The sequence below is a fragment of the Colias philodice genome, chromosome 23 (genome assembly GCF_061535455.1).
Source record: "Colias philodice isolate Cphi_HAF_F1 chromosome 23, ilColPhil1 Martin Lab GWU primary, whole genome shotgun sequence".
Classification (NCBI taxonomy): domain Eukaryota; kingdom Metazoa; phylum Arthropoda; class Insecta; order Lepidoptera; family Pieridae; genus Colias; species Colias philodice.
In genome coordinates this window covers 4664751-4736839 of record NC_143108.1, presented here as the reverse complement: position 1 = coordinate 4736839, position 72089 = coordinate 4664751, and the positions used below count along the sequence as shown (strand labels likewise).

General features: G+C 32.6%; 1 protein-coding gene and 1 long non-coding RNA gene across 2 annotated transcripts; one reads left to right on the top strand and one right to left on the bottom strand.

The window, feature by feature from the left end:
- Positions 1-22160: 22160 nt before the first annotated feature.
- On the top strand, positions 22161-23616 carry LOC149478012 (uncharacterized). Its single transcript, XR_016317511.1, has 3 exons — positions 22161-22180; positions 22602-22767; positions 23251-23616. It is a non-coding gene; the product is annotated as an uncharacterized LOC149478012 (long non-coding RNA).
- An 8849-nt stretch (positions 23617-32465) lies between these two features.
- On the bottom strand, positions 32466-54436 carry LOC149478011 (uncharacterized). The gene is made up of 3 exons (XM_089709730.1): positions 53759-54436; positions 34030-34214; positions 32466-33441 (listed from the first exon to the last, which is right to left on the bottom strand). Exons 1-3 carry the CDS (start codon positions 54342-54344, stop codon positions 33199-33201), a joined length of 1014 nt encoding a protein of 337 aa, XP_089565856.1. The 5' UTR covers positions 54345-54436; the 3' UTR covers positions 32466-33198.
- Positions 54437-72089: the final 17653 nt, after the last annotated feature.

Here is a 72089-nt window from a genome sequence, read left to right as displayed (position 1 = left end):
CTTGCTATATCGCTATCCGTGCCTGCTTCTCGTGTTTACGGGTGAATTAAGTTTATCAATAGTCATAAATGCAATGCTATTCAGAGGATATACTGCATTTAAAACATGACAAAGTCTGGTAAGCGAACTAAACTTTGCTAGTTTAGTTCTTGCTATATCGCTGTCCGTGGCTGCCTCGCGTGTTTACGGATGAATAAAGTAATGTCCTGTCTTCGCATCCACAGCTAACTGTCCTATACTGTCATAATCTTAACACAGATTCATTCGACATAGCTCCCCACGAGCTCAGTTCTTCATTTTTGCACTCGCACAACTGTGGACAACACAAGAGCAATGCCTCCATTGGTAGCAGTCACAATCAAGGGATAACTAACCTTAGGCTAGCCATATTACGGATGTTGGAACAACCGACTATATTCAGGGCAATTTTCTTTGTTCAGTGTAACGTTTAGACTGTCGTAGCATTCCTACGGAACAAAGATGGGATCAGATCTGCATCCTTAATGCAGTTAATCGAAAGGAGATACTTTCAGACGACGATAGTATTCAAAACCCACCATATTCCTTAACATAATAATGCATAGTTAAGCTTATAATCTCTCTTGCCATTATGTCAGTTAGAGACCTGAACGACGCGATAGAGTACCGCTATTTCAGTAGTAGTAACACCTAGAAGGGTGAAGGTATTCTGGAAAGCGGAACTGAAGGCCCGGTCAGCAGCATCAGCCACCTAATAGACAGTGTTCAGTGCTGCACCACTATAATCTGCAAAATGACTCTGACGGTATGAAAATGTGGAGTACATTTTCAAAATATCAAATGATATAGTTGGAATAAAAATCCTATTTGCCTCCGTCTATCCAAAAGACATACGGAGTAGCTAGTAGCAGTTGGTTGAATTAGAATAAAGTAACTATAGTTAAAATCCTTTGTTACTGACTGGATAAATTTGGCTCTTTTCCTATCTGACGTTCATATAGCTGTTGACTGCCTAGTGTTGTGCACAAACACTATTATTATAAACTAGCGGTCCGCCCCGGCTTCGCTCGTGGTACTTACGTTTTCTCTACATAAAAACCATCCTCGTACTTCAAGGAATATAAAAAGAATTATCGAAATCGGTTCAGCCGTTCTCGAGTTATGCGCTTACCAACACATTTTATAATTATTAATAAGAAGATAAGTCACGTTATGTAGTCCCGAGGCTTTCGGTATATAAGTTCTGATGTAAATCATAATTATATCTTAAAACCGAATTGATTAAAAGTAACGTACTTGGCTGTAGTAATTGCAGTTTTGGGACACAGATAAGCTCCTTATCATTTTAGTCTCTTAAGTTCAGTATATTTGTTTCCAGTACAGAGTTTATGACCTATCAGTTTTAAATAAATAATTCATGCATTGTACTGAAAGTACTAGCCATGTTTAGATTATGATTGGTGGCGTTGGCTCTAAACATTAATAGATACCGCACGGTTTGGTTGGATGTTAAAAATCTGTATTATAATTAAAACCGTTTACCTGTTTTGATATTTTATTGCCTTATTCAAGGGGTGACCTTTTAAATTTATTTCTGACCCCAAAAGTAAGGACCAAGTTCTCTTCTTGTCCGCTTGTAGCAGGTTGGGTTAAAACTGTGTGAGTTGAGACAGGTGGTAATTCTATGTTAAGATGATTCAATTGTGCTTCTACAGAGTTCTAATTGAATAAATAAAGGTTTGAGTTTGAGGTATTTTTGCCTCGTCGGGATCAGCTGTTGCTTCATTTTGTAAGTAACATCTAAATGCGTAATTGAAAGTCGTTACTGGCGCTTTCGCAGATTTACGCTAAAGATAGTGAAAATTGTAGTAACTTTAACTTTTCAAGCCCAAAAGGTTAACTAAGGTACGCTTGAACCAATCTCATAAGTTCTAATACTTTTAATCATTATGATTAACTTTTTGGTTCTTATTTGATTAACTTTTCATCTGGGATTGTTAATATAAATAATATAAAAATTTGTGTGATTTATTGGTATACTATCTGCACACCTTACTCTTTCAAATAAAGAAATAAGTAATTACTTATGTACCTATTCAAATTCACATTGGCGTCCATATATTGTACACCAGGTGGGTAACAAACAGGTCTCAATAAGTAAGCTTCAAATTACGGTCAAGTGTTTAATAGCTGTGTTTTACCTGAAAATAAAACACATATTAAATACTTACCTATATTTGAAGCTTACACTTAACGTCCACCTGTTGAGGATTTCGACTCAATGAAGAAGATCAAGCGCCTGCACATTATCGTGCGCCGGCCGCGCCACCTGGTGGGAGGTGTGCCGTGTGCGAGAGAGATAGCATATATACAACGAGAAAGAGAGGGAAAATAGGCGGAAAAAGCTAGGTACCTTCTCAATAAGTAAGCTTCAAATATAGGTAAGTATTTAATATGTGTTTTATTTTCAGGTAAAACACAGCTATTATAGAAGTACTCCATAACAATATCTACTATTATATTTTTTACAATACATATTTATGTATTTTTATGTCTAATTAAATATTTTTTCTATTTCTCTAATGAAGATAATAAATATCTGGATATCATTATTTTATATTAAATTGCTGCTTCAAACTTATTGACGCTGTTTTTCACCAGATTTCATAAGATATCTATAATGATATGTAAATGAAGAATCAAGAAGAAGAATGTACAATAATTACTCGTAATTATTTACGATTATCATAATATCATAATTTATAAGTATATTATGCGATGGGAGTTGAATTAATCGCTTTTGTCTATAGAATACTAATACCTAAAAAAAATATACAGAACATTGATGCGTGAGTTTAGAGTCGCACTTGGCCGATTTTATCTTTTTACAAACTGTCTCGTAAACGTAATAGAAACAATAAATTTTAGTACCAGACAATTAATACATTTTTTTATAGGTAGGTAGTCTTCGAGCGAGTAGACCTGTCATATTATGTCATTCTTTTTGATGCCTTGTACCTATCTATGGTCAGACGGGTTAAGTGACCTAAGCCGCGGTCATTGATAGTATGGTTAGTTCATTTGCAAAAGAGTAATGTTGCACCCTTTTAACCGAAAATTTTTAGAATGAATTGAGATAATTGGATACATCTTTAGCATTTATTGAAGTAAAAATAAATGTATAACAGTAGTAAAATAAACTAAAAATTTTCACATTTTTTAAAATTAATTGCAATTTTTTATGTGTATTTCTAATTGGATTATGGAGAAGCAAACCCTATTTTTTACCATTTAAATCAAAATGATAAAGTATATGTTATATTTTATATTATGTTATATTTTACACATTATATAACATAGTCATTAAATCACATTAAAAAATAAAAACCATAATTATGACTAATAAGGCATATTTATGTACACATCACACGGTACAGATAGCAGAAAAATAACACTTGAAAAAGCAATGAAACTGAATACAATAAGAAATAAATAATTAATTGATATCAAAGAAAGTGACGTTAACAATGATTCAGTTATAACACAATATACAGATACAACCAGTATGGAAACTTTATACAAAACGCTTACGAGAATTGTAAGGGTTGACAGATATAAGAATACCCTTACGATTCTCGTAAACACGCTTGCTTGTTTGCGTGAGCCATTTCGAACGTGTTGTATGGAGTTTCCCTACTGGTTTTATACACGCTTGCTTGTGTGCGTGAGCCATTTCGAACGTGTTGTATGGAGTTTCCTTACTGGTTTTATACACGCTTGCTTGTGTGCGTGAGCCATTTCGAACGTGTTGTATGGAGTTTCCCTACTGGTTTTATCTGTATATTGTGGTAATACTGTGGTATTGTGGTTATAATGAACTATAAAATAAAGGCTTTAGTTCTCATCGTATTGTTTTATAATCACTTTCGTGCGGTTAATTTTCCAATTAAATAATTCAATTACAAACAATTTTATTATAATTGTTTATAATGACGGGAAAACTGAATAAATTAGTGTATGAATTATTGATATTTAATGTAATTATGTTTTATCGTATGTCGTTAAGTGCATGTGTGAAATTTCATAGTAGGAAGTGTAAACTTCAAATTAATCAATTGTTCATGTACCTAACGGTGCATTTACGTCAAACGAGCGAATGCTCATTCTAACCTCACTATGTCAAATTCTTTTAAAGTAAACAGACGTAAAGCATTCTTTCGTTGTTCTTAGTGCTTTCGAAAAGATTCTATGCAATGTTCTAATCTAATACTGAACAACACTGAATACGAGTTTTCTTTTACACTAATAGATCACGAAAGATGCTCTAGCTCTATGTTCGTTTGATGTAAATGCACCGTAATATGTAGAGCGTCTGGTGCATTGGTATTGGTAATTATCTAGGTATAAGTCCAAAAATCGAGTTATAAATATATATCAAATACTTTCCATATCTTAATATAATTATATAAATCTCGTGTCACAATGTTTGTCCTCAATGGACTCCTAAACCACTTAACCGATTATAATAAAATTCGCACACCATGTGCAGTTCGATCCAACTTGAGAGATAGGATAGTTTAAATATGTAGGTACCACGGGCGAAGCCGGGGCGGACCGCTAGTATTTATATGTATTTTAAACTTCATCCAAACTTGTACACGTGAATCAATCGAACTTTAAATTCATTATCAATGCCCGTAAAAATGTAAACAAAGCCATAACAAGAATTATCGAATGTCCACCAACTATGCACATGCCCTGACCCATAGATAACGAATAATGATATGCAATAATTTTTAATTTTAATTGCAATTACCAAAGACAATTAACGTTTATGGCGCCATTATTGATAATGCGTTGTTTTCATCTCGTTTCGTATTCGGTTAATTTTTATGGTTCTGATAAGGTATCGGTTTCGTCATAGCCATATAGGTCATGCTGATACGATATTTGAACTTATTTATTTTTATTTTGTAAGTCCCTTAAACTCAAGCTTTATTTGATTAGACCTTAGTCTTAAATCTTCATAATTCCTACAGTTATAACTATATCCTCTTATGTATCTGATGATTTTCGTGGATCCGAAATAAGTGTGGTTCATTTATTATATAAGAATTTAAAGATATCGACTGGTTCATAATTCATTCCATACGCGTCCAAAAGATGTAAACATATTTTTATTGCTAAACGATAGTTTTTTGCAGTATCTTACGCGGATATCCGATATAGTAGGTACATTTATTTAAAAAAAATATCTAATCGCGTATATTAATTTATCCTATTCTTTTTTGTTGTAACAAAATTGTATATAATGCTAAGTTCTTGTAATAGTACGAGATCCGGCTGCAGGATCAGTGCGTTCATCTGTTTTTTGCTGAAAACCGAATTTTTATGTATATATTTATAATTAGGAGAATATATATCGACTAGGTTGCCAGTCAAAATTTGGCCGCAAGCATGTTTAATTAAAATTTTTCTAATCGATTTTTGGGAAAAAAATTCGTTCACTTGTTTTTTGAATAAAATGTAGTCTACATCACGTCAAATGATATAAAAATTCTAAAAAATCACGGTTGCCGCTTTTCACCTGGCCGCAACATCTGGGCAGCCTGGTGCAAACAGGTATGATTTCGATTTATTTTTACGTTCATAACGCACATTTATGAATCATATATCAAATTAAAGCTAATTTTTTTCTATTTATTATCATATATGGTTGCCTAATTAAATCCGGCCTAATAAGGGTTGCTGGCTTATAAAAATTATAAATATAAGATTAGTGTGTTCATCGGTTTTTTGCTGAAAACCGAATTTTTATGTAACTATATGTATTTATAATTAGGAGAATATATATATCAACTAGGTTGCCAGTCAAAATTTGGCTGCAAGCCTGTTTACACTCAACCTTAAATATTCAACATCTTTAACAGCCGGCAACCCTTATTTGCGGCCAGATTTAATTAGGCAACCATATATGATAATAAATAGAAAAAAATTAGCTTTAATTTGATATATGATTCATAAATGTGCGTTATGAACGTAAAAATGAATCGAAATCATACCTGTTTGCACCAGGCTGCCAAGATGTTGCGGCCAGGTGAAAAGCGGCAACCGTGATTTTTTAGAATTTTTATATCATTTGACGTGATGTAGACTACATTTTATTCAAAAAACAAGTGAACGAATTTTTTTCCCAAAAACCGATTAGAAAAATTTTAATTAAACATGCTTGCGGCCAAATTTTGACTGTCAACCTAGTCGATATATATTCTCCTAATTATAAATATACATAAAAATTCGGTTTTCAGCAAAAAACGATGAACGCACTAATCCTATATTTATAATTTTTAAAAGCCAGCAACCCTTATTTGCGGCGGGATTTAATTAGGCAACCATATATGATAATAAATAGAAAAAAATTAGCTTTAATTTGATATATGATTCATAAATGTGCGTTATGAACGTAAAAATGAATCGAAATCATACCTGTTTGCACCAGGCTGCCAAGATGTTGCGGCCAGGTGAAAAGCGGCAACCGTGATTTTTTAGAATTTTTATATCATTTGACGTGATGTAGACTACATTTTATTCAAAAAACAAGTGAACGAATTTTTTTCCCAAAAATCGATTAGAAAAATTTTAATTAAACATGCTTGCGGCCAAATTTTGACTGGCAACCTAGTCGATATATATTCTCCTAATTATAAATATACATAAAAATTCGGTTTTCAGCAAAAAACCGATGAACGCACTGATCCTGCAGTGGGATCTTAGACTATAATGTAACACGTATCTAACTATTTAAAATTATTAGTCATCTTAAAATTATAGGCCTATCATCATTCAATCATACACATAAAATATAATTAATAAAAAAACATTAATCTTTAATATTAATCGTATGAAAGAATTTTCTAGAAATTCACAGGTCAATAAATAATACTCCATTGTTATCTATGCTATTAACATTTGCAATAAAAATGTTTATTACTATCGAATTGAATTTATTATTGATATTTGTTTTATAAGGTCATGTTTTAATGGGCTGAGTTAGGTTAATAGTTTTATTAGTTTTCTTATTGGGTGCAACGTTTTATTTGTTTGTGTGTGTGGGAATAGGAATCTCTGCAGGAACGATAATGTTTAATTTGTTAAGTTTTTTACATTTGCTGATATACAGATGTCTATTTCTATTATGATATTTTGTAATTTATAAAATAAAACTTTATTTTAGTCATGTTTTTTTACATTATAATATTTTTGGATGCGATACTTAACCTAATATATCCATTATTTAATGAGAAATAAACTTCTTTTAAAACGAAATTACACCTCACCATAATAAAAACGTTTCACCATAATATTAAACAGTCATGAAGCCTATAAAAGAATATAAGTCGGGCTTAAAATATTCAAAGGAAATAATAATTATAAGTATTTGTACAACCATTAAAAGGTTGGCCCTAACGAGCCATTGCTACCGTATGGCTTTTTATTTTGATTCCACGAACTTTTGTCTCGTTCTGGCGTGTATTAATTGGTATGTCCGTCCTTATCGCACAGGGCAATTAACACTCAGCAAACGGTAGCGATGGGAGAAATTAGTTAAGACTCTCGGACCCAATTCTTTGGCTTGTGACAATCAGCGATGTAAAGAACTGGATCGTGCATTATTTGTAGTATTCAGGGAAGTTGCTCAGATTGCAGTGCATCTAGGAACCTAATTTTGGTTCTATTCGTTTGTTAAAAATGTTGTGATATATATTAAGTAAAAGTGGGCAGCCCGCAGCTTGACAGTGATAAGAGAGATACTGCTATGCGCTTTTCCAATAGCCCAACCAACATAGTAAGAAGCAATGCAGGGCCAATACAACGTATTGTTTATATCTACATAGTTTTTTTTAATAAATAGTTTAATTATAATTAGTATACTTATATTTAGCTCACTTGAAGAAGTCCGTCTTTTTCGATGTCCAAACAAAGCAATAATTAAGCTTTGCTTTGTCTTGCATTTTTAGATTCATAATATTTATAGAGCATAATTTTTAAAGGGCTCTACAATTATTTTGACACTTTCCAAGAAAATTGAAGTTATTTAGCTTATTTGCTTAAACATTGTGTGACCTTACTAAGTACATTTAAAATATTTATTTATTTATATTTATATTCTTTCCACGGAGGCCATTTATGTTTCCGTTTCATCTTTTTAAATGCTATTCCGTATCAATTTTTTTATGCCTTACAATCACACAAAAAAAGCCGTCATCCTGCTTTCAGCTCAGCTATAAATATATCTAAAATGTGTGGCTGATCTCAAAATGACATATAAAACTGCATCATCCAGTACCTACACTACATCTCCGCACAACGCATAGCGGTGTATTTTTTTTGTCACCCGTTTCAATTTTTATTATTTTTATCTGGTTCCGTCCCGTCAACTCATTAGTTTGCAGCGACCGAGTGCGACCCGGTTGATTTTATCCACTTACTTTTAAAAACGATATTAATTGCTGTATTGTATGAATTGTTGTGTTATTTGATAGAAGTTGTAACATACGACTAGCTTCTGCTCGCAACTTTCTGCGTAGTTTTGACGGTAATTCTTTTCAATTAATTAATATTTTCTTTAGAATTAATGATAAGTTCTAACTATTTCCTGATACAATCGCACAGTTGCGCTTGCGACGTGAAAGAAAGACAGACAAAGACATTCATGGTATAAATAATACGTAAGGATGATGATTAAATTCGATATTAATTGCTGTATAGTGTATGGTATGTGTATGAAATTGTAGTTTACTTGAGGATCATCTAATGAACTGATACACTGAACTCACAGACATCTTAATATACATGTCTGTGACTGAACTATAGTCAAAGTTGTAAAGATGGACTGAAAAATTAGTTGTTATGTATTTTGCTATTTTGAACGATTTCACTAGTAAAATAACAGATCTTAACATACCTACAAAAATAAAAATGTGGCGGCATCCATATTCTTAAATTAAAACTTAAGGCATATATCACACCACACTTCAATTAAAATACCAGTTATTCCCCAATCATTCAAATAATAAACTGATTGGTATATTATCCGTTATTTCTGAACGTAAATATAATTTTGTGACTTTATGAATTTTCTTCTCCGCCTAATTGTTATGTCGAATGCATATGAGATAACCTCTGGTGTAGAGCTATGAAGGTTTAGACTTGACTTCCATATCTTCATTCAATTTAATAATTTTAAAAAATTAAACTACTACAAGAGAAATCTTTCATGATGGTGATTGTTGCAGTGAAAAAGATTGAACATGATTGTGTAATATTAAAGGTATTGTAAAACGCTATTTACCAACTCTACTTCTTTAATATGCACATAAATATATTAATATATTAATTTTCTATGGGTTATTTTTATATAATACCTACAACCCGTTACGCGTACTACATAATATTATTGTCTTAGAATATCTAAAGAATCTCTTCTCTATCTAAAGCCTTAATTTTACAGTATTTAAGTATCTATCTCTACTCATCTACATCAATTGATCAAAAAAGCAATCTCAATCAACAACAATTTAAAAAAAAAACGTTCATATTCAAAATAAAGCCGTCTACACACTCGCAGCACTACACTCGTTTTCGTAGAAGGCGACACGATATCGTATCAACAGACGGCGGCGCGGCGATTCCGATAATTGCGTTATTTATTAACGATAGATATTTCCTAATTACACGGCTACCTCACTTCGACCACTTAACGATGTAGACGCTGCCTTTGTCGGCGTCTCGACAAATTATTTAAATTTGGAATGTATTTTTTTTCCTTCTTTTTTTAATTGGGTTCGAAGTGTTTTGGCACACAGTGCAATGATATTGGGTCACTCAGAACGGAAAACATTAAGTGACTTTATTTTTATCATTCTAGCTTTTTGTCGTTCACTATATTATACTTAAAACCCATTTTTTAAAATGCTATTTGCATCAAAATACTTTAATAAGTATCTACTTTGAACGAATAGTCCAATAAATTATTTATAATGGTAGCTAAATAAGTAGGCAGAGGTTTTTCATACTATAGTCTGTCCACTATAAGAATTGCTTTTTGACAGCTCGACGGGTGATACCAGAAGTGATGTCCAAAAGATTATCGATTGTGATTTTCATTTCAAATATAAATTCAAAATATTATCATAAATCGAATCAGGTACGTAAATAATAATTACAACGTAAACGTACTAATAAGATATGTAATAATAAGACCACATATCTATGCATTGTATGTTAAAACTAAACTAAACTAATATTTTATTATTTATTGGTTTCTATCTTACAATTTGGTTGTCTTTACGTTTAAATTATATAACATAATAGATAGAAGAGTTTTTCTGTATCGAATATATTTTAAAGAGTATTTCTATCGATTATTATAATCTATCGACCCATCATTGAATAATTCCGTGTAGACATCACTAAGTGGGCGGGACCTGTCCATGAAGTACGATAATTATTTGTATGACACTTTAACATAGACAATACAATCCTACATAGGCTTGAAGCTGTCAAAAAGCAAATAATATAATGGACAGAGTATAGACTAAAAAGGCGGGATGTCAAAATAAATCATTCACAATTATCTACTATTATACTTTTATTTATAGACCGGGAGATACTGACACAAAATTTCGAGTCATTTGTAACAAGGATGGCGGTTCTACAGGGGTCTTAGTACGCAATGACAAAAAGAAAAACGATGGTGTAAACGCTGGTACCGGTGGCTTAGTCGCGTGGGCGTTTGTCGAACTCGTCGGAAAAATAGCGAAAGTCAAACGATTTGTAACACAAAAATTTTAGAATTTACCGATAGCCCATAAAAAAGAAGTAGGCGGTAGTGTCATGCCATACTTTTCCGGTGTGACTTACAGCCCGCCATACCGACGCGAATGTGTTGATTTAAATAAAACAATTATTCAACCATTTGTACCAGGCTAGCTTTTGCACAGGTAACTATCGTCGTGCAGCCATTTACGAAAATCGCCATGCCATACTTTTCGGACGATTCCAAATGGTCGCCATACCGCCGAAAATCTGCAAAAAATTTTTATTTCGCCAAACTTTTTGTACCAGTATTGCATTTGGATTTTTGGAGAGTATTTGATAAAATGTGACCATTATTATATTTGCCATACTTCTAGTAGGGGGAAAAAGTGCTGTCATACTTGAAAACTTAATTTATTATTAATTTATATAAGTGAAGATTTCCAACACATAGATCTTTGAAATTTTGTATTTATATTTGTTGATCCTCAAACTTACAGGAAAAATAAGTGCCATACTGTTACAAATCGTTTGACTTTCGCTATTTTCCGACGAGTTCGACTAACGCCCACGCGACTAAGCCGCCGGTACCAGCGTTCACACCATCGTTTTTCTTTTTGTCATTGCGTACTAAGACCCCTGTAGAACCGCCATCCTGTTACAAATGACTCGAAATTTTGTGTCAGTATCTCCCGGTCTATTACCAAGGCGGCAATTTTCTGTGATGGTAACTTCCACGAGCGTGACCTAATTACCGCTGAAACAATTTCAATGCTTTCACGTACCAATAAGGTTACAATTTGCATGTCATAACAGAACAATTATAAATATCACCGTTACATCTGCATTTAAATTTCCGATGAAAATAAAATGAAACGGAAATAAAACTCGGTTAATTGAACAAATAATTTCTTGTCTAAGATAATTGTAGAACCCGATCGGTATATCAATCTATATTATGTATGAATAATTCATTGCACATGGATCATTAAATACATATAAATATGGTTAAAGGTCTGTGCGTTACGGTGTGAGATAATAATAGAGATTTGTTATAACGTATGTCTTGTTTACCGGGGAAAGGTGCCATGTCAACTGTCACCTAACGAAAGCGCGCGTTTGAAGAAAAAAAAGACGGGTTGCACTCCGAGTGCCGGCAGAAGTGAAAACTTGATTATTAAAGTTCAGCATGTTTGATATTTTGGAATGGTATCCGTCTTACGCATGGAATATAAGGGCTAAAAAAAAATCCTTCTTACGCTTTTTCAATCAGGCCACGTGTCCTGACGCGAGTTTAAGATTTTATACCCAACGCCGCTAAAGAAGTTTTCACTTCAAAAAGAAGAAAAAAGCGCGCGATCACTTGCCGGCTGCCGCGTAGTTGCCAAGAATAAAAAAAAACTAGATTTTTTTTCAGAATGTGGCGATGCTAGCACCCGGAGTTGCAACTATTTATTAAAAACACGTATTTGAAATTAATAAAACTCTTTAAAATTTATTAATTTGATGCAAATTGAGTCATAAAAAGTTCTGCATCTTTAATTTGTATAATAATAACAGCATTCTCCTCCATCGTCTATTATTGTATTTTTTAAACATTTAAAATATCTATTGCACGCCTCATAAGCGAAGCGTTGAGGTGGGTACTACTGTCACTTCGCGCAAAACATCTGATTTTTCAAACTTAAAATGTCTTTATGTATCATACATTGCACTTGTAAGATAATACATACACACACATATTAAGAAAAAACACTATTTTTAACGTTCATGATATTTTTGATGTCATTTTTGTTATTTAAACTAGTTAAAAAACAGTTTAAAAAAGTTCTGTCTTGGACGTCCGTGTGTCTGTATGTGCGGATCCTTTTTCTTGTTAACACGATAGCGACCGAAATACTTTACTAATCGAGTCTTTTTTTTTCTCTTACGCTTGAGTATGCTCAGGAATAGAACCCTTTCATTTTTCAGGGTCTGATTCGATGTGGTTTAATTGTTATTAAATAAACAAAAATAATAATTAATAAATATTTATTAAAAAAAAATTATGAGGCGTGCACTTTTGGATTTTCCAAATTATTTGTTTTTTTTTTCAGATTGTAGCGCTGATAACACACGGTGTTGCAACTATTTATTACGCACTAACTATTTATTTATTTAAAACACTACTAAGTGTTTATTAATTTGAGGCATATTGAGCCATAAAAATGTCTGCATATTTAAGTTGTAGATATAATTAGAACATTTTCATCTTTCATCAATAATATTTCTCAAACAGAAAAATATTTTTAACATAGGTACCTACTATTATAATTATAGATTGTAGAAACACAAGAACAATTGTGATGTGTTTTTTTTAAATAATTGCAGCAAAGGGAGAGAGACACTAACAAATAAAAAGCATATTTCAGGCTACTGAAGAAATATTTAATAAAGTACATAGTAACATTGTATTTTATCGATCTTCAAGAATAATACCTTCATTGTTTCCATTTCAACGCTTCATACTTTGTAGCGTTTAATACAAAAATTGTTTTTACATTTCTTTATTAGGTTGGTAATTGTTTGAAAGGAATTTTGTACGAATTATTATTGGAAAGAACGGTTTGGCTTGCAATGTTTGGAGGGACTTTTATACGGTTACTATAATTATTGTAAACTTATTAATTTAATTGCCTAGTACCTATTATATATATACTATAATTTCAAACATTTATCCAAATAAGGAACCTATACGCTTGAAATATAATTTTGTTTCTTTCTCTCTTGAGCCGAACAAATTAGGTACTACCTAGGTACATAATATTATGAGAGAGGCAAAACTTATTCACTGCAAAATTTTTTCTATATGATTTAGAAGCCAACAATATCTCAAATCCTGAAAATTATTAAGTATTCAATTGCTAACAAAACCCAGCCTTAAAACACATAGTGTGAAGTCCCGTGTCCCCAAGTGGGGTACCTAATGGGCAGATGCATTATGCATACATCTGTTTCACTGATCGATTTTCTTTAGGGACAAGTAGGTGATCAGCCTTCTGTGTTCTGTCGTCTCCACCGGGAATCGAATCCAGGACTTCTCGGGTACCAAGGAGGCGGTAAACATAACTTACAACACATATTATGTACTAATTAAAAATAATCGAACATATTACACTAATAACTTCCCCTTAACTGAAACAGAAATCGAGTTATTAACGAAAAACAATAAAACCTGTGTTTTATATCCGCAATATAAATTAGTAATCAATTGGCGCGAATTTTGTTTTAATTATCGTTCCGTTTCTGTGTGCGTTTTTAATTTCATATGTTTGATTATTTTTAATTACTCAGTTTGAGAAATTGTCTTTGTTAATGTTGCTGGTAATAGTCGTTAAAATAACTAGTATTATTAGATGTTGTAGATAGAGTCAAACGGTATTTCGATATATCTCCAGAATTTGTGGACCATTTTGAACCACTAACAAAAGTTATTTCTATAATAATCATATTAATTTGATACATCTTATAATATAAAAACGTATTGGTAAAATGTATTGGTAAGCGCATAACACTGGAACGGCTGAACCGATTGCGTTAATTCTTTTTTTATAATATTTCTTGAAGTACGAGGATGGTTTTTATCGAGATAAAACGTAAGCATGTACCACGGGCAAAGCCGGGCGGACCGCCTGATCATTATAATTATTAAAAAGATGCTTTAATACTAAATTGTAAGCCACACATACATAAAACAAATTTATAGTAGGTACCTAAGCAGCACATAAATTTATAAGCAAATATTGTCAGGAAGTAGGTACTAATTACTCGTATAGCGGGAACTTGCACTATTAAAATGTAGATACAACTTCATCATTTTTATCCACTTATTAGCTATAAAGTAACCGTATCAAAATTCTTTAATTTACATAAAAACAGAGATAACCGCGCGAGAATGAGTCCCTAAGTGATACTCAAGTTCCAGCTTAAAATTAATATCTAAACAGCCATAAATTATCCCCACACTGGCGTAGTTTTAAACAAATTGATCCCAAGCTCTTCTTAATAAAAGTATTTAAGTATCTTTGAAGCGAGTTTTTATAATTTGCCTTAATGGAGCCCGAACTATTAACGGCTACTGGAAAAAAGCGCCGAATAGAGACATAAAAATAAATAAATATGTAGATTGGACGATAAACGTTTATATGGATTAAAATGTTGGCTTTCCGTTGTGCCGACTTAAGGGGAAGTGAGTCACTTTCGAACGGAATCGGACGGATAAGTTTAAAGTAACCTAAGCTTTTTTTAACCTAACCTAAAGTTAAAAAGAAGCATGTCTTGATAAGAAGGCTATTAGAAACACTTTTAGAATAAAATTATGTTGAGCCATTTAAAACGGTATGATTGTTTTATTTTTACTCATAACATTATTTTTGGAATAATAGGTATAAACTGTAAATTATATCATTTATTACATTTCAGAAGGTTCATATTAATAAGAATTTATTAGGTCTATCTTTCGTAGGTATTATCTTTCGTGTTTTTATCTGAAATGTATTATACAAAAATTATAATAATTTCAATAAATCAGACACATACTTTGTATACATTTTTTAATACATATCTTAATCAAATTTATTAAAGTGTGATATTTACACTTTTGTAACATAATACAATACGTACATTTACAACACACACTATTCTCACAAAACACACTATTTTTCTAAATTCAAGCAGACTGTTTGTCATTTTAACTGAACAACTGTCCCTTAAATCACAGCATAGATAAACCTTTGGTAGTTCTAAACTTAATTGGTTAAACGAGGCGGCAGTCATTATAATTTGGGTGGGCAGTTACCGCTCCCAACTATACGAATTACTCCATTACGTTAGAAAATTAACATCTTAATATCAAGAGATTTTAATTAAAATATTTGTTTGTTTAATAAATTAACTGATGTTGAGATAGTGTGGTTTATGGGTAAGCGGTAGTTCTTTGAAATGGGTAGATTTATAAAGAATTTTGAATTACTGATATTCAGCGCTGTAATTCAGCATTTGCTGAAATGCTGGCTATTTCTAAAGCTTTTTTTTGATTTATGTGTATAGAGAAATGAATGGCTTAAAAATGCGTAAATGTGTGTCTATACTGTCATTATGAACACATTATGGCGATCGTGTTCACGGGCCGATAGAGAATAAATAATATTTTTTTTTAACTTATTTCATCGTCAAATTTAGATGTCAATAATGCTGCACATAGAGAAAAAAATCCTGTTTTATTATATAATTTGTAGCAATTCATTAAATTAGCTGGGTCAATGATCTTGTATGAATTAAACAAACATAATTTCATCAAAACAGGTTCAGAAATGGACAAATAATCTTATATCCATATAAGACATAAATCAGTAAGAAAAACGAAAAGGATTAGTCCTTTTACTTTCCAAAGCTTCATCGGTTTCGTATCAGAAAAAACTAGTTATGAGAATAATTGTAAACCTATCCTAAACTACATTATTTATATTTATATTTGTGAAAATCATTTAGTTTAAGCTAAAATTTACCTGAAAAAAGCTCAACAGCTTCAGAATTTTCATAAATTAATCACATCTGACCCGGTCTATGAAAAGCCTATTTCGCATGTTATGAATTCACAGACATCGATATATTATAATAATGTAGCTTACTATAATAATATGAGTATTGAGTAGGTACTTAAACCAACTTAAACTACAAAAATCGATAAGTTCAAAAATGTTTGAACCTCATAAAGCCTTTCTTTAATTTATATTATCTTTTAACGACGCATTAAATTTTCAAAAGACTTAAAATGACAATAAAATTTTACAAGCTACAGAATTACGTAAAAATGTGTACATAAAATCTGTTTTAAGGTCGTCACACACTAAAATGTTTTTATCTATTTAATAATGACAAAAAAATTGTGGTATATAGTCAACTATTTAATTTTTAGATATCCAAATCAATTAATGAAACAGAGAATATTTAAAAAAAGATAATTATTTAAAAAAAGAGCGTGTGTGCCGAGCACACGTGTCAGAAGTGAAACTTATTTGGTAAGGTTCGAAGATACCAAAATCGTAAAGTCGTCAAATACATCTTTCCATTATCTCTCTACAATCTTGAACGGGACTTCTATCTTCTATCCGAAAATTGACTGGCATCGGATAAATAGATAATAAAAAAAGGAAAATAAAGAAAGAAACATAATATATTTGACTCCACAGGACAGAACAAAATAAATGGAAACATAAAATTAAAACTTGAATGAATTATTAAAAACTTATGTACTCCTAATTAGATTTTTGTTAGCACTATAACCTGTTTGTTGAATGAATCATCAGCTCAAACTTCAGCTATCTTACCTTTTCTCGTTCAGCATTAAACTATCAAAAGACCTTTACTGAACGCCGACCCTAACCCAATTTTAACTCCCACTCATAGTTCACAAACTAAATCGGTTAATAAAATTTTACTATCCATTTTTATGTTTGTTTGAGGTCCCATATCGGGCTGACCCTTTGTGGTCGGCTTGATTGCTTCGAATTTAGCTGTAAAGCTCAAACTCTAGTGGGAAAGCTAAGCTACATACCTGCAAAGCTAAAAAATAGTTAACATCATCATTATAGTACAGTGCATGTTGTTCCCACTGTATCAGATTAGCACTATCTAGGTATTATATTTTGGTTTTTAATAAACAATCACGAAAACACATTTTGCAATATCCTTAATATTTAAAAGCTTGTTTTATGACGTAAGTATGTGGTTAAGATATTCGTCTGGGTGTTTATTAGAAAATATTTAAATATCAAAAATTTTGTTGATGAAAAGGTATGCTGTGAATAGTGGCTTAAGTCTATCCACTAATATATAGCAAAAAAATATAGATAATAATTAAAATATATAGCAAAGTAATAAGCATGGTAGAGCAGTATAATATATTATTAATTATATAATATGTAATTATATTATGAGAGGGAATAAAAAGCATAGCATGCAGTGTAGAGTCAAGTTTTTAAACGTGTATCGGTTCACAAAGAACCGATCACTTCGTAATTGTTGTACACTTTTAGGTGTGTATTTTTCGATATTATTTTGACGCATTTTATTTTGATATTTGGCATTTCATCGTTACAAAATAGAGCCAAAAAAATGAAAGCTTGCTTGATTTGAAATTAAATACTCAGTACCTATACTGACCTATACAGTACAGATAACCAGTTAGAATATAGTATAAAAAAAATAGTTTTTCCAAACATACTGAAAAATATATATATTCCTATATTTTCGATCATCTTTTTTTGTAATTATGTATAAATATTATCATTTATCTTAAAAAAAAACATAAAGAATGTCTTGCAAGAGCCAGAAATATGCAGACAGAATAGATAAGATACATTTCTAGAAATGGAATCGTATCTTAGTGAGAAAGCTGATTGGCCTTCTTGTAATTGTACTGTAGATTATTTGATTTATTGCTATGTCTAAATAATCAATAGTTTATAAATATCTATGTACGCTTTATGTACAATACAGTTAATTTTTTTAAAATAGTATTTAACGGATTTTATATATTTTAAGATTCTTACATAATAGACTAGAGTAGATAATTTTTGAAACAAAAAAAAATCGCAGTCGGATGAAACCCATTAGAAAAGGAGGGGAATATGATAAAAATGTAAGGAAAAATAAATTACGGTCAATCCGAGTTCGGGAAGCGGGAGGGGGGAGCTTTTAAGAGAAAAAAAAGGTTTCTCTCGATTTCCGACAAAACTACAAGTCCTATAGAAAAAAGTTCAATGGCAAAGTTGTAGGTAATTAAAAGTTCTACAACTTTTGTATTCACAATTTTTTCACATAACCTCAAAATTTAGGTGAAAAATTCAAAAAACCAAGTTTTTGGTCTTTTAATTTTATCTACTTCAAAATTTATTTTTTTTCTACGAAATTTGGTGGAAACTTACTTTATTATGTCCCAAATACACTGTAATTTATTTGATTGAAAATATTTATTTTTTCGCCTTATTTTGAATTAATACCAAAAAAACAACCTAATTTTCAATCGAAAAGTCACCCGTCAAAATATCAGCTTTTTTCAAAAACTTGGGGTGCCTTTTATTCATTGAAATCTCTACTTTCATATGGTGTAAAAAAAATAAACACCACCATAGTAAATGTTCTCAGAAAATGCATACAAACAGTGTGAAAATCAGCTTTTACTAAATCAGGCACACTTCTCGAACTACCTGAAATGTTTTTATCGACATCATTTTGCTTTTGAATATGCTGTAAAATATTAAACTTAGAACAGATAATTATTTTTCTTTTGAAATATTACCGAAAAGCCGATACAAGAGAAGATATAGAGTTCAAGAAGTGTGCCTGATTTAGTAAAAGCTCATTATCACACTGTTTGTATGCATTTCCTGAGAACATTTACTATGGTGGTGTTTATTTTTTTTACACCATATGAAAGTAGAGATTTCAATGAATAAAAGGCACCCCAAGTTTTTGAAAAAAGCTGATATTTTGACGGGTGACTTTTCGATTGAAAATTAGGTTGTTTTTTTGGTATTAATTCAAAATAAGGCGAAAAAATAAATATTTTCAATCAAAAAAATTACACTGTATTTAGGACATAATAAAGTAAGTTTCCACCAAATTTCGTAGAAAAAAAATAAATTTTGAAGTAGATAAAAATAAAAGACCAAAAACTTGGTTTTTTGAAATTTTCACCTAAATTTTTAGGTTATGTGAAAAAATTGTGAATACAAAAGTTGTAGAACTTTTAATTACCTACAACTTTGCCATTGAACTTTTTTCTATAGGACTTGTAGTTTTGTCGGAAATCAGGAGAAACCATTTTTTTTCTCTTAAAAGCTCCCCCCTCCCACTTCCCGAACTCGGATTGACCGTAATTTATTTTTCCTTTTATTTTCATCATATTCCCCTCCTTTTCTAATGGGTTTCATCCGACTGCGATTTTTTTTATCTTTTCATTATTTTTAAAGGCTTCTACCCCAGCCTATAACAGAAACGTATAGATAACATTTGATCTATTACTAGCTCTCCGCCCCCGGCTTGCCGTGGGATATCCGGGATAAAATCTATCCTATCCTTATGTCCTTTCTCAGGTCTCAAACTATCTTTGTAGCAAATTTCATATAAATCCGTGCAGCAGTCGAGGTGTGAATAAGAAACAGACAGACAGAGTAATTTTCGCTTTTATGTATAAAATATATGTATGCAGCATGCGTTATGACGTCAATAAAATAATTTATTATTTAGAGCGTAACAAAAATCACCTTTATAAAATATAAATATCATATTACATGAACTGATTTTAGCGCGTCATTCTAATTATACATTCGTACGTAACTGAACGAGATCGATCATTCATTAGTCCTCCATTCATTGGTGTTATCTGAGGAAGTCATAAAGCACTCACTATCATGTCAACTTGTTTCTTTATTGATATATCAAAGTATAGGGTTGGTTTGAGTTGGAGTTTAGGACTGCAGGGCGAAGATATGGTAGATAGATATCTTGGTATAAAAATTTTTCGTCTATATTTTTAGGCGCAAAATGCATATTGGCGTAAAAGAAAACGTCGTTAAAATGATGACCAATGCAGTCAAATTATATATTGACTATTTTTTAATGTTCTTATAGGAAACTGGCTGTGCTTCGCGGTTTTACCTGCATTGCTCCGCTCCTTTTGATCTAAGCGTGACAATATATTATGTAGATATGTATTTCGATAAATAGACTAGGTATCTAACAGTGAAATAATTTTTCATATCGGACCCGTGGTTCCTGAGATTAGTGCGTTCAGGCAATCAAACTCTACAGCCTTATAATATAAGTAAGATGTTATTAACCCATTAAAATTTAAAACTAAGACATAAACAAAAACCCATTTATTAATACTAATAATAATTCAAGCACAATTGTACAGCTCCATTGATTGACATCATTAATCTTAATGACACAAAATAATTATAATATAAAAACGTTAACACAAATATTTGCGTTGGTTCGCTAAAGATAATATTATCTTAATGTGTACTTTACTGTACAATTATTGTTACATTATAATTATTACGAGCGGGCCAATAAATAATTATGTCCATTTGCTGATTGAGTTTGTATCACGTACGCTTATTTTGTAACTAGACTGGTGCCCCGGCTTTGCTTTAATATTTTTTTTAATTTAAGTTCGCACCAAATTTTTGTTAGTTATATGATATTTGTATCCACTCTACCATTTTGAAGATGAGTTTTTAAGAAAAATGGGTAATAAGAAGTTTGTGCACGGTTTTTTCAATTAATATAATATTCAAAATTAGGATTTATACACATTTATCGTTTTTAAATGGCTCTAAAGTTGTTTATTCAGCATAGAAATAAAAACAGAACAATGACGTGCCACGAATTCAATCCGCAAATAGCACTATTAGCCGGCATTCGTTCAATGCACAGAGTATATTAAAGCAATCACTCATCAAATTGAAATAAAACAATTAACTGGCAATTCGCTGGCGAATCCGGAACGAAGTTGGCAACATGACAGATTGGTTCACTTCGCGATGTCTTCACGTTTCGCATATGCGGAGATTAAGGAACATGTTCATGTATGTACTATCATATTATTTCAAAATCATGTATCATATTTAAATAGTTTTTCAATAGTTTACCCGCTATCAAATGGAAACATCCTCTAAAATTGAAAGTTAAATTCTATAATAAATTTTCATAACTTTTCACTTAATCTCATGTTCATGCACTATGATAAGAATTAATTTTGAATTGAAGGCGACACTTTTCTTTGCTAAGAGGTAAATAGAGCGGCAAGGCGTATTTACAAAGTATACATAGCCAGAACGCAACCATAGGAAACTGCTCGTGTATACTTTGTAATGCTGTTTTTAAGTTTGTTTTTACAAAATATACACGAATTTTGCGTACTGATCGTGTATACTTTGTAACGCGGATGCTTGCTTCTTCGTTCCAAACCGTAGACAGAGAAACCAATAGACAAATTGATATCTTATGTCGCATTCACACAAGAAAAAGAGCAACTTATGCCGGTGTTGTGTAAAGAAATGAGAGAGAACGATAAAATTTTTTGTTTCACCCAGCGTGCCACTTTTTTCAAGAAAAGAAACCTACTTTGCTAAACAAAGTTTGACAGCTAACTATCGTCTTCCCTAAAAATATAGTTTTTACATGTTATAAGTTAGAAGTAATTCATTGTGTTTGGTTTTGCATAATTTAAACTTACCGTTAATACCTTATAAAATAATACCATGGTGCGGTGTAGTGTTAAAGGGTGTAAAAGTGATAGTGGAACGAAAATACCTGGATTGTCTTTTCACTCGTAAGTATACAACTCTTTATCAGTTAATAGGCCTTCATGATACTTTAGCGTGTTAATATATTGTGTATCACGTGCTGTTGACTTGAATACATTGTTTAAAAACCACAAAAATAACAATTATAAATTTTAACCTAAAAAATTTTGTGTTGCCAACTTTTCTACAAATTGTTACCCACTATTATGGGAAATCTTAATATATATAAATCTCGTGTCACAATGTTTGTCCTCAATGGACTCCTAAACCACTTAACCGATTATAATAAAATTCGCACACCATGTGCAGTTCGATCCAACTTGAGAGATAGGATAGTTAAAAACATGTAGGTACCACGGGCGAAGCCGGGGCGGACCGCTAGTAATAATATATATTCTGCAGTGTGTATTTAATTAAATATCTGAAATATTCAATGGCTTTTTCCAGTTTTCCTGGACCGGATAATTTACGAAAAATTTGGATTGTAGCTACAGGACGAACAGCTTGGAAACCAAAACCGTCATCAAAAATTTGCAGCAACCATTTTGAGAAAAAAATGTTGATCCAAAAGAAAAAACTTACAATGCTATATCCTTATGCTGTACCTATTCTGGTAAATATTTAGTGGCATATTAATCTTATCAATTAAAGTCTCAACTTTTATATTATGTTTTATGTTTTTAAAATTTAATCACCTGTAGAAAAACATTATTTTGTGCATTTTATTACTTTTATAGACATTTTATTATTATATTATTTTATTATATATATATTATTTTACATTTATAGACAAATGTTAACTAACGAAATTTTTTTGAACTTCCGTCCTTATTGCACATTAAAAAAAATGTTTAAATAATTGTCGGTAAAATATTTCACTTTTTGGAGCCCTTCATATAAATATACTTAACAAGATCGCGCCATAAAAGTTTAAAAAATGTTAATACTTTGTTTATAATATTCTTTTCAAGTTAAGTAACTTGAACAAAAAACTAGAAATTTCTAGTGTTTTGTTAACTTGAAAAAATTTTTTCTTAGAAATTTCTAGTTTTTTGTTAACTTTTTGTTAAGTACATATAACACGCATTGATTATAGGAAGATGCATAAGGCCACCCAGTAAGGACTTGTACCCAGTAACGATTGCGACATCGCGCACACCTGCGGTTCCAGAAAGTATTACGGCAATCACCACCACCGCAACGCTGCCCCGCCGAAGTCAATGGACGCTCTTGGTTCCAACATTGAACCGGAGGGACGTAGTTAATTAAGTTAGAGATAATTTAAATGTAATTTTTTTATTACAATAAATTATTATTAAGTAAATTTCGTTTTTTTTGCGCCTTCGCGGGTTGGTCAATATAATTAAAGTGTGTATCTGTTAATTTACGAAAATAAACATTATTTTATTTATTTTATTTTATAAAAAATAATAAACAATCGAGTTTTCATCTGCATTATCATTACATACACATTTTCATATGGGATTATGATAATGATATATGTACATATTATATAATACATAGGTATGTGTAAATACATAATATGTATTACCCATCTAAAAGTAATATGTTTATTATATACTAGCTGCGCTCCGCGGTTTCACCCGCGTGTCTCCACTCCTGTTGGTCTTAGTGTTACGGTACAATATAGCCTTCCTCGATCAATGGGCTATCTAACACTGAAAGAATTTTTCAAATCGGAATCAAAGTAGTTCCTGCGAATATCCCTTCCCTACTCACCTTCACCCCGTCCCGTACTACGCCTCCTCATTGAATTATACAGTATACCTACTATTTTCTGTAAATTGACACTTTTAAAAATTCGTTATATCTTTTGAATGGAATATCGCGGACTTTCTTGTAGATATTGATCCATTCTATAATACCGTAGAACATTTTTTTGTTCTATCTTCAATAGATTCCACAGCGCACGCGATGACAGAATTTTTATTAAGGATACATTATTGCATTTTTGGTGAGGATCTCTAATTTTTTTGAAAATGCAATATAGCCTATGTTGCTCAGTGAAGATGCAGCTTTCTAATGGTGAAAGAATTTTTGAAATCGGTCCAGTAGTTTATGCGTGAAAACCATACATACATACATAATTACAAACCTTTCCTCTTTATAATATTAAGTATAGAAATGTAAGTATGTATCTACATAATATCATTATGTGGATATCTCATTATTATCCACTTATGTGAATAATGATATTGAGAGATTTGTATCTTACAAATTGTGGGGTAAATTTTCCCTCATACGGTAACCCTAAATATTGTGACGTAATCTTTTCTATCCCTTTCTGCGACACGCATTGCCGGTGTCTATTGGATTCTCCGTCTACGTTCCAAACTATACACGATCAGTACGCAAAATATAACTAAATATACCTACTACACCACTTACGCTTGAGCGAAATAATAAATAGGCGTAGGCAATCAAAGACTTGTACAGCTATATCTAACTGCTTTTATTCTTCTTGATTGATTCAGTAAAATATGGAATAAAAATATTATTAGATGAGCTTGGAAAAATAAATAGGTAACAGATATAAGGGTTATGGGTTAGGTTAGGTTCGTGTTTTTTTATACTACACTAAAATAGATTCTTACATTTTAGCACTACTGTCAATTGTAAGTCGTGCAGTATAGTCGGGAACGAAGACACAAGCATCCTCGATACAAAAAATATTCAATTTATACACATACAATATATACAATTACATACACAATACACATGCATTTTAATAATAGATTTCAAAACAGCAATACAATAATATAAGCGCGAGCAATGGAAAGACGCCGCGCTTACTCCGCAACATACACGATTAGTCCGCATGCGTACTGGCGCTGTATATTTTGGAGCGCTATTCTTACTTACTTCACTACAAAGTATACGCGAGTACTTGCGTACTGCTGTTGTATAGATTGGAAGAACTTTGTAAAAAAGTTATTTCCAAACTATACGTGATTAGTTTCATACCGTTGCGTACTGGCCTTGTATAGTTTGGAAAGACGCAGCGGCAAGGGCAACATGGCAAATTGGTCCACTTCGCAACGTCTTCACGGTTCGCATATGCGGAGATTAAGGAACATGTTCATGCACTATCATATTATTTCAATACCATGTATCATATGTAAATAGTTTTTCAATAGTTATCCCGCTGTCAAATGGAAATATCCTCTAAAATTGAAAGTTTCATTCTGTAATAAATTTTCATAACTTTTCATATTATGAAGATTAGAGCGGAAACATGACAGGTTGGTTCACTTCGCGATTTCTTCACGTTTCGCATCATAATCATTGGGTTACTACCACGTATAGCTTGCATACTAGTTACATGTTGTTCTATAATTTAGTATTTACCCATTCGAATGGAAACATTCATTGAAGTATCTTTGAAGTTGGAATCAACTGAAAAAAATTGGTTGTCTGTAAAGTCGGTTTACTGACGATAGTTGAACGTGACAACGTCCGATCCGATTGTGCTTCTTTGTCACTCGTTCCGCGCTCTCGCTCGCACTTCAAGCCAAACATGGAACGCCTCAGAGCGATGTAACGCCGCATGAATCATGTTTTTTCGTGCGTGCAGCCGGCTCTATCGAATTATAAGACGTTGTCACGTCAAAAAAATCCATAGAAATTTCAACGACGTGCCCCGTCCGAATTACGGAATTAATATTTGATCGCACCCCGGACGGGGCACGGACCGTGCACGCTCCGGTCGCAACACATCTATATGCAGAGATATTTTCAACTTTTCCACGTAAAGCTAAAAATTTCAACGATTATACTGTCAAAATCATCATCTGCGCTCTACATTAACTCTACAAAACACACACTAACCAACACATTATTAAATTAACTATACATACACCCAATTACACAAAATTATAACATACAAAGGGCTAAGTTACATTATGTGTACTACCCATTACATTTCCACTCAACACTGGCATTCACCATTTACTTCACAAAGCTTCTCTATACTCAAAATTAACAAGCACGCTACATTTAAGTGATTAATTTAAGCAATTAAGAACCAGAGCACCGCTTAGTACGAAATTAATAAGTTATTTTTAATTACTATAATTACGAACACACGAGATTAATTAGCTGCTAATGATCCAACGTCGAGTTTACATTTGCGGTTAATGATTTGTGAACGAAATTCAACTAGCGTTGAAGAATTTTAATATTTCACCCGCAAAAAGCGAACACATCGCGTTTATTTTGTTTTAGTTCAATTAATTCTATAGATTGACGTTTTGTTTGTCAGTGTTATGTATTTATAACATCATTAAGGTGTTAAATGAGATTGATACACATTACTTTCTGTTTTATTCTTCATTCTTGAATGTCCCTTCAAATTCACTTCAAAAATCCCGATGATTTTTGAAGTGAAACTTCTTTATCGGGGTTGGAAAAAAATTTAGTGTAACATTTTTTCATTACGCGTGACATTTTTCCGTTACGCGCCATCTTTTTCTTATCCCTACCACGCGTAATTCGACGTATTTCTGTAAATTTGCATATAGTAAATTATTTTTTGAAAAATAAGGTCATAAAGAAGTTTCACTTCTTACGTGTGTACACTAGTACACGCACACATTTTTTTTTTATGACACTTTATTGTACAATACCAGTAATAAAAACATATATAATTTAACATGGAAAACATGAATATGGTAGGTGCACAAAAGGCGGCCTTATTGCTTAAAGCAATCTCTTCCAGACAACCATAAAATTACATGATTATAAATTACATTGATTTTAATATCAATTTTTATTATGTACCAATCTCAGAAATTATTGCATCATTTGAACAGTTTTTACATCAATGTAGCATTTAAATATTAGTGGAAATTTTAGTAAATTATATATCGAATGGTTAATTAAGAATTTATCGTACGTTATGTAATACACACAAGATCAAGACCACTGACGTAAGTGTTGATTAGTCTCACAAATAAGCCCATTTAGATGTAGGACAAATAAAACGTCGATGTAGGTAAATCATGTTGATAACTTTTTTGGATGATATCAAAGTTGAAAATAATCGGGGTATACAGGGTGTTATGAAACGCTCTTCCGTAATGCTTTAACCATGGAAATCTAAATAACAAGGCACTATTTCTGTTTCTGTGGCTTCAACACATAACATCGAATACACAAACAAGGGCGTCGCCAAGGGGGGGCAGGGAGGGGCAGCTGCCCCCCCCTAGAGATTCTAAAAATTTTGAAAATTTTGATCGCTCTTCCATGCACGACGGTAGAGTGATCGTTTAGCAGCCTCAGGAGACTAAAAACCTGGCTAAGAAGCACTATATGAGTCGAAATCGCCTCAATGTTTTGGCCATGATGAGTGTGCACCGAAAACTTATACATGGAAACTTACAAGATTTTAATAATAAAGTGGTCGAGAAGTTTACAATGAATCCCCAAAAATTACATTTTAATTAACCTAATATATAATCAAACAACGACCACAGCTATAATATTAAAATCTGGTAATTAAAAAAAAATACGCTGTACATTTATTCAAATTCAAACTCCTTTTTATTCTATTTTTCTAATAAATATGTTATTATAACACTTATTTACAAGTTTATTGCATAGTCAAGAGCTCGTGCTCATGTAGCTTTACACATTGGACCCTGTACTGTCACAGAATATATACAGGATAGAGCAAGTTTTTAAAAATTTAAAGATCTAACGATAGTAAATGTGTCCATACTGAATTGGCCTATCTTTCAGCTTAGCACACAAAAAAAAACGACAGGTTGCACTCCGGGAGTGCCGGCAGAAGTGAAAACTTGATTATTATTATTATTTATTTCCTGAGGACAGCAACACATCCACTCCCCAGTGGAGTGGATGCTTATGGGCGGCGCGTATCGCTTAACACCAGGCGACGCGTCTGCTCGCTTGCTATCCCATAACATAAAAAAAAAAAAAAAAATATTAACGTTGAGCATGTTTGATATTTTGGAATGGTATCCGTCTTCCGCTTTTTCGATCAGGTCACGTGTCCTGACGCGAGTTTAAGATTTTATACCCATTAAAGAAAAAGCCGCTAAAGAAGTTTTCACTTCAAAAATCAAGCATCTACCGCAATAATTGACGTCACCATGAGTAAAAATCTCAACGTACTCGGCGATAGGTGAAAAATTGAAAAAAAAAGTCAACTACGAAAAATCGCATAACATACATGGGGGGGATTCGGATAGCCCTCTAGGTAGGTCCTCTACCTCCTAGTTTCAGTATATCCATAGTTCTTGGGACACCCTGTATGTATACATATAGTACTAAGATACTGTTGTTATTACAATCGCTGTAGATGTAAGGCTCGTAGTACAAGTGGAAAGCTTCATGGGCTGTCGACTTTACCTAAAATTCATACCTACTTTTCTCATTCATAGAGAATTAGAAAAATATGAATTGTAGTAGGAAAAATATGAATTGTAATAGGTAAACTTGCCCCCCCCTGCGCCATCGGCTGGCGACGCCCTTGTACACAAATAAATAAATAAATAAATATTTCAGGACAATTTTCACACACGGCACAATCTGATCCCATGCTTTCGCTTGTGTTATGGAAACCAGATGGCTGATAAACATACATATATAATTTTTAAATAAATACTTATATAGATAATTAACACCCAGAAACAGAGCAAACATCTATGTTCATCACACAAATATTTGCCCCCGGTGAGAATCGAACCCACGACCTCTGGCTTGGAAGGCAGGGCCACTACCGACCAAGCCAACCGTTCATTCAAAATATTGTATGTTCTAGCGGTAGAATCACATATGAATACATAGGTAAGTGTGATGAAAGTGTATTTCAGTATTATGATTTTACGAATAAAGATAAAAACTGAGTAACTCGAAAATCTTCTTGTAGAAATATTTATCTCTGGATGACATCGATGTTCGGCAAGTAAGGTAGGTAGCTTAAAACTCGGTCATTCTATTGACGAGTATTAGCTTGTAGTAATTGAACTAATCAGTAGGAGCTAAAACTTGCATCTCGGAAGGAACCCCATTTCCAATCGATATCTTAATCAAAATCCTCTACATACACTGCATTTTGCTCCAATAAAATCCAAAACGATATTAGATATTATATTAATCAAAATCTACTACATAGATTCTTTAATTTGCTCTAACAAAAATAGTAGATAGAATGATTGTGAACACCCTGTACACTCAAACTATCGTACATATCAGTGACCCGACCTCACAATCAGCAATTAACTATAATGGTTAATATTAAAATTAGCTTCACGCACATCTGACAGCCAAGTGGCACTTATCTATTAGAACCGATAAATTAAATTAGGTCCATATTCTAATAACTGATATGGGAAAATAATGGTTTCCTCTCAATTATAGTATCTAGGGTAAAAGTGGGATAGATGCCGCACTAGGATAGATGCCCCATTTTCAAAAAACCTCACTTCCCAGAGTCCTGACTACGAATTAATGATTTAAATTCCTATTTAAATCATTAATTCGGATTGATTTAGGAGCTCCTGCTCCTATCACCCCGCACCTCGTGTACGCATGAGCTGTTGTTTGGTGAAGACGTGTTTCGCTAGTGCGTGTTATAATATCGGCGGCGAACTTCACGAACACGTTAAAATTTAAAAAGGTTGATATTTGCCTTTGCATAACTTCATAAGTATTAATAAATTTCACTATATTTCTTATTATGTCTATACACTGGTTCATTAAGTACAAATCTAAGTGAAAATAGTGGCTCTTTTGTTTCTATTTAATAAAAAAACTACTGGGGCAGCTATCCTTATCAAAAAGGATAGTTGCCCCTTTTTTTTCGAGGGATAGATGCCCTTAGGGGCCTCTAAGGGCATCTATCCCTCAATACATATGTACATGTTAGTATCGATAATCACAGGTACTGTTTATATTTTTACCCGATTGCGTCAGAGGTTTTCTCTATGTTAACCGATTTTACTCGTTTAATTTGCTTTTTTTTGTTATGTTTACTTACTTATTAATGATCTGCCCTTATACTGATTGTAGGAGAACCACGCCACGAAAATACAAAAGAAAAGAAGGAGTGCGAGCGCAAGTATATTCTTGGACAACAGAACAACTATGTGAACTTGACATTTGCTGGTTTATCATATTAATTTTATTAGATTTCGCGTTTATAGAGTATGTCAGGCATCTATCCCACTCTGCAGGCATCTATCCTCCTTAGTATTTTCATGGTGGGGCAACTATCCAACTAGGTAGGCATCTATCCTCAAAAAAGGTGTTCTACAAAAATATTTATTACACATTATCTATAAATGATAGGATTAAAAATATAAATAGTAATTCAAAACAGATAATTAACCTAGCTATATTCATACAAAGTGTTCGTATAAGATGCATGTTTTTTAAATTATGAGGCTATTTCAAAAAGTGGGGCATCGATCCCACTTTTACCCTATATATCTAAAATAAAATAAAACGCCTTCTAGTTCTCATAAAGGCATCCTCCAAAAATGCCCAAATTTCTCTGTCTCGTGCAATTATTTTCTGTCTGTTGCATTGAAATTTAATTCTCAAAATGAAACTTGAGTAAAATACTTAATTATAATTAATCTCACCAAATCATTTTATATAAAATGTTGGCAAGACACTCTGAAAAAGTTATCATATCTCATGTAGAGCCAAGTCTCTAGACTCTTCACATCTTAACTCTACAAGCCCTATAACTTAACAAACGCATTGTGCGTTGTTAAAATATGTGTCTAAAACACGCTAATTGGCAGAAGACGTGGCAAGTAAGTTACGGGTCAGTTAATCTTATGATTTGTGCTACTCGGACGTCGTGAAACTCGCACTTGAAGTTACGGGTCACTTTAACTGGCGATTAGCCTACTCGACACTTTACTTGAGGGTGGTGAAACAGGCCGTAGCGACCGTTAGCCGTATTGCGAACTTCAGATGGAGTAAAGTGAAAATTTTATCTGTGGGTTAACTACAATATTATTCTAGTGTTTGATTTTACGCGAGTATTATACATTTAGAAATTAAAGACTTTTTAACGGGTTTAAAACGCGATTTATTCATTTATTATCTCTCCCCGTGACCACGCTCGCTGTAAAGTGTTCGAAACGTCGGGAAAATAATATAATGAATAAATCGCGTTTAAAATCCGTTAAAAAGTCTTTAATTTTAATTTAAATATTTTTATTAAAGTGAAACTTTTATTACATCGTCTCAAACTTTTTGGTCTGTGTAGCGCATGTCGCGTGTATCGCGGCTGCCGAGTAGGTATACCTACTCGGCAGCCGACCGTCACGCGACATGCGCTACACAAAGCAGTGTTCGGAACCGTTCGAACAGTTTCACTTTTACCGTGGTTTCATAAAACCACACAACATTTTTTTATTTATTTTATTGTAGATAGGGTGTAGGATTTGAAGTAGTAGTTCCCCGTCCGATTAGGGCCCTTCTGGCCTCCTCCACTCAAGCGACAGCTCAAGCCGAGGTTCGTGGTCCCCGTCAAGGGGGGACGCCCTTGTGCATGTCGCTACCAGGGTGAACCTTCAGTTCACCCCCGCGTCCGCGTTAAAATGTAGAAGCCCTTCTGGGCTCTGGCTAACATTGAGAGACACCACACAAAAAAAAAAAAAAAAAAGTAGTAGTTAGAACCTAAAAAATCTATACTAATATTATAAAGCTGAAGAGTTTGTTTGTTTGTTTGTTTGAACGCACTAATCTCGGGAACTACTGGTACGATTTGAAAAATTCTTTCGGTGTTAGATAGCCCATTTATCGAGGAAGGTTATATGCTATATTTCATCACGCTACGGGCAACAGGAGTGGAGCCACGGGGGTGAAACCGCGCGGAGCAGCTAGTAATAAAATAAATGACGATCTTGCTAAAGAACATAAACTTGTTACGGCGTATTTACATCAAACGAGCGAACGCTCATTCTAACCCCACTATGTCAAATTATTTTACTGTAAACAGTTAAGAGCGTAGAGCATTCTTTCGTTGTTCTTAGTGCGTTTAAAAGACTCTATGCAATGCTCTAATATTTAACAACTCGGAATACGAGTTTTCGTTTACACTAAAAGATCACGAAATGTTCTTGCTCTAGCTCTATTTTCGTTTGATGTAAAATGCACCTTTAGGTTAAAAAATTTGCTGAATGTCAATTAAATAAAAACTTTGAAAAAAGAACTTTATGCCATAGATTTCGTTACCGGGTTATGGCAACATTCCACGAATCTGGCCAAGTGTGTGTTGGTAGGAAAGTGTAGAAATAAAACCCAATAATCATTTAAAATAATTGTATTAGACTACACAAGTACAAATTTCAATTTACAAATAGGTATATATTTACAGTTTCGGTTAACATTTCAAAAGCCAAGTTATTTTGTACTAAATATATACTCTATATAATAATACAGGTTAACTATAGTTATATCTATTTTTAACATAGGATATGTTTATACATAATATATGGGGACAACAGTGGAAAAACATGTTTTCTAAGTTTATTGAAATCTGTATATAATTTTGGTAATACATATTAATTATTGACCATTAAATAGAATATGAACAACTATACTAAATAATTCCCTCGTGTATTGTTTATAATTTTGCGACATAAACAGAATATATTTACATTAATCCTTAACTAATATTTACAAATAATTTACAATTAATAATATTGCGTAGGTAAATCAAAATGTCTGTTCTAAGTAGCGGTTTTAAATTAATTTAAATATAGCATTACAGATGGCCATTATAACAAACATAGGTACATTTAACACAACAAAAAGAGCGTGTGTACACGTGTAAAAGTGAAACTTCTTTGGCAAGGTTCAAAGATACCAAAATCGACCTTACTCCACGACGTGACGCTGTTGCCATGACGCGACCTTGAAATTTTACTATCAACGCGGCTAAAGAAGTTTCACTTCAAGAACATCATTCGATATATAGAGCAGTCTCAAACCACAGTATATAAAATATCAGTAAAGCACTCGACATATTATTATTTGTCTACTGTTGTCCGCTAGTCTGTGTGCTAGGTGACGGCGACCCCTGTACGGGGGGTTGCATAGTCAAGTGCGACATCATAGGGGGTAGGGGTCGGCCCATGAGGGGGTGGGGGAAGTACTGCTGCAGGGGGTGTGGGTACATGTGGTGAGGATGGCGGGAAAACTGCGCCATCTTGAGTTTTTCTATTTCCGCCTCTTGGACGCGCTTCGCTTTCGCCCGACGGTTTTGGAACCAGATCTTTACCTGTGAAATAAAGAAATAATTAGTATATTATACTGTAACATTTTTAAATCCTCATTTTTACATACGTTATAGTAGGTATTCATATTAGTATTTTATTTGTTTATCTGTATAATTTATCCAAAAATATCTATATCTTTAAAGAGCTGCATTAATTTTATGTAAATGATATACTTTTTGCTTGATTGAGTTACAAACTTTTATAAGATTTGCCGTAAATAAATGTATATCCTTTTAATAAAGAAATACATTTTGTTTTTTTAAAGATAATTGAGTAAAAGCTAGAATTTAAATTTGATTATCATAGAAATTTTTTATTGGAATTCAGCATACAAATCTGTTAATTAAAAACGCAATATGTGGTTGTTTGAAGCATAGTTTGGACATGAGAGTAATACACGGTATCACAATGATATAGGTTACTTTTATATTATTTGTAATAGGTGCATATTTAATCTCAAAACTTTTCAATATGTATTAGTTATGTATGGAAAAAATGGGGCCATTATTCGTATAGTATACTAAACTAGCTCCTTTGAAGGGAAAAATTACGAAATCCGTTAGTAATATCTATGAGTATCTATAAATTACCTGTGTTTCAGACAGTCCCAGCGAAGAAGAGAACTCTGCCCTCTCAGCGATGCTCAAATACTGTTTATCAACGAATTTGCTCTCCAACGCGCGTAGTTGCTGCGCCGTGAAGGGGGTCCGCGGCTTGCGATTCGGCTTGTGTTTGCGCAGGTTGCACTTTAGCTTTGGAGGTTCACCGTTGTGATCTGTAAAGAGGTTATATGTTAGATAATGTTGAAATTAGCTACAATATTTAAGTGGGGGTTGGTAGTAGTATGGGTAGGGAGTTTGGCACTTATGGATAGTGTAATAGTGATAGTGTAATGGTATAGTAGAATATCCGACGGTAAATGGTTATAGTCATTATAGTGTAATAGGGGTTTTAGACATGTAACTTAGGGGTTATGATTTCCTACTGTTAAGAGGACAATTCCTAAGTTGGTAATATTTTATATTATAATTATTAAGTTTATACAATAATTATTGATCTCATAAAACTAATAAAGTTGATTATTATGAATATGTTTTTTATTAATCAAGTGCATATTATGAGTCCGTTTATAAATAACAATTAAAGACTATTTATTTGTATTTTTCATATAAAACATCGATAAAAATAAAGACAAACTTATCGCAATTAAACCCATTATGCAGTAAATACATTGATTTAGGTTCAATTGAATGTTAACAAGATATTGGAATCTTATAAATATTTATATAAGAAATACTATGAACAGTAATTGCGTTTGCATAATTACCGTTATGTTAATATTGATTAATGGAACCATAATTTAGTAGAAATAGAACGATTTATCTTCTATCTATCTTCGATTATGATTAATACATATTATTTACGCAGTTAGTGTAAACGAAATTGCAACAATAATAATATTAGAATCATCATATTTTTGACATAAACCTACACTATTGATACAGCCAAAAAATATCGTAAATATTATATTATTATGTTTTTACCTAAGGTTTTGTTTGACAGTCATCAGTTTTATTTGCAAGAGTGAATGTAAACATTACCTACACTTTTGCAAATAAAACTCCATATTAATTACTCCAATAACTGAAGTTCATACAATTTCAAAGCTTAAACGGCTGCCGATAAACTCATTTATTTGAAAAACAAAGGTTTTTATTCGTTACATTATACCGTTTTTTTATAGTTGGCTCCTGCACTATAGATAAGACACACGCACGTTCAGCTAGTGTGGAATGACCTTTAGTTAATGTGATAACACTAATTTATTTGTTAATTCTTGGTAATAATTATAAACATTATTTTTAATAGCGACTTTTTAGTTGCAGAGAAAGTCAATTTGTTTATGGTGCTTTCCACAGAACTATAGTGATGCTTTCAACCCTGTTACAAAACCTACCCATTAATTATTGGTACCTTAGGTATATATATATATAAAAAAAAAATGTTGTGTGGTTTTATGAAACCACGGTAAAAGTGAAACTGTTTGAACGGTTCCGAACACTGCTTTGTGTAGCGCATGTCGCGTGACGGTCGGCTGCCGAGTAGGTATACCTACTCGGCAGCCGCGATACACGCGACATGCGCTACACAGACCAAAAAGTTTGAGACGATGTAATAAAAGTTTCACTTTAATAAGATAATTGGTCCAATTTTGCGTAATTCCAACTTATACCACAAGTATAATGTGTACATGAAAAAGCAATTAAACAATAAAATAATATCAAAGAAAATAACTTGTTAGTTTAAAATTATTATTCCTAACGACACAGGAAGACTCATTTTAAAATTATAATCTCTTAAAAACGAACACAACAAAATATCCACTTAGGTATTACGATGAACAATAAATTTGTCTCATAACAAAAACAACAAAAATTTAATTACAAATTATTGCAAAAGTTACAATCGAGTTTCAAGCCACTGGAGCATAGACTAGTTAACAATTTGATAACAGATAAACAAATAAAAACAATATTTTATTACCACAGACAACACCGTCACATTTCATTAATTCTCTGTGGGATAGGTCATGTTTTATTGGGCGAAATTATAATCTATTATCTCATCGAGATAGAATGTACTACGTACTAGAGAGGCGATCGCTACTACACTCTCTTTAACACGAGCTAGAGGTAAGAATCACAAGTCTCTTTAGTCTGTGTCGGACTGTGCCCCCCGCTTGCCGCGTCAACACGTGTTATTGCTCTGTTCAAAATGCCTTCGTGTTTGCTTAGATATTGTTTTAACAGTTCCCATAATACAAACAAAGCCCGAGGAGTGACTTTTCACCAGTAAGTTTCCTTATTATGAGTAAGTCATGCATTTTACTAATATTGTTATCATTTTGCGAAAAATCACCACGCGTTCTGCGTTTCGCGCCATTTTTCATAGACTAACAGCACAGACGTGACACTATCGATGAGTCTGTTAAAAAAATGTAACTGGATTTTTTTAACTATGTATATATACTAGGAAAGATTACCGTGGTGTAGTACCTAAATATTTATACTTTTACCCGACTACGCAAAGTAAAACGGTAGGTTATATTAAGTAATATTTATTTATTTACCTATTTTTATTTATTAAAAAAAGCCTAATCAATAGTTGTTCCAATAGGATTTATAAATTATTATGCACAACAATTACAAATAAACACAACATTCACAGAAACTAATACAGTAAAAGTTCCTTAATCGCGCTTCCTTTATTCGTGTTTTCACTATTCGCGGATTAAAAAAATGCGACCCAATTTCTATATTCACGACTAAAAATTTTTTTTATTCGCGGATTTAATAAGTACATACATAATAATAAAATTATTCCAATAGGTATCTTACCCAATATCCTTGTCAAATGGACTAATAAGAAAGTAAAATAGATCTTATAACAAGTTTGCCTAAAGTACATAATATTATGTTCTTAAATGATATCGCCGAGGCCTTTGACACAAGCCGCCTTTGTCGCAAGCCACCTCTGCAGCGATTGATGTTTTTGAGAATGTAAATAAACAGAATGGAAGCAACCTTATAACTCAATAAATAAAGTATATTTTTAAATGTAGTTCCGTTTATAGTAAAGTTACAAAAATTGTGATCGAGTAAGGGGGCGTCCATAAATTACGTGAGGTGTTTTTTAAAATTTTCTGCACCTCCCTCCCCCCCTGGTGAGATGTCGTGAGAATTTATTCAACCCCTCCCCCATCCTCGAATCTCGCGTGAGATTTTTCAAAATGTGAGTTTCTTATACGTAAACGCCATCAACATTGAATCATCGTATCCATTTAAATTACATCATGAAGCAAAAACTGATAAAACTATTGATTACTACACAAAACGACAAAAGCTTAATAAATTGATATTATTTAAAGGAAATTAAAATACATAGTTTAATATAAAATCCTCGTTTTATTAATTCCCTAGTATCAGTACCACCAGATAGTACCGAGTAAACAGATTGCACAATGTGTCGCATCTGCACGCATTGCTTAATCTTTGAACTTGAAGCCACGCCTCGCTCGTTCCACACGTACCCCACCACATCGGCCGCGCGCAATGTTTTTGTTTGGAATAACCCCTCTAGTAATATATCTCGATGTATTATCTATACTTAATATTATAAAGCTGAAGAGTTTGTTTGTTTGAACGCGCTAATCTCGGGAACTACTGGTCCGATTTGAAAAGTTCTTTCAGTGTTAGATAGCCAATTTATCGAGGAAGGCTATAGGCTAGGTATAGCATCTATATCATATAGGCGATTATAATATTATATCTAGATATTGCGATATGTATTTCCACCATGTTATAAAAAGAATTGTCATCTCAATTGTATAGAATGGTTAATGTATAAACTAATTATAGGTACCTGGAGATCCTGGATTTGATTTCCAGTGTACACTAATTATATCGATCAGTAGGTACATATGGGAACATCAAATGTTTGAACAAAATACACTAATTTTAATAAAATAAATAATTGTTTACTCATATAAAGAGAAAGGTAATTGTTTCCAAGATTAGCCAGTTTTATTACAGGCACTATCAGCTCATTAGCTGGCAGTAGGTAATTAATATTCGAAATTAAACTTTGTGCTATATAAATAATTTGATAAATGTATGGAAATCCGTTATTAATCTGATAACCTTAATTGTTATTATTGTAGTTATTTTTATAACTATTAAGGAAAATGTCCCATTCACGTTGCGGAATTTTTTTTATTTTTCTGTGAATGGGCGTAGAATGTTTTAATAACTTTCTCATAACCTTTTTATGGTTTTAAAAGTAATACTTAGATATTTCTTATAGCATTCAACATTCAAATGCTTTAATGAACTAAATTTATCAGTACACATCGAATTATAAAATATTTGTTTGTGATATTCTTCATTTTTGTATTTCTTGACTTCAGTAACAAAATTTTTAAACTATATTGTGGTCTATGTTACGCATAATATTACAAAACAAAGATACACAAACACAATCATTTACATGAAAAATATTACTGTCACGGAGTTAACAATTTCGACATATTAATCCCGTTGTCAAACACGACTCGTTTAATAGCTAATGCGCCACAAAAAAGTAAAAAAAAATTAAATTATGTGACAGCCGAAAAAAAGTCGAAAGTGTATTAATGGCATGTTTCGACGTCAAAGCTGCCGGCGACGTAGACTGAAATAAAAATAAGGCTAGATGCAGACTTGCGACACGGTTTAGTTGCGACGATTAGTCGCGGCATTTGTGTCTGGCACCAATATGTGTGTTTACGTGATAACAAAGCTATTTTAATAATTCGAAGTAATTTGTAGGCAGTATTAAATAAATATCTTTATTGGTAGAACGTTCAGAACAGGAAAACATGCTATAAATTAAATAGTAGATAGAGCAATAAAAATATAATTTCATCGATAATACTACAGAATGACACTTAAATACAGCTAATAATTACTACATTCCTCAATTTCGAAACTATTTTAGATTGGATAAAGTGGTATCGCATTGATAATGCAAAACGGGAACATTGACATTCTTAATTAATGAAATCTAAATTTATTGTTCCCAAGATACAAATAGAGACACTTAATTAAGATAAAATGTTGTATAAATTTAGTAATATTTGAATTTCCAAACCATTCGTGGCGTTTGTCGTTCGTGCACAAAAGATCTTACACGTTAATTTACTTGCCTTTAAAAATATACGTACGGTAGCTGTCTGCTTCGATTCTCTTGTTAATTGTCTAAAGATATCGAATGCAGATGTTTAGCATCTGAATTATTTACATGTTGTGACATTTCAAGCGTTGAAAGAAATACGACACGTTTTAAAGTACGTTACAATTGAATTTAAATCGAAACCATAAATTAGTAACAGGGCAATAATTTAAAAACGCAATTTAGTTTCAAATTTCGAATTTAATCGCATGTTTCGCGGGAACGTTTGAATTCAAAATTCGAACTATTTCCGAGTCGAGATTCTGAAGACTTAAATTATGTAGCTGTCACAGATAATAAATGGCACAAGGCTATTTAGGCGAATCAATGACATTGTCAAGACGGCGGGCGACATTGTGTCTATATTTTTACGATTTCCCCGATTAAATGAATAAATTATACCCACAATGTAAATCAATTACATACTTTCAACATTAAGTCTATCGCACTAAATTATATTATTAAAAAAACCTAAATTAACTTCAAATTGTCAGAACCAAACAAATTTACCAACCAGAAGGCATCATCAAATTAAAATAAGAAACCCAAAAAATACAATACCTACACTCTAAAACTTTACTTTTTTAAAGTCGGTTGAAAATTTATCATTAGTTAAAATTTCTATTTTTCTGCTGACGGTACCAAATCGGGCTAAAAAGACAGTTGATATATTAATGAGCATATTTGCTTTTTGTGTGAGCAGTACCATTTATCGTGCGAAGCGTGGTATGTCATTCATTCCAATATTTTAAACGATCGCTTTTCTTCGTTTTGTTAAATCTTCAGTGGGAAATAAGATGTAAAATGTATCTCTTGGGTTAAGTATTTATTAATAATTATACACCGCTTGAATGTTAAACTATTCTGTACAGACATGTTAAATATTCTCTGGCATTTAGCGGGTTAAAAAGCGAAAATTATTTTACAATTGGAAGCAATAAATTCTTATCTCTTCGAACATCTTCATTGCGTAAATAAATATGTAATATGTAAAGAACGCTTTCCAAATAAAAGCCTGTCCAAATAATATTTATTCCAAACGGTAAGTTCCAAATAAAGCTTTTTATACACCGGAAGATTATAAGATACGATGATAAATCTATGAAAACACAATGAACTATAATAGAACTATTAACAAGTCTTCCCGGATTCCTTACGACCCACAACATTTATCTAACGATCAAACGAAGTGTCTCTGAAGCCATTCATCAGCCGACTCAATCGCTTTAAAATATGGGCCATACAAAACTCGGAACTTAGCTATTTAACCCCATTAGGAACGTTCTATTTTTGAACTATGCTTCTATATTCAAATTTTCAATTCCATTATTCCATTTGTGAAGCATAGATGTAGATTCGTTTTTTCTTTTGAAATTTAATCTATGATTGCTCAAGTACCTCGTTTTTAAACGTTGACAACAAAAACTTTAATTATGATAAATAAAAAGCATGTTCATATCAGTAGAAATACAGCAATCAACATTATTAAAATACGTTAATTAACGTTATAAATATAAATAGATTAATAAGAAGTTATTCTATTATCTGTGCTCACAGTAATGAGTTGTTTTATTACGCGATTATATTGTTTTGACTGTTATTATGATTTATTTTAATGTTTAATATAACAAGAGCCTAGCCAAGGTTTTAAATGACGTTTATCAATTTTTATTCGTCTTAAATATCTACGAATTAATTATATACCAATATTTATAATAATTGTAGGTATGTCAATTGGAAAATTTCAAGAGAAAACAACGTTGTCTGTAATTACACAGTCAAAAAATAAATTATATCAACAAACAAACACGTGGCGTATTTCCAAACTATACATAGCCAGAACGCAACCATAGGAAACTGCTCGTGTATACTTTGTAATGCTGTTTTTAAGTTTGTTATTACAATATATACACGAATTTTGCGTACTGATCGTGTATACTTTGTAAAGCGGATGCTTGCTTCTTCTTTCCAAACTATACACGATCAGTACGCAAAATATGTATAACTAAATATAGCTAACACCACTTACGCTTGAGCGAAATAATAAATATATAGGCAATCAAAGACTTGTACAGCTATATCTATCTACTTTTATTCTTCTTGATTGATTCAGTAAAATATGGAATAAAAATATTATTAGGTAAGCTTAGAAAAATAAATAGGTAACAGATATAAGGGTTACCTATGGGTTAGGTTAGGTTCGTGTTTTTTTTAACTACACAAAAATAGGAGCCCCGCGAAGCGGGGCTCCGTCGCCTCGCAACCGTCTTCTTCTGGACTTATTAGATTCTTACATTTTAGCACTATTGTCAATTGTAAGTCGTGCAGTATAGTCGGGAACGAAGACACAAGCATCCTCGATACAAAAAATATACGATCAGTACGCAAAATTATATACACAATACACATGCATTTTAATAATAGATTTCAAAACAGCAATACAATAATATAAACGCGAGCAATGGAGAGACGCCGCGCTTACTCCGAAACATACACGATTAGTCCGCATGCGTACTGGCGCTGTATGTTTTGGAGCGCTATTCTTACTTACTTCACTACAAAGTATACGCGAGTATTTGCAAGTATTTGCGTACTGCTGTTGTATAGATTGGAAGAACTTTGTAAAAAAGTTATTTCCAAACTATACGTGATTAGTTTCACACCGTTGCGTACTGGCCTTGTATAGTTTGGAAAGACGCAAACACGTGACGTATTATTTAAATCATTTGTGTCTGACGATATTTAAATTTAGTTAAATTTACATACTAAACAAATCGTATTAAAAGCAAAAGTATGTTAAACGAGATTACCAATCAAATCCTTGTAGTAAAAATCGTTAAAACAATACATAAATAAATTTCATTAAATATTTAAAAACCATATCCACATTTAATTTAACTGAATGCCGTTATGAGCCAATAAAACCATCAATCAAAGATTTTTGTTTTACTTTTGTCTCGGAGAATTTAAAGCCTATTTAGTGGCCACACCACGATTAAGTGCACAGAAGTTATGCATTGAAGTCACTTTACAAATAGCCCTATTCAATGGGACATTAGGATTTTGGCTCGCTGCCAGGTTTTAAATAGTTCTAAATACGCCCGTTTGATGGCCTCTGATTTTAGTAATGAATGTAATAATTTGAAGCCGATGTGAATGTATTATTGGTTTTAAAGTGTTTATTAATAATTTGAAGTTTTCGAATATTTTTATAATTGTTTACATATGTTTAAATAACCTGTTAATTTATTTTAAATTGAAGTCGTTATCTACTATACATATAAAAATAAGTCGGGTTTTCCTTCCTGACGCTATAACTCCAGAACGCAGCAACCGATTTCCACGGTTTTGCATTCATTGGAAAGGTCTCGGGCTCCGTGAGGTTTATAGCAAAGAAAAGGCTGGTGGCGAAACGGAGTTCGCCCGGTTTGCTAGTAACTACCTAATAAAATCTTGCCGAAAAGAAATAAATCATACTTTATTGAATTTCATAACTATTAGGTACATTATTAATATCCATCAAAATTATAATATAGTAAAAATTTATTACCATGCATCTTGAAAAAACTTAAAATATGGTAATCGAAGAAAGTTTAATAAACCAAGGAAAGCTATCAGTCTTTTAAACTATATATAATATATTAAAATATACAAAATTTATGCTAATGTTTTTGCTGACGGTACCAACTGAGAGTCGTGTCAGTCTTGTTACGCGGTAATTGATTGGGAATGCTTCTATAATTAGGAGCATGACTTCGTTGCGGACTGTACCTAACATCATGTATAACATCTAACTCGGCTTGAAATCTAAATTAGTGTAAAACTTTCAATGTTTCTGAGAATTACCTATTTTTAACAGATTATTGTGAAGTGTAAACAGATTATTTTTATGATACTTTTTGGCTTGACATTGGTACCTACCTACTACCTACTTATTAGGTATACTTACTTTAAGTTTGAAGTTCAGATTTTTATTCACTACTAACAGTCCCCGGCTTCGCCCGTGGTACATGTTTACGTTTCCTTTCCATAAGAACCACTACTTGCAGGAATATTATAAAAAATAATTAACGAAATCGGTTCAGCCGTTCTCGAGTTATGCGATTCATTTTTATTTTTTATGTTATATAGATTATACACGTGGAAATTTAAAATTAAAACAATGATTATATTTTATTTAAATATAAACACATAAATACAAAAAGTTGATAAAAATCAAAACCAATTAATAATTCGTGTTGATTTTATAATAAGTTGTATCAAAGGGACCCGCTGATAAAAAACAAAGTTAAAATGAAGTTACAAAGCGGTCATTTACCTGCATTTTATTTGTCCACGAATTGTTCTGACTAAGACAATTTAATTAATATAATAAAACAAGCGGTTCACCCCGGCTTCGCCCGTGGTACATATTTCGCAATAAAAGGTAGCCTATGTTCTTTCTCAGGGTCTAAAGATTGTCTGTGCCAAATTTCAACAAAATCGGTTGAGAGATTTAAGCGGGAAAGCGTAACAGACAGACAGAGTTACTTTCGCATTTATAATATTAATAGTAGGTATATAGAGAACTAATAAATAATTAATATACCTATATTAATTAAAGAACTATAAACTCATAAAAATTTAAATTAATGTTTTGATTGTGAAGTTTTATGTTCTTTATCAGTAATATGAACTGATTGTACAGTAAAGTGATAATTAAATTGTTTATTAAATAGGACGCTATTAGTTTTATTACTTACTAGCTTTCCGCCCACGGCTTCGCCCGCGTAGTCAAAAACCCCGTATTGTTCCCGTTCCCGTGGGATTTCCGGGATAAAACCTATCTGACGTTCTTACTCATGTCTCCAGTTACTAAATTTTATTCAAATTGGTTACGTGGTAGAGGCATGAATAAGAGACAGACAGACAGTTTACTACTTACTTCCTAACGTTTTTATTATTGTTAGTAAGTAGGTAGTAAAATATATAATTTGTAGGTAGTTTTCCTAACGTATTGATTATAATTAACTATTCTACATGATTTGTATTTTAAATTTCAACTGGGTATTAATTAAACATGGAAATTTACTCATAGGTAAATAATAAGATTTTTTCACGTTCGAAGCTCACATTGACATCACAAATAACAAGTTGTCTACGGTTAATTTCGCACAACACGAAACCATTTATAAATAATAATAAGAACCTATACCAAAATAATGTTTACATCAAACCATCCCGTAATTTTTCTAGTATCTATTGACTTAAATAATATAACCCTCATGTCTTTATCTTATATATAAAATTCTCGTGTCACAATGTTAGTCTGCATACTCCTCCGAAACGGGGTGGACCGATTCTCATGAAATTTTCTGTGCATATGGGGTAAGTCTGAGAATCGGCCAACATCTATTTTTCATATGTACCACGGGCGAAGCCGGGGCGGACCGCTAGTATTCTATAAAAATTCGCAATCTCCGCACATCGAATCCCTGCATCTCTTTCATAATGACTTAAAAATGATACCAAATCTAAAGGTAACAATTGATTTTTTCCATTCTAACATAACTAAAAAAACTAAAGCTTACAACTCTATAAGTTTTTCAAATATATTATGTCAGATATTAATAAATGAACAAGTTAATGCACACAGCGGGAATCCGCTCACCCACGCCGTCGCCCACCTCAATAATATTCTATGTCTATGCCCATTATAATAGAGTATTCAAGAAATGTGAAGAATCTATTGTATGGATTGTGTCTATGGTACTTTGGATAAGGTAATGGTATAACGGTTTGTGGATGCTGGGTAAATGTGGAATACAGAAGGAAGGGTTAGAAATTCGATCAAGGAAATGCTGTTTGTTTTTCTAGGGATTTGGGGATTATAGCATTATTATAGAACATGACATCGTTTACGTAATATGAGATAAAAAATAACTTATATTCATATTATATTGCTCTACAAACACCTCTATCCAATAAAGATGTTCTGGGCAAACAGACAGACAGAGGGACGGAGAGACACTCCAATGTTATGTAAATTTTGGGTTAACCATATCATTAGATAGATCATAGAATATCTACCTATATTGAAATTTAAAATATAAAGCTATGTATTGGATAAGTAATAAAATGTAAAGATGATGACTTGATGATGAATAGTTCTTTGCAATAATGTACCTAGTCATTATAAAGTACATAGGTAGTAGGTACCTATTAAGTACTGTATATATTTATAGGCGCAATAAAAACATTAATTCATTAATTATAACGAATAGGAGTTTCACTTATAATTTCATTAAAGCTGAAACAATGTAATGTATCCTAGAATTACGTAATTTGTACGAAAATTATTATAGCCTTGTGATTCATAAAAAAATCGACAATTTCATATTACAATTACCTACACTACACGCAATGTAAAAATTACTAATTTTATAATTACAAAGAGTGTAGATATCTATGTAAGTATCTCTGAATGTTTTATTAAACGGTTTTTATAAATTTGATTAATTTTAGCGTACAGATAGCAAAGAATAACTTTGGTATCTACTAGGCTATATGCTTTCACGAAAATAAATCTTTAACTAACTAGATTAAATAACGAAAGTTAGTTTGTATGAAAACCACAACAAGTGAGCGAAACCGCACGAAAAGCTTGTCGCACAAAAATAAAAAATATAAATAAGCCACTTAATAAGTTAAAAAGGAGCGTATTCTAAAACCATTAGCAAAATTCGTTCTCCAAATTAGAATCGAAACGCGTTTCCAAGAAGGCCTTATAATTTATGTTTCAACAATAATATACCGCTCGATGACAAATTAACCAATTCTCTACGCATTATTATTTTAATTAAAACTCGTTTCTAATAATTTTTAAGATTGAATACAAATTATAATTTATGGAGCGCTTTGAATTCATTTTGTTGAAAAATTTGTATGACCATATATCATGGGAGATTAAAATCGATATTTTTGATAGCAATTTATCGATTCTGTTAAATGTCTAGTTGATTAGGGATATTGGAGTTCTTTGAATTTATTTTTTGAATTGATTTGTCCTTTTTCGCTATAAAATTGTGTGGAGAGACTAAAAGGTTATAATTATTACAGTAATTTGCGATACGACATAAAAATCGAAATATAAGACTATCTAAGTATTAAAACATTAATTCTATTTAAACCAATTTATTATCATTTATCATCCTCCTGGCGTCGAATTACCTAATTATTCTGATTTTACTAAGACTATCTCATAAACAAAGTTAATGAATATTAACTCTATATAATAGAGTCATTTATATTTACTTTTAAGGGCCGATTTTTTAATGCTTGGATAAAACTTATCCGTCCAATAAAGTATTACACGATAAAATTAAAATGTCACGTAAACTGTCAAATACGGGCAATTATAATACGTTTTTAAAATGGTAGTATTATACATTATTCGACGAATAAGTTTTATCCAAGCATTGAAAAATCGGCCCTTAGATTATTAAAGTTAAATGAAAGCTAAAACTTTTTCCAAAGAGTGTAAAATCCAAGAAGGTAGGTAATATAATTTCATAGAAAAAATAACCGAATAATCGTTAATTTTTATACGACAACTTTGTATCGATTCATAAAATTTTATTCGTAACCAAATCCGATACAAAAACAGTAGCGTAAATATTAAAAACAAAGTTTTATGGTATATAACCTGTTCTGTTAATATTTAAATGCTAATTTACATACAAATTTGGTAGCTATCCGATCGTAGATTTTATGGATATTACAGTTTTTATGTAGCGACCGATGGCTTTTCTCAATTAGTCTTCATTCATATTTATTAATTTATAATATTATTAATAGAACCAGTCACCGAGAAGCAATAAAAACTATGGGTATGTTATTTACATAAATGATTAGCAAAAATGAAATGTTTATTACTTCTCTATGATGTTTTTAAGACTAGTGCTGTAATAGAGAGATTTAGTTAAATTTTTAGTATGTTAAGACTGTACAAATAGGGCTACATCATATATATTTAGACTAGGACTAATAATATCTTAAAGTTTAATTAAGTAGTGTTAGATGGATTCAAGAACGCACATCACTAGTCGCGGACACGTCCCCTCCCTAAGGCTGTCAGATGTCAGTCGATTGCGCGGGTGAGAGCATTGTGTGTGCGCTTTATTCTTTTGGCTACATTAAAAACTGTAAATTCATTCAAAAGTCTCTTTAATTTCCTATTAGTCGGTATCTATTAGATAAACTAATGGGTAACTTATCCGAATAGAAAATAATTCAGAGAAATGAATCTGACACGTTCTTCAAAAACCTAATTCATGTAAGCAAAGTTGTAATAACTATAATATTCATTTAAATGAGTGTTTATAAAATTATTCAAAGCATAAACTGAGAATAATGTGCAATTTTGCGAAAACAACGGATTTCGTGAGGGAATGTGGAATAAAAAGAAAAAGACATTATAGGCCTAATGGGCATTTCAAATCGGTTACCGTTTGTAGCAGGCGAGAATTTCATTTTTGTTATATTTTTTATGTTTTAGTATTTGTACAGGTTTAGAATAAGCTACCTACACTATTCAATTATGACTCTATATTTGTTTAAAATATTTTTTATTGATTGTTGTAGGTCTTATCACAAAAATAACACGAAGAAATAGTATTTTTCTCCATAGTTATGTAGCTTTTATATACGTAATTAGTTTGGAAATATTTTTAATTTACTGTACGATACAGCTTATACCTATAAAGCTCTTACTAGTAACGAACATATTTTGTAAATAATCCCTATGCATCAATGTTTGTCAGCAAAGTAAATCACTTCAAAGGGATATTGATTTAAATGTAACCCACTAGGAACAAAGCAAACGCATTGCGTGTGGTTAAACATCAGTTAAAGCAAGAGTTAACTCGTAACATTTCGCTGACAATTATACTTTAACTAGCCACTTAAACCACAGTTTACCATCGTAACTTACTGTTCGGCGAAAAGCTAAAAATATATTTCACACACCATACGAATTTCAACCCTATCGCACTAGTCTTTAAGGTCTAGCTCAGCCAATTAGGAATGTTCGCGAACTAAGGGTGCACTCACACACATCAGTCACCGTCAAGTCACCGATGACTGATCGGTGACGGTTTGTGTACGTATCCACAAACACCAGTCACCGTCATGTTGTCCGTCAGTCACGTCGCCGGTTTGACTGAATCATTGAACACATACATCAGGTTAGTCAGTGATTAGACGTGTGTCACGCTAGAGAACATGTAGCAATTGACGGTAGCACGACGCTGACTGAACTGAGACGTGACGGCACCGGGTGAGTGGGGATAAATAAAAGTATGGTACATGTATGGAAAGATTATTTGACGTGCCTGACCGGGGACGTCACTGATAGATTTCGTGCCGGCGACTGTCGTGTGGGAACAGAGTCATACTAGAACTATTGATACATATTTTTTTTTAATCCTGTCCGGTGACGTGCCGTGACGGTGACTGATGTGTGTGAGTGCACCCTAATTTGTGCAGGAAGTATGGATGGCGTGATGCAACACAGTACCGTATAATCTCCACCTCTGATGTTATCTAGAGATTTATTATTTTCTGTCATCGTCCAAAAGACGTTACCACGCGTCAGTTGAGCCGCTAAAGTTATCTGCGATCTTCGACCTTATCTACACATCATAGGACAACAATTCCCTTGACGAACACGTCATTTATGGACCTCCCATGCCGCCGGCACAATAAACAATCCCCCAAACAATTAGAACCGCAATTCGTAATTAACTGGAATGGAAACGAAATATCGATAAAATTGTTTAAAAATCGAATGCAGGCCAGACATTCAATCGAGCGATTCGCACGCAAACGAATCGATTAATCGCTCCAACCGCCAGGCGGAGCCACGCGTCAATAAAATACTTGTAAAACTATCGCGAAATGAATTAAAACAGATGGCGAGCCAATTAGGGAAGGCAATCGAGCGAGTATCGAGCGAAAAAAGTGAAGCCTTCGGACAAATTTGTCACATATTACAAGGTATTATGGTATCAATTCGCAAATGGGTTTAGTAATGTTTTGGCTCACGGTACCGTTATTTTGATAGACAAATATGGGGGTTATCTTGGAGTATACTCGCAAATGCTAGTATTTATATTATACGGTGCTAATTAGTAAATGTTAAGTTAATTCCCGATAGCACGGCCTAATTGGTTACCTTAATTACTGGCTCGAGCATTTTGTACGAGCCTTAAAAGCGTTGTGGTGTTCAGTGGCTCAAGCGAAAATATTATAATGAGAGTAGAATATTCAATTAAACGCATATATGAAATTCTTTGAGAAAAATATAAGGCCCTAAGTGTAACTATGCACTATGTTTTCTTAATTATGTTTCAAATTTTATATTATTGACTTTTGTAACTCTACGAGAGCCGTTGGCAAAAATGTCACGTCAATTTCTTTAAACATAAGATAATTTAATACTATTCGAAACTAAACGAAACAATAGAAATAATTTCGTTATTCAAGAATAAAATGAAAGAAAAGTATATAAATAGCTAATTAATTCTTGAAGACTTGAAAAACAATATTCATACGAACGACTACAAAGTTCACTGTTCGTTCAACACACAAGAGGTCAATATAGATCGGCATCAAATCACATTATTGTATAGCTAATACTGCTTTTCAAATTCCCAACAATAATCAATGTTATCGGAATAAAAATCCAAGCTAATTATATAATACAATTCAACATAATGGCTGACAGTCACACCGTGAAAGCAATCGGCTCTTAATCGAAATCCCTCAAGCGTTTTGCATTAGCAATTTAACATTCGTAATAGTATGGTAATAGTCTATTATCCTGGACCGTAAACAAATAGGAAATACAGGTAATAGTCGTATTAACGCGTATTATAGTTCGTAAAAGCGGTAATACGGTCGCAGGGTATTGTACCTCGATAAAACTGGTTGTGTTTTATTTTTCAGTCGCCCGTGATTCATTAGATACGCGCTTGCAACTTATTCGGTGTCACATGAGGCTTTACGAAGAGTAATGTTAATAAATAGATGTGTACAATTGAATAAGATTGCTTCGTGTATATTATACGTATTTGTATGCTTAATTATGTACCAAATAGCTGCTTAGATTTGGATAAGAATTTGATACAATGATATTTTATTACGGGACAATCAGTCAATAATTGTTAGGTGCTATGTAGGTAAACCTCAATAGATCCAAATATTAGCAAATACATATCATTGATATTTTTTGTAATAACCATTGTTTGTTTTTCTTTTTTATAAGAAACTGATGATATTAATCTTTTAAAAACTATTGGGTAGTAGATATTTTAAATTTTAATAATAAACACTTTTGTAGTGAGTCATATTATGTCTGTATTAATATTAAACGTGCAAATTAGCTAAGGGAATTTACGCCATGTTTTAAACTAATTTTAGTTAAATGAATATCAAATTAAAATACTTAAGTATAACTTGTTTATATTATAAGAATATTTTATACAAACAATGTAAAATTATTCTTATGTGCACTTAACTAAGTTACATATGGATTAACTGTCTAAAAATGTCGCCAAGATGTTATTTTCAATACTTAGGTATTCGTATTGGCTAATATTCCCGCTTAACCGCATTATCATATAACATATTTTACAAGCAAATCCGTTTCGCATTATCTCCAAACTAATTCAATTAGGTACTTCCTCCGCTATCATGTAATAAAATACTAAAAAATTACAGTTAATTAATGAAAAATGTAAATTGAGCGTCAGCCGTTCCGTGCGTTGTCGCCATTATTATACTCGCATGTTTCAATATAATTTTGTTCTTGCAATTTTATCAATTAAAAGCGAACAAAAGCATGTTAAGTGTGTAAATTCATAATGTTAAGCTGTAATGTAGCTTTCAGGATGTTTTTGCGGCTTATCGCTCATTTTTCAGTAAGCTATGCGTTCGTGTGAGAAATTGCATTTTGAGGTTATGTTTTTTCCGTTGCCGCGCTTTTCGGTTTTACTTTTTTTAGTCATGGCATGGGACAATGAGTTTAGATTTGACTTTCATTTGTTATTGAATATCGCAAATAACTAAGACGTAGTTACGTGAATAAATACGTGAAAAGTAAATAATTGAAATGTGAATGCAGGAATTAATTACGTGGTACCTACTACTAGAATCTAGACTTATTTATAGATATAGGTACATATACCTAAATGTCCTAAACATGTTTACCTACTTTCAAATAGCGGAACGGTGGGAAAGCAAGTACAAACACTTTCATTTATCGAAAGGTTTTTTAAAAAAAGTTAACAAAGTCTTGCTAATGAAATAAAATCATATTTGCGTTTACAACGTTTTTATAAGCGAAAGGAAATGTGAGTAATCAGTAATGCCTGTAACTTATTAATTGAAGAAGAAATTACATGACATGTTTTATTAGGGAAGCAATTAATTAAGCAACGTTCATACACATTTAATGAAATACCTAGATAGGTAGGTACCTAGATTAATTTTGGCTGTGGCCTGTGAGTATTTTAAATTGATTAAAATACCTTTGCAGAAACAAACTTTTAATACATTAAAGAAACTTATTCAAAATTAAATTTACAAGAGAACTGTGTAGGCTTACAAGATCTAAATATGATAATTGTATAAACTACAAATAACTGTCATTGTGAGGGTATTATGCAAAGTCGTCGGCCATGTTGACGCGATCCCGCCTTGCCGCCATTTTCAAATATTGTTTTCGCATTTCGACAGATCCGCTATTTATGTTTGTCTTATGGGTTTATTTGTTTGTTTGTAACCGGTTTTAGAGGATTTTCGGCTTGTGTTTCGAAGGTGTCTGAATTTTGGGGTTATGGTAATTTTGTAGTGTTGAATGTTTGTTAAGTCGATGAATAAGGTTTAAAGGGTTTAAAAAAGAAGTAATTGTGCTGTGATAGGTACGGACACAGGTACTTTCTAGGTACTTTAGTATCTATTAGTTTATTAAGGACGCTAGTTACTAGTTATTATTCTGTGATTAAAGTTCATTTATGTGGAGATACAAAAGAATATTGGTACTTTGATAAGCAAGAAATGTCATAAAATGTAGAGCGTCGCTTAGTACAGATAAAATTATACTAAGTATAGGTACCTACTAGTATACGGATAGATATTATATAAACGAAAAAGTAATATAATATAGAGAGATACAAATTAGGCCTATGTAAAAAAATATAAGCGCTATCATAAAAAATCAAATTAGCACAGAAAAATACCTAATCCAATTAGAGATTAAATCTTACAAGTTTTAAGGCAATTCAAGTGATGAAAACATTTATACTCACAACAAATATTTATTCTAGAGGAAAATAAATTATCATTAAAACGAGCGTAATTGTAAGACTAAATAATAATTATCATAATAACATAATTGATTGTACAATTGAACAACAAAATTGCTCCAACATTCTTGATTCTTGTAAAGTTAAATTTATTAACTGCGTAAATTTTCTAATTAAGTATCATTATCATTTTATATTTAAACGAACGGTAATAAGGTAATAAATATAACCGAGTCATTGTAATTATAAACAATTGAATATTTTCTATTCAACAATATCGCTTTTATAACTAGGTATAGTTTAAAATTAATTCGAAAACGCGGTGAAAATAAATTATTTATCAACATTAGCACTAAAATAATACGGTCACGACCTAATGCTAATAATTGGTATTTAAATTTAAATCTAAATCAAATAGTAGTTAGTGCCTATTTAATACTTGATTTAGGTATTTATAAAAAATCGTAGAAATTAATTTCCAAATATACTTTTGAATACTTAAAATCAATTAAATAAAGTAGATACAGATCAAAGTACCTAGATATAAATGAACACCTTAGACCTTACTGTATTAATAGCCCTCACAATACGATATTTAAAAATATTCCGTCGATGAAGATTATTCTTCTAACTATAGAATTGTGCAACGAACAAATACACTACCTAATTGTACTAAAGCAATGCGTGTCAGGTTATAATTATTGCATACACTTGCAATTAACGGTGTTTTAAGTGCGTGGGTAATTGCATCAGGCGATTACATTTTTGTGTAATCGTCTATTCAATATCAGGAATTTACATTTAAATCACTTTACAAAACTATCGTGCAACCATTATCGCATATCATACTTAGACTTAATACACCTATAATTATATGCATGATTACAGTTACAATTATTACAATTATTAGAGAAGCTAAAGAAAGTGACAGTGAAGAAAAAATCGTTGAATCTAAGAAAAAAGTGATTTATGTTCTGTCAAATGAAGTATTGTTCTGTGACGATTGAACAATGCGACCCTTGGATAATATTAAGAAGCCTGAAGCGTGTAAAAATGTTTATTTAAGTTTAACAATTCAATTTAATGCTCTATACTCATATAGACTAACAATGAAAACTACAAATAAGCATATAATTACCAAATCGATTAAATTTCAAAGAGGAATGTTTAGAGGTAAAGCAAAGTGAAAAATAATGAATCTTACCTGTTAGATGTCCAGGGAAATGCGATTGGAACAGTGGTCCAAACGAAGGCACGACGGGAGGAGGTCCCGCCCAGCTTCCTAAGCTGTGGTAAGCCGCCGCTGCAGCAGCCAGCGCGCTAAACGGGGTCGGCCTTATCGGTCCTAGCCTCTCTTTCTCATTACTAGACATTCTATCATCGTCGTCACTATGTCCGCCATTCTGCAGATCTTCCACATCGACTATAGAGTCTTCCTGATTCACGGAATCTTCGTATTCTTCGTCAGAAGACGTTGCATGGGCTGATACGTTTAGATTTATAGGTGAAGCATTAGATGACGGGCGCGGTGATGATTTTCCGCCGGGTAGCTCTGGTTGCGCTTCAGGAGATTGCCTCAAAGGCGATTCCGGGATCGTCCGGTGATGCCTGATCATCTCGGCTTCATCGACCTGGTTAGTTTTCGTATCAGCCAGGATCGAAGCGACGCTGAAGCTGATCCTCGACGCCTTCGGCGGTTCCGTCGCCTCCGCGGGGCTGCTGGGATATCTCGAAACACTCTGTATCGCCATGTTCACTTCTTTCTCCTCGTATATTTGTTTCTTTAACATTGAACGCCGGTCAGTTCCATTTAGCACAGTTTCACAATGGGGTCGCGATCGTGGGATCGTGTACGCATGCGGGCGCGGTCGGAGGTTGACTGGCCGGCGAGGAGCGGCGGATACCCTCGCAGCGGGGAGGGCGTGGCCTGCGGGGGACACGCCCCCAATAAAGCCATCTCGCTCAGCCAATCGACCGTTCGCGAGCGAATTGATCCCAGCGCGGGTGAAGGGGGGGACGATTTAGCACGCTCTTATCTCGTTAGTCTCCTTTGTGATACTCGAATTTTTTGTAGAAATCAAAACATAATTACCTTTTGTAGGGGTTCGCGTGTTTTGATCGCGCACTTTATGTCCGCCACCAGAGGTATAAAGTATAAAAATATAATGAGCAGTGAATACCGCTTGTTAAATCCTTTTGAGAGGTACGGTTCCCTTTAAGAGATTAGGGCCAAGGGGCGATGCTTTGCTGAAATTCGGCGTTCTGTTTACGGATCCGTTTCAAATTAGCGCCCGTGATTTACAACTTGTATGACAATCAGACGTTTAGCGTTGTTATAAATTATTTGAATTATTATTTAGTAATTCATTACTAACGGTTGGTAGCTTTTAAGTGTTCTCATGGGAGACTCACATCTAACAAAGTGAATAGGTATTATTAGTGAGGGAAAATGTTCTTGAAAAAAAAAACATCCTATCTGTGTTAAATAAATTGTAGTTAAAGTAATTTGTAAAAAAGTTTTCTATTTTAAGTATTGACCTAACGATAAATTGATATTTAGGTCAATATTTTTATTTAGGTAAATAAATAAAAATATTGCATTTTATTCTACCTACCTAACTACCTGCCTAATAGGTAGATATCTAGGTATCTACTGAATGAAAGCAATAGTTAAATAGAAAACTATAATGCTTATTTGATAAATTGCCAAAAAAATATCTCTTACCTAGGCTATAGATATATAGTACCTATCCAATAAAAATTTTAAATTTGAATGACATAATTTATTCTTAAAAAAAATCTACCACTGAATATTATTGTATCTATTTATCTTACTAGCAAAAAAAGATAATGCCACTTTAGTTCTATTACAAAGATCTATAAATACATTATCGCATTACACTCCGTTTCCCAAAATAGGCCGCAAAGGGTCACCAATCTTTTGACGTCCCTAACCACCCTTACCGTGTAACTAGGGCTTTTACCCTAACAACTATCTCTTTCACACACACGCATCACCCTATCTCCGTCCCGCTCATAAACGGTGCTAAATAGGTATTTTGTATTCGGAAGGGAAAACAGTTAATTACGTGGGGTGCGAAGAAAAATTGAGTGTGTGTACCAATTTTTGGGACGCTATCTTGCGTCTTATATCTATGGGATAAGGATGTTAATTGCTTGTATTGATTTCGCAATAAGTTTGCGCTGGGATTGACTGGGTTCAGTCGAGATAAACGATGAGGCTGATATTAATAACATATTGTTGATTATGGCGATATCTACTATTAATGTTTGACTCCTATTGTAGTTATTGTGAGAAAAAAATATCGGAGTCTCATAGAGTGTGTTTGATTTTTTTTTCTTCGTGCTAAAATATGACACTTATAGAGATTGCTAGTTATCTTTCTAATATTTAATTTTAATTTTATAGTGATAGTCACTCTACATTCCATTCTATCCAATGGAATATATAAATTAGGTAGGTACAAACCTTTAAATCAGTACCTAGTTATCTAGGTATCTATTATAAGGCTGTATCTACCTAGGTACCTACTACCCATAAGCTAAAAAAATATAAACAGTCAAAATATCTTCAACCATTATTTATACATTGTTCAGTAGAATTTGATATTTTTGGTTTGATGGCAATCAAATGCGTGATCGATTTTTTTTTATACATACCTACTTTATAAATTTATATTCAGGTATAAATTTTAATTTACATCGGTCAGAAGTTAATTTAAGTCTTCCAAATACACGTACATTTTCATCAATCAAAAATAACCAAACATATCAAAAAAACGGCAACGGAAACATCAGCATAACTGCATGCATGGCCTCTAAATCATATGCCCAAATTCCATGCGTGTTTCTGTGACTTTGTAATGTATTTGGCCCAAACACCAAGATACCACATCATTGGGAATCATTGGGTATTGGGACGCACGTGTGGGGATAAAAACATTCGCTAATTACGGTTTGTTCGCAGGTTGTCTGCAAATGTGAGGACTAGCTTTATAGCGTGGCTTTACTTGAATAGAAGGCTACAACTTAACGGTAGGATAATACGACTAATAGATTTTGCAGGAAGAAAAACGTTAGAACATTAGAAAAACACTGAAACTGAAAAACTGTTAGAAACTGTGGAACGATTTGCTACCTGCGGTGTTCCCGAACAACTACGACATTGGGGCCTTCAAGAAAAGAGCTTATTTGTCCATAAAAGGCCGGCAAAGCCTGTAACACTTCTAATGTAACAAGTGTTTATGGGCGCTGGTGACCACTTAACATCAGGTGGCCCATCTGCTCCTTTGCTTGCTCTGATATAAAAAATAAAAAACCGGCCAAGTGCGAGTCGGGCTCGCGCACAAAGGGTTCCGTAGCAGCAAATATAATAAATTACAGTTAAATCAACCTATCTCAAAAACTATAAGAGATACTTTGATCAAACCAAAAATCGTTGAAAGAGTTAATTAGCATGCATCACCTCTATTTTTTTTAGAATTTTATACCCCGTAGTTATAAAAATAGAGGGGGGGGGACATACTTTTTACGACTTTGAGAGCTGATATCTCAAAAACCGTTCACTTTAAGAAAAATGTTTTTTAGAAAACTTTATATCATTTTAAAAGACCTTTCCATTGATACCCCACACGGGTATGTACATCGAAAAAAAAAATTTCATCCCTCAGTTACATGTATGGGGGGCCCCACCCCCAATTCTTTTTTTTACTATTTAGTGTCATATTTTTGTAGCGGTTCATACAACACATATTCCCATCAAATTTCATCACTGTAGTACTTATAGTTTCCGAGTAAATCGGCTGTGACAGACGGACAGACGGACAGACGGACAGACGGACATGACGAAACTATAAGGGTTCCGTTTTTGCCATTTTGGCTACGGAACCCTAAACAACAACGCAGTTAAACATCTTTAACATTTTCTGACTTCTTCTTTTGAATAATTTCAATAAATAACCTTCTACCTAAGTTAGTTAGGAAGTATACTTAATTATTACTTAGAAAAACATTCTGAAATATAAAAATCGGCGTTCAAAGTCGGGTCACAAAACTAGTTCATCAAATCTCCCTTACATTTCCGAAATTCCTTTGAACACCTGCGGTCTATTAACACTAATGTCAAAATAGAATACCATAAGAAAATATTTCAGGCAAATTAGCCAAAAATTGTCCTGAATAAATAATTTAAAATAATGTAGCTCTTATTGCGGTGTACTATGATTTATTTTTGTATAATTTTTTGTTTCACAACGGCAAGAATTTTGGGGTTTTTAGATTTTGAACTCGTAAAGATATTTAGGGGTTTCAAAAATAGTGATGTCTTGGAATATATCGATACTATTGTTATTTAAATTAAACTCAATCTATATTTTTCTACATAAATTATTATAAAGATTATTTTTCTTAATTTTAAAATACGAGGCGTAAATCATATGAAATGACATAGCCATAAATATTCTGTCAAAACCGGACATAATGAACTATTCGGCTTATTAATAACAACAAATTAAAAATATCTCTAATCTCTATCAATCGTAGAGACATTTTTATACATATTTGAGATTTAACTAAAAACAATTTCAAAATAAAATAAAATTAACTAACTATATACTTCGAGTCTTCAAAATCCGACGACACATCAACGTGACCAACAAATTGTTAAAATGAAGATAACCAAAATTTTCCAGTTTCTCGATTTTTTTTAATATGCTCATCATAGGTATTATAATTGAACCTTTTTCCTCTTTAAATGTAAGTTTTAATTCATCGATATTCCATACACAACAAGATACACAAGCAAGGACCATAGATATTTAAAAAAAAACGATCTGCCACAGACAATTTGTATCCTACTTCGACTCGTGTTACATTCGATGTCATAAATCATCTTTATTTTTTGTCTAGGTAAGGAAAAAACAGGCCGACAAAAATGAATGCTAATTGACATCTTCCTACTGGGATCTGTTAATTATTAGTTAAGTAAATGATTCATCATTAAGTAACTGTATTTTAGAAGTAGATATTGGTATTCAAATCAATGATGTAGTCATGTTTACAGAGGAACTTAATTAGCTTTGTTTTTTTTAAGAACTGTTAATTATACGTTCCTATTTGACGAGGTTTTTCCAATAAAGCAAAATGAGGCAATAGGTAGGTATCTATTATTATTGGAATTTAAAGCATAAAATGAACACTAAAAATAAATTTTAGACTTGATAGTACTTTATCCAACTATTCTCTTCCAAGTTCAAATACCCTACTCTGCTTTTAATATGTGCTAGGACTCTTTTAATCAATACTGAAATCATAAAAATCGAAATCTGAAATAACTACAGTTATTTTTCCGCAAAACGTTACCATTGCAATCGGCGCACCATCCAAACATTCAAAATTTATACCCCAACTAAATGATCAAACAAAAATACTTTATGACATTTAAACTGTTCAAAACACATCCGTTACACGTCTTTGATTTACAGCCACGTTTTGATTTACGTGAGCTCGTGTCAACCGAACGTTTTAGTTGATGTTTTTATGAGCTACAGTTCACTCACGCTTAATAGCCATTAGTGAGCTATTAATATGTGTAATATGACAAGATCGGTGCCGCTGTTCCAATGTTTTATAGGTAACGTGTCGTGTGACGTGTATTTTGATTAGTTTGGATGGCAAGGCAATGAGATTCTTCAGGAACATGAACTTGTGTGAGGTTCCTCTCCGGTATGAAAGTTTCGTAGAATGAGGGGCTTCTGCCAATGTTCGGTGTATGAGTAGAAAAGAAGGACAAATGATATAGTTGTGTACAAATGTCTTCGATTTTCTTATAGTTTTGCTATTTGTTGAAGAAGATAGTAAAAAAATGTAATCTTGTAAATGGTAGATAATTATAGTTACTTTGTATAATCAGTCTTTATTTATTTAAAATTGAATACACATAACGGATCGCTTACTTTTTTGGCCATCTTCTTTGAATAGTGTCTGTATTAGGTACCTATTCTATTTTAGAATAGAAGCAGAGCAAAGAGCGAGCGAAGAGAGCAAATCAGTAAGAACCTACGATTAACAAAATAAATATTTACAGATGCCATCACCTTGGCTAGACAACTTTCTGGAACGTTCCTGCTTCTTTATTTTATTTATTAAAAGACTTCATGTGAACAGAAAGGTGCAGATAATATATTTTTGTCTGTATCATAATCAGTTTCTTTTATTTCCAATACACAGACGCTCTTCGTTTAGGTACACGAAAAACACATTTTTTCTTCTAGGGCATGGCAATTGAAGATCGACACCGCTAAACCACTACGAATAATCACTACAGCCCTCTTACCATGCAGAAAAAGAGCTTCTCTCAGTGTCCAACCGTTCAACCCCATAAAAAGCCAGTGTTAGCGTCAAACGATGCATCCAAAACATGGTCGCCATTGTCGCGAAGTGTCACAGGCGTGGCCCACAAAAAGCACTTATTTGTTCGATTCCAATGAGGAATTTTAATCGACAACAGATAAAACTTTTTGCGGACACCGCATTCCCTTCAAATATTCCGCGAAAAACGTCCCTTTATCGTTCCAATTAAAATTGCGGACGCAAAATGGCTTCCGAACCGCCATTTTGACGGCGTATAAAAAGCGCGGCCTACCGCGCACTGCTAATTTTGGACTTGTAATTTTCCGTTTCGGTTTTGATTTGAATTGTTAATTATCGTTTAAAAGTAGATGGCGTGCGTTCCATTACTATACTTAATATTTATCAACCTAATGTTTCTAAGTTATGGTATTTGGGTGAATATTGTTATTTGGCCCCTCGGCCTCGTACAGATATACTAGGTATACCTAGGTTTTAAAATGTATGCCTATTATATATGCAGATCTAATTAAGCCGTTATAAGTGACAATCATAAATGTATTAAACACAATGCATTTAATAATTATGAAATACCAATAGCCACAAATAAATCCAAATAAAATTACTGAAATCGCAGCCTTCTGCAGTGCGTCTGATCCCTTACATTTTAAAGCTTCCTATCGTATGAATTACATAGAGACGTTTCTTCCAGCTACTTAAATCAAATGCTCTTTGAAATAACATTGCTAACAAGGTCCCTTGCAGAAATGCATCATTATAATATTCGTTCCAAAGCTTATTACGAAAGACTTATCTAGGTACCTACTTACGTTTTTAATGGAATGCATAGAACTATTGATGGAATATTCCAGATTTTTAGCTCTCGTTAAAATTTATTCTTACAAATAATGTGTACCTATTATTTTTATTTCTATATGTAGGTATTATTTTTATCAAATAAAGCTTTTCAGAAAATAATCAAGAACAAGTGAATAACAAATTAAAACGTTGAACCCTGTCTATGTTTTTTACATAGGTAGTCTATGTATTCTAAAAAGGGTCTATTTATTTCAATTTATTTTTTGGTAAAAATAAGTAAATCCGCTTATTTGACGAAAAAAGAGTGCGAAAAAAAAATAATCAGAATTGAAATACATATGTATATTACCTAAATAATTATTGACAACCTGACCTGACGACTTCTTTAGTTCTAAAAATTTGTACACAAAAGTGAAAACTTTTGTCGCAAAAATTAAAACAAAGTTTTTGAATGTCGTCAAACCGTCTCGTCTTGACCAGCTTCACGGCAGATCATTAGGAACAAATTTGTGCTTGCAAGCCTTTGTAATGCCGCTTAAGAAGCTTGTTGATAGTATATGATAGAATAAACGATAAAACGTGTGTCGTTTTCTATGTACGGAATATTATTAAATTATGGATGGATGTATTATTCTAATAGTATGGAATTAAATATATTACCTATAACAAATAATTTGAACAAGAATACATATACATATAAGATATAACATGGAATAATATATTACTCGGAATGAGTGTTATAAAATTTATGGTTTAAAAAAATGTTTAAGTTGCAAGTGCTAGGAAGAAAGGTGCAGTAATTTGCAAAATAATATTATTTTACACACTAAAATAGTTTAGACTACTTATGTCTAATTTTTTTTAATTATTTTTTTTTAATTAACAAGTATGTATTACACACACATTGATCAAATAAAACTAATTCGCAAAGAAATAACTTTGTAGTGTTGAATCTGTTCATTTCACCATACTACGTCCTAGCGGTCAAACTAAAGGCATAGTCTAAGTTTTATGACCACGTGGCGCCTACTTCACGGTGCAAATTCTTATAAAAAATGCGGCTATTTCACGCCTCACATTATTCATTCTTCCAAAAACTTGAGAAGAATAAAGGAACAATTAGTTACGATTTATGAATAAGCTATAGTTGTCCATTAAGAACTTTTTATGGGAACATCTGTTGCAAATTTTGTGGGCTTGAAGTTAACTAGTAAGTTCTATGGATATGAGTGTTTTAAACATAAATAAAAATTAATATTGAACTTAAGCGCAGTGGGCCCTCTTGCACTATGTTAGCTGCGCTTTCTTGAAATATCATTAGGTATATAAGTATGTAGATATATTTTATGGAATCTGTGATAACTTGAGGAACGGCTTAATTATGGCTTAATTGATAGTCACGATTATTAATAAATTCTTTAAGAAATACATACCTAGGTAGTGCGTTTATTTCTCTTTACCTACTATAGTTGGTGATAGTTGTTATCTACATTCTAAAAATACGTCAAAAATCTTATATGAACAATTATTTGTTTTATTGTCTGCACATTCGGTGTAAAGCGCGACTTTTAGCAATTGACTTTTGAGAAAAAATTATTTACTTAATCTAGAGGTCACGCCGTATGCTTAGCACTAGGTTGTTGATTATTTTGTAGGATAAACAGCATATTTCGCAGTAATTATCTTGTTTATGTCAGAGCTGTTGAAAAATCTTTAAAATAACGTTAAATTTTATACTTCTTATTAACTTATTGTATTTTTTTATAACTTAACAGGCGCTTGTTCCGTTTCATCAAAATATCTTCCACCATTCTTGCACGATGTAGTTCTAACACAATCTTATAATTCAAAACTATTACTGTCATAATAATAAAGGCGGTAATATTGGAATAAGTAGGTACCTAGTTAGGTTCAACCTCAATAATTTTTAAACCGATACGACAAAACCAGATCCAAAGTACATGGAAGTCAAAGCATGTCCACAACTAATGCAGTAAGCCGGTAGCCGAAGCATATTTAGTGAAAACAAATACAAGCAAGCCTTTGACTAATTTCCGAGGCGGCTTACACAAAGAATATTTACCTTTTGGCGCCCGCACTCGGACCGTATGCTTAGTGAAGTCTGTTTTATTAGTTTTAATGATAGGAGCCTCTTGGGTTTATGATGGACTATCTGCGCTTCGCGGTTTCACCCACATGGCTCCGTTCCTATTGGTCTTAGCGTAATGATATATTATAGCCTCGATAAATGGTCTATCTAACACCGAAAGAATTTTTCAAATCGGACCAGTAGTACCCCAGATTAGCGCGTTCAAACAAACGAACAAACAAGAAAGCTTTATAATATTACTATGCATTTCTGGTCAATCGATAGTTTAATTCCTTCTGTTCGCGGGCTAGTGGTAGAAACAACTGTTTCTAACTACTGTTACTATGAATTGCTTTGATAAGATGCATACTCATAGCATAGTATTGTGAATTTTCACTTTTTTGGTCCTTCGAGGATTTTTATTCTATTTAGATGATATTATTTTTCCGTGAAATTAAATTCATAAGTATGGGTAGTGCACATATACATAGAGATACGGTTTTATTCATAAATTGCTTTCTTCGAGAAAGGGAAATTGAAGCACGTGTACCTAGTCTAATCAAAACGATTGAACTGTAAATATTCGATGTAAGAACTACTAAATATATGTAATCTGTTTTTTGTTCAATCTACTTACTTTAAATGCCAATAATTTTGTTTCTTATGCACACTTTTATAACCAATCTCCTAAATATTAAATGAAGTGAACTTACTTACAAACATATACTTGAACTGCAAAAGCCCTATAATTATTGCATTGTACTTCAAAATAGACAATAAATTATGTCCATAAAACAGCAACTGTACCTTTTCAAGAGACACCTGGTTACAACGGCTAGCTAATTTGAGTTATATTGCATTAGTTTCTTATGAATGGACCACCTTTGAGATACACAAAATATTGTGGTCAATGGAATTGAAGAAAATGGGATCGGAGATTTATGTCTTTGCGATTGATTCTTAAATATTGGATGTGCTTAAATGTGTTTAACAGTTTAAGGTACTTCAGTCTTCAAGGTGTAAGTATTATATACCTAAATGAAAAGCTACAGAATGAATTAATTTAATTAATAAGGTCAGGTGGGGTAAGAGGGTCACTGGGGGAAGAGGGCCTAGATACCATAACTAGTAAACCGAAGCGTTTATGACTATGTACTTTCCGTGGATAAAAAAGTGAAGGCGAATTAGTTTGAGCGGGTTTGAGTAGATGTCGCTACGTAGCACAGACGTCACAAAAAATGTAAACAAATTTGACAGTTGTGAATTCGACTAAGACCAAGTTGGCTCTTTTTTTGCGAACCCATATTTTAGTGATAAACGAGTGCTATAAATATTTTAAATATACTGATACACGGAGAAAACTGTAAGTATTTCTTTTATTAATCATTTTAGTTAAGAAACAACTAAATTATGTGAGTTTCTTTCGCTTGAAAATCCTAGCCTACAAAAACAATAGCTGGGGTAAGAGGCACACTATTGACGGTGTAAGAGGAACATATGTTTCTCTTCCCCCGTGTGAGGGGTGACCAACATTTTGATTAATTTATAATTTTATATGTGGGTAAAATGAAAAGAAGTGACTGACTGTTCTGTACCTACTACAATTTTAAATTATAACTAAAAATTTCTCGCGACTTCGTTCATGTGTTTTTTTATATATTTTTTTTTATTTAATAGGCGGGCAAACGAGCATACGGATCACCTGATTACCGCCGCCCATGGACACTCGCAACTCCAGAGGAGTCACAAGTGCGTTGCCGGCCTAAAGGACTACGGTGTTATGCCTCCTGTGCCAGTAATTACTTCAGAGCCTCATCTCACCACCAAACCGGAACACAGTGATGTAAAACGGAACCACTATTCGCCAAGTTTCGCTAAGTTCGCCTGTCCCAAAATTCCAGAAATTAAAAAGAATTTCTTTTGGATCAAGAAGATCATTTATATTTTTAACTGACTTCTTAAAAAGGAGAAGGTTCTTAATAGAAGAATTAAAAGACTGATTCGCAATATTGATCTTATCACATAGTGCCATTGTTATTTTTAAAGAGTAACTAACTAGGAAAACTAGTTAGGGACAGACTGTTTACCATTACTATGTATGATTAAATAAAAATAGAATTATAACTAGTCGACTTCTTTTAAGTTTGCCACCCCTGATCGAACCTGTATGTCCCTCTTACCCCGAATTGATGTATTCTTCTTTTTTATTCCAAATTATACCTTATTTCATCGATATTAAGATCTAATATTGACCAAAGACATTCTACCTACAAATTAACGAACATTTAGCAACGAATATTTTAATTTAAACACCAATCTTAGGAAATACAATGACTGTCCCTCTTACCCCATGTAAGGGGGGAGAGGAACGATTACTCAATCTTGACATTAACGTCAATATCTTCGTAAGAACTGTTATTAGAGTAATGACATTTAGCCTACGGGAAGCTAATACATAAAGGTAAGTTCTGTGTGTTTCAAAGATCTTAAAAAGCTATAACTGTTGTTCCTAGCAGTCAAAATATTTTACTGAAAATGAAATATGTTCCTCTTACCCCACCTGACCTTAAATGAAATGACGCTAGTGCTTTTTTTTTATTTTTAATTTTGGCTTCAAAGAACCTTACATCCATTTTTTAAACACGCAACCGTAATAGATAGTGAATTGTTTTAAAAGTTTATCTTTCAAGACTTCCAAAATAAAGAATTATTAATTAAATAGTAGGTTGGTACTTAGTTGGCTCTATTGACTCTATATAACATTTTTTGGGATAAAAAGCCTTAAATATTCATTATTTTCAGAATGTTCGCTCAAAATCTATCCAGTTTCCAAAGAACACGTTCCAACCAAGTCACAAAATCCTAATAATAATTTTTCACACATTTACTAAACAACTGTTTCTCAGAATATCATCTCAAATTGATTTTTCCATTCATCTTCAATCAAGATCGAACCCGTGACCCGTCACGGCTGACCATCAGCTATGACGTCACTATGTACTCGACTAATTACCGTGACCAACAATATTTGTCGTCAATTAAGTATTTCTTATTCAGCTATGTCGTTCGTGACTTACGGGACTTTTGATTAATCTTTTAAAGATATTAAAAATAAGAATTGGATTATGGGTATAACGGGAATTACTGGATCGATTGGGGTGTGATTTTGCATGGTATGAGGATGGGGATTAACTTATATATTTCTTCAATCTGCTCAGTAGGCAGTAGTTAAAAGTTAAAACACGTACGCTTAATACGTTGTCAAAAAATTCTATATACTTTTTGGTGTTAATTAAAAAATAGGTGTTTAAAGAAAGTACCTCTGGAATATCTGAATTTTTTCACATTCGTTGAGATCCTTAAATACGCACGTTTATCATATTATCGGTAAGTATAGAATTATATTATATTCTTTAGTTTTATCATTTCTAATTCTGTACTGTTAAGTAGTTAAAAATGCAAATCACAAAACAGTAAACAAATTAAAAAGCACAAAACATATTAATTAAAGCCTCCGTATCAATAACGAATAATTATAACAATATCTAACAACATTAATCTGTATTCGAATAAAATTATACATGTGTGGGTGTATAATAAATCACTGTTATTAATAGTTTATCTTATCGAATGTATAAACGTTAATTGACACTAAAAAATAATGAACTGAACGTGAGTATAACCATAGTATAAAGAGAACAAGTAAGTTATCTTCGAACAAAGGGACCGCTCATGTACGTACGCAAGCTTGACGCACGCACACAACGCCGCTCGGTTCCTTCTCATGGACCGTTCTCGTTAAGGCCGCGCCATTACTTTGAGCGGTCGGTGTTTATTAAGCTATTGCATAGCTTTTATCTCAGACTTTGAGCGCGGCGACCGAATGTAAAAATTCCGTAACGAAAAAACCTAACACCCCCCACTCCAACCGGCACAGCGATGCGATGCTATGCAATAGCTTTACCGCGCGCTTTATTTAAATATCAACGTGACAAGTGACAACCCTGCGCCTCGCGAGTTTAGGTACCGTGCGCTCGTAAACGCCGGGAGTCGGCCTACTTGTTCTCTTTATACTATGGTAAAACGATTCCAAACTGCTATTTACATAATTAAATCTATATAGCAATAACTGATTTCAAGTAAATTGAACTATACAGAACTGCATGTTTAATTGCGAATGTACCTATGGATATATGGATTATCTTGGAGAAATCGATTTTATAAGCGACGCGATTAGCGGAGCGATAAAAAAATTAAGTTATATCTTTGACTTGATATTATATAATAATCGAATGAGTATTTCATTGAAGGTAATTGAATATTCGCTAGAGCGACCGTTGCTTTTAATTTTGTATGCGTGCAGCGTGAGATAAAGGGTATCTAATATTAAGTAGGTACATAACACACATTAACTTAGAGGTATAATATGATAAAATATACTATAATGAACCGGAGATTTTTATTTTTATTATACGTATAATTAAAGAGACAATACACAATTTGTGTACTACAATAACACTTGGGCAAAATGTGTAACTTATCCCTCTATTTCAACTAGACATAATAGGTATACATAATATGTAGGTAGCTTGATTTAAAGCTTTCCGCTAAACGCTTAAGCTTATATACCAAGCTTTGCAATACTGACACTAGGCAGTCATTATTACTCTATCGAATTATATCCAATCATAGTAAAATATTAGGAAATCTAGGCATCACATTCATTATCTAAATTGTCTAAACTATTGACGACAGAATGATTGAGATCTTAAATGAAGCATAAAATAATAAATTGATACGAAAATATGATTTTCACTTTCTCCATAAATAATATTATATGCTTTCTTTTTTACATTTATTTGTATTTAAGCGAAGTATTACTAGATGTGCTCCGCTCCTCTTGATAATAGCGTGATGAAAAGGCTATAGGTATAGCATATATAGCCTTCCTCGATAAATGGGCTATCTTACACCGAAATAATTATTTAAATCGGACCAGTAGTTCCTGAGATTAGTGCGTTCAAACAAACAAACTCTTATAGAGTATAGACTAAGTACCTATAGATATAAAATATAAATACATAAACTCGTCTTACCTACCTATAAACTAATCACAAATAAAAAAATAACCTCAATTAAAACTTCTCACAGCCCTCGCTCAATTATAATTACTTTACACAAGTTTAAGTAATTTATAGCCAAGTGAATATCTTAGCAGACCATACATGCAAGTACGATAAGCTCTCGCTCGTGGCTAAGTGCATTACAGCTTACTTAGGCTACCTGGCTAGGGTCTATTCGCTAGATATTTGAAATTACATAAATATATTTATTTATTGTATGTTTTTATTTATAGTTGTAAGAGCTATTGAGTTTTGATGTTCCAAGGATGTAGTTTTGAATATTTGGTCTAGCCATGTCAGATACTTTTATTGAAAACATAATAAATAGTGCAAGAGAAGTACCTACTTTTTGATGTCTAATTAACCACATGGCAATACAGTTTCTAAAGGTGAGTTCTGTAAGCTTTATTTTAATAAAATAAATATAATAAAAATATGCACGATATGCTTGTATCAAGAAACTTTCAGATACAAGCGTATCTGCATATAAGCATATCTGAGGAAAATGGTCATTAATAGCAATAGCAATGTCATCTCTCAAACACAATCATATATCAGTAGAAATCCGTTAAAACATAAATCATTATATTCATTTACCATCTAAATAGCTAGCTTACATAATCACTACAAAATAATAAATAAATCCACTTCACAATTTAGCTTAAAATAAATATAAAAAAATAAATAAAACAACTACACAATTTAACAGAATGCGCCCCACACTGAAGTTATCTCAAGAATTATCAAGGCGGCCGAGGCGCTCCGTAATTTGTAATTACCAATGGTACTAGCTTATTAACTTATTACGCTCACGACAAACAACCAACCACATAAATTATTATATCTACAATCTGTACTTTATTAGAATTATTTATTAGCGCTGCATCGACCTTGCAGAAAAATCGCTAATTGATTCTGTTTGTTGTACATAGAGTAGGGAATACGTAGAGATTTACGCTTAAAATGTAAGATTTTCATTAATTTAGTATCGAGAGTAAAAAACTTTTTAAAATATTGTAAATATGTATTATAATGTTTAAAACATTATATTGTTTAGCTACCTATCTTTAATGACAAAAATAGCAAACACTTTCGCATTTTAAATTTCTAATTATATTCAAACGCAAACTCAAAACGTTTAAATTCATATTGTAAGCTTTACGTTGGTGTTTATTTCTACATATACCTACCTACAATTGACCTACAATCTAAGTACATTTATATATGACGAAAGATTACAATTATTATTTTACAATCCACCAATCAATTAACAACACTATACAGTTACAACAGTTAACAATTCCAAAACATTTGCAACAAAATTATAAAGACCACGCCACACCCATCACGACTAACCGCCAGGGTATCGCGGATCTATTGTAATTATTTCTTAATCCAGCAGATATGTATCGAGCGATGTCTCGCACCATTAACAACGCTATCTGAGACCTATTCACCTTTTAACTATTGCTTTACCACCAATGTTTTGTCTTGCATTAACTGCGTTCTTGAAGGTAGTTTTGATGTGATGATATGAAACAGGAACTTTTGTTTCTAAGTATATTAACGAAAGTAAAATGAGCGACAACTATATTTTTTAATATGTAACCGCAATCATTATGACGAGGGTATTAGATTAATACATGTAACTTAAGAGCAAGTCTATTGGTTAAAAAATATAATGTATAACTACGAATTTGAAACCACTTGTTTCGATCATAATTTCTCGTCATCATTATGAATTCGAATCTGTTCAACATATTGGTACAGACAGGACTTACAGAATATATGTATAACCATTTCCAACTTGTTACCTTTACAACTTAAAGTTACATAAACGACTAAAAGTTATTTTAAATTTTCCTCAATTTTACAAGTCGGTTAAACAGTCTTAACCCTAGCTATTGGTCGGGAAAGTAGGTATGTAGTCGTGTCGTGACTGTCCGCTTGACGCGTTCTAATGAAGTCGTAAGATGCGCGGCACACCTCGGTCAGTGTGGAAGAGGCTTTGTAAAAATAAAATTGATTAGATTTTTCGATTGATACTGAAAAGGATTAGGTATATTTATGTTGAAGTTTAAAAATTAAAGTAAACTCAAACTCAAACATTTATTTATTCAATTAGACTTCTTTTAGAAGCAATTTCAATATGCCAAAGAACTGTCCTGACTCCTGTGGTTCTTAATACAAAAAACAATCTTGTTTTTGGAATAAGCTACGCTGATATTTTTACAGTTTTACTGAGTAAGAAAAATACAGTCTTTCTTTACAATGTCGGCCTTGTATTTTCATCCGGTTAAAGAAGGGAAAAACCATTAAGACATAAATATATTACTAAAATGTACTTATAAATATTACTATTTCATAAATTTTTATTGTTCCTCATTTACACTCATCTGTAACACATTACTAGTAAATCTTAATTTAACACAACTCGATACCAAATGCTAATTGTTCGCAGACAGAAAATATCGCACTGATTACAAACGATAAGTGCTTGATGTTTTTATTAGCTGTTTCATTCTAGATCACTCTACGTCCATTTTGTATTTAATTTGCAGTTTCTATCGTATCTTGAGTCAAAATCAACAAATGATCTAATGGCGATGAAAATTTACTGTTAACTTTAGATATGATTGTAAGATTGAAGTATTTACTATTTCAATAGGTAAAACTATTACGCGTTTTCACTTATTAATATAAAAGATGTTAAATAACAATTCAATAAATTATATTATTCATAAATGCATTGAATGGGTAGATTTGAAAAATGCTTCTTGATTAAAGAAAGATAATGAAAAACTACAAACAGATCCGTAATCCATACTAATATTATAAATGCGAAAGTAACTCTGTCTGTCTGTCTGTCTATTACTCAATCATGCCTTAACTACTGAACCAATTTGCATGAAATTTGGTATAGAGATATTTTGATAGCCGAGAAAGGACATAGGATATGTTTTATCCCGGAAATCCCACGGGAACGGGATTTCTTTGAAACGCGGGCGAAGCCGCGGGCGGAAAGCTAGTTATTCATAAATGCATTGAATGTGTAGGTTTGAAAAATTCTTGTTAATTAAGGGAAGATAATGAAAAACAGATCCATAATTTATTATATGTATTTAATACCAGTTTAATACCATATCGCTGTAATTTACTATACATAATATGTGACTTCCAGTTTGCTCTTATTTCTTAATTCGTGCACACATAAACCTCTACAATTGAAAAGAGCAGCGTATAGATGCATCACGATGAAAATTACACTACAATAATAATATTATAAAGCTGAAGAGTTTGTTTGTTTGAACGCGCTAATCTCGGGAACTACTGGTCCGATTTGAAAAATTCTTTCGTTGTTAGATAGCCCATTTATCGAGGAAGGCTATAGGCTATATATCATCACGCTAAGACCAACAGGAGCGAAACCCTGCGGGTAAAACCGCGGAGCACAGCTAGTTACTCAAACAAGAAAATATTTCCATCTCCACACTAAGCTATCCGCGATGCACTCTGTGTGGCACGTATTACAACTCATTAGAACCTTCGAGACACCAACATACAATTATCCTTTTACTCATCTACCCACCATCTTTGTTTTGGCGGGAAAAATTACTTTAAATTATTAATATTGTCCTTTGTTTGGTTGAAAATCTTGCTAAGGTCGAATTATTTTTACTAGTATTCCTACATATTTAAATATTCTATACGATAAGTAGGTATCTACTGAACCTAATTTGAAGAGAAAGCTTGAGAACCTGTAGAGCTTTGTTAAAACAAGATGAATATAAAACTATATGAAGTATTAATGTAATTTCAAAGGAAAAAGCGAGATTCATATTCAACTTTTTTTTTTATTGTACAACAGGGGAGCGAATTTGTTCTACTAAATCATATCCTACTGTAAAAGCCATATTTCTCTCAAGTATGAATCTAAAACCTTCCAACAAGACTCTTTCACAACTTGATACAGGGTGTTTATTTTAATCAACGAACGGTAAAGCTTCCCAGACGCAAGTTCTCACACCATTTGACGTTAGTTTACAATTCGCTAATGTAATTTCCTCCAGCCTTACCCACGGTACATGTACGTCTGTATGCACGCTACTTATCGGCTAATAGGAAGTAACTGCGTA

Excerpts from the sequence above, each read along its gene's own strand:
- LOC149478011 (XM_089709730.1), bottom strand. The coding sequence starts at position 54,344 with ATGTTAAAGAAACAAATATACGAGGAGAAAGAAGTGAACATGGCGATA. Across the intron at positions 34,215-53,758 it reads TTTCCCTGGACATCTAACAG|ATCACAACGGTGAACCTCCA; the intron begins GTAAGATTCATT and ends ACCTCTTTACAG. Across the intron at positions 33,442-34,029 it reads TGGGACTGTCTGAAACACAG|GTAAAGATCTGGTTCCAAAA; the intron begins GTAATTTATAGA and ends TTTATTTCACAG.